At 36.2% G+C, this 72,089-nt stretch overlaps 3 protein-coding genes and 1 pseudogene across 4 annotated transcripts; 2 read left to right on the top strand and 2 right to left on the bottom strand.

Moving 5' to 3' along the window:
- Positions 1-2,228: 2,228 nt before the first annotated feature.
- Positions 2,229-3,055, bottom strand: LOC146885403 (uncharacterized). The gene is made up of 2 exons (XM_085674910.1): positions 2,718-3,055; positions 2,229-2,424 (listed from the first exon to the last, which is right to left on the bottom strand). The coding sequence occupies exons 1-2, from the start codon at positions 3,053-3,055 to the stop codon at positions 2,229-2,231; spliced, it is 534 nt and encodes a 177-aa protein (XP_085531036.1).
- A 4,513-nt stretch (positions 3,056-7,568) lies between these two features.
- LOC146885402 (uncharacterized) lies at positions 7,569-8,788 on the bottom strand. The gene is made up of 2 exons (XM_085674909.1): positions 8,585-8,788; positions 7,569-8,039 (listed from the first exon to the last, which is right to left on the bottom strand). Exons 1-2 carry the CDS (start codon positions 8,786-8,788, stop codon positions 7,569-7,571), a joined length of 675 nt encoding a protein of 224 aa, XP_085531035.1.
- Positions 8,789-18,421: 9,633 nt separating this feature from the next.
- On the top strand, positions 18,422-21,416 carry LOC146885401 (uncharacterized; annotated as a pseudogene).
- An 11,161-nt stretch (positions 21,417-32,577) lies between these two features.
- Positions 32,578-48,875, top strand: LOC114188204 (uncharacterized). 2 transcript variants are annotated; one of them, XM_028076764.2, is made up of 8 exons: positions 32,578-32,821; positions 33,149-33,600; positions 33,780-33,951; positions 35,430-35,733; positions 36,451-36,523; positions 47,976-48,066; positions 48,172-48,251; positions 48,407-48,875. In XM_028076764.2, exons 2-8 carry the CDS (start codon positions 33,310-33,312, stop codon positions 48,617-48,619), a joined length of 1,224 nt encoding a protein of 407 aa, XP_027932565.1. In that variant the 5' UTR covers positions 32,578-32,821; positions 33,149-33,309; the 3' UTR covers positions 48,620-48,875. The 2 variants fall into 2 exon arrangements, with proteins under 2 accessions (XP_027932565.1, XP_027932564.1); XM_028076763.2 differs by having other exon boundaries at positions 33,103-33,600.
- The last annotated feature ends 23,214 nt before the right edge of the window (positions 48,876-72,089 follow it).

Here is a 72,089-nt window from a genome sequence, read left to right as displayed (position 1 = left end):
TCAAATCCAATCTCCACCGTTCAAAGTGAAGAACCACATGTTATGGACCACCTGTCAAAATTTCACCTAAATCGGACGGTTAACGAACTGGGAAATGCAGTTTTATGATAACTGCACGAACCAGAAAAAAGGTGGCGCCTAGCACCCAAAATCAAGAAGGTGGCGCCTGGCGGGACTATACTACCGCCGGGCGGTTCCTGTTTCGCGAAAAATACGATAAACAACATTTTTCGTGAATCAGAGCACCACACATCACTAGTATGGCGCCTGGCGGCCAACTGGGTGCCGCCAAGCGGTTCCTGCAGTTTTAGGAATCCAACAGCTCTTCCATTGTGCTTGCGAACCTCAATTTTTTTCCCAGTTTCCCATTTGAGCTAATACTTTTCCACATCATAAACCTTAACATTAAATACCATAAAGGCTTCCACTAACCGCATTTATTAATTATTTATTTATTTACTTAATTAAATTTCACGGGTCATACAGGAGTTCCCTCACTCAAGCTACAGACTCTTGCTTAGGCGAGATCGTGACAAAGGCTCTGGGAGATTTTTGCACGCTCGCTTAGGCGAGCCCTCCCTCGCCTGAGCGAGACCACCCCTTGACCAAAGGTACGGTTCCTCGCCTAGACTAAGAGTGCAGCGACATGCAATGCTCCCACACGTTCTCGCTTAGGCGAGCCCCTCTCGCTTGAGCGAGATGTCACCTCGCTCAAACGAGAGCTCTCCGCTTGAGCGAGAGCTCGAGTGTGAACCTAGCCTACTTCTGCAAGTCTCACCTAGGCGAGATAGGCTCGCTTTGGTGGGAGTGTCAAACCTCGCCACTATTTCTCCCTGCAACAACTATATTTTCATACCCAAACAATAATACCAACCATCCCATGCATCCACAGTAGCATACAAGCTCAAGAATCATGAAACAAAGGCAAAGCAAACAACAAAAGCGTTAAATGAAAAGGTTCTAGCTTCCCTTACTTGGAATGAGCTAGCAAACTGCTACGACACCTAAGCCCACCACCACAGCAGCTCCAAGAGCAAATTGAAGAGTTGGAGATAGTGGCACAGAAGGAAGATTGGGTTTACTATAGTGAGCCCCAACATAAAACACAAAAACAACTTATAAAGGGTTTATGGTTAGAGAACTAACTTACATGTAGGAAAAACGAAGTTGAACTGACTTGAACGACATAGAGGAGCAAACCCTAGCGGAGCACAGTTTTGGAATAGAAGAGCAAAGTGGCTGTTTTTCTGAAAATGAAAAGAGTGAAAGTGTTTTAGCTGGTTTAGGGGCTTTGGTTCCTTATGGGCCAACCCTAGGCCCAACTCGTTTGGGGCAGCCTTTTAAAATAAGGGCATAAATGCTAAGTGGGCCTTACATTCTCCCCAACAAGAAAATTTTCGACCTCGAAAATGAAAACTTACTAGATAAACAGATGCGGATGAGACTTCCTCATATCCTCCTCCAACTCCCAAGTAGAGTCACCTGTCCTTCGATCTCAGATGACCTTGACTAGACTAACAGATTTTCCTCGGCGTTCCTCAACTTTGCTATCCTCTAAAGCAACTAGTGGTACCTCCATGGTGAGGTCTTCTCTGATCTGCACATCCTCTGCTTCTAACACATGAAATGGGTCAAAGACATACTTCCTCAACTGTGATACATGAAATATCGGATGGAGATTTGCCAACTGAAGAGGGAAAGCTATCTTATAAGCCACGGGCCCAATCCTCCTCGAGATCTGATAAGGGCCAAGGAACTTATGAGAAAGCTTCCTTGAGCGGAGAGCCCTTCCCACTCCAGTGGTTCGGGTCACCCTCAAGAATATGTGATCTCCAACCGCGAATTCCAAAGGGCTCTTGCTACGGTCAGCGTAAGCCTTCTGTCTACTCTAAGACGCCTACATTCTGTCTCTCACCATTCTCACTTTCTCAGTGGTCTGTTCTAGCAACTCTGGTCCAACAAGCAGTGCTTCCCCATCCTAATACCAATAGAGAGGGGCTCCTACACTTCCTGCCACATAGAGCCTCATATGGTGCCATGCCAATGCTCGCATGAAATTTATTGTTGTAGGGGAACTCTATCAAAGGTAGGACTTCATCCTAAGCAACCAAATGATCCAGTACACATGTCCTCAACAAATCCTCTAGTGACTGAATCATCCTCTCTGACTGACCATCGGTTTGGGGATGGTATGCTAAACTCATGGTCAATTTACTACCCAAAGCACTCTATAGCATCTGCCAAAACCGGGAGGTGGATCGTGGATCCCTGTCTGATACAATACTCGAAGGCACTCCGTGCAACCTCACAATCTCCTTAATGTACAGTTGAGCCAACTTGTCCATAGACATCCTCAGGTTCATCGCCAAGAAGTGAGCACTCTTAGTTAATTGATCCACTATACCCCAGATGGTGTCGTGCCCTCTAAAAGTTCATGGCAAATGGGTCACAAAGTCCATCGAAATGCTATCCCATTTCCACACTGATATCTCCAAGGGCTGTAGGATCCCACCGGGTCTCTAATGCTCCACCTTTGCCTTCTGACAGGTCAGACAGGCTGATACAAACTGAGCTACATATTTTTTCATACCCTGCCACTAGAAGTTCTCCTTGAGATCTTGGTACATCTTAGTCATGCCAGGATGCAAACTAAGACGACTCTTGTGTCCTTCCTCAAGGATTAACTTCTTCGCCTCCATATCGTCAGGTACACACACCTTGCCTGGAACCTTAGTATACCATCACTACCCAAGGCAAAATCCTTTGCCTCATCTGACCCGAGCTGTTCTCTGACTCTGTTCAAACTGGTGTCCAACAGCTGCCTTTCTTTGATTGAGTCCAAGAAGTCACTAGATATAGTTAGAGTACTACACCTAATGAACTCGGATCTCAGCTCCACCTGTAGCTTCATATCTCTGAATTGTTCTAGCAGTTCCACCTCTTTAATCATGAGGTGTGCAATATGTACCGTCTTCCTGCTTAAGGCATCAACCACCATATTTGCCTTCCCCGGATGATATAAGAGTTCAAATTCATAGTCCTTCAGGAATTCCATCCACCTCCTCTGCCTCATGTTCAGCTCCTTCTAATCAAATAGGTACTTAAGGCTTTTGTGGTTGCTGAACACGCGAAATTGGGCACCATAGAGATAGTGCCTCCAAATCTTCAAGGCAAACACAATAATTGCAAACTCTAAGTCATGAATGGGGTAGTTTCTCTCATGCACCTTGAGTTGCCTTGAAGCATAGGCCACCGCTTTCTTTTCTTGCATCAAAACACAGTTGAGTCCAAGGTGAGAGGCATCACAATAAACCTCAAAGGGATTTCCAACATCAGGAATCACCAGGATTGGAGCACTCGTCAACCTCCGCTTAAGCTCTTCAAAACTCTCCTCACACTTGTCTGTCCAAGTGAAAGGTTGTTCCTTCCGGGTAAGCTGTGTCAAAGGTGCCACTATGTTAGAGAATCCTTTTATGAATTTCCTATAATAGCCAGCTAGCCCTACAAAGCTCCTGATCTCGGTTACCGACTTGGGACTTTCCCACTTAACCACTACATCTACCTTTGCTGGATCCACCGCTATTGTAAGACCCACAGATTACGAGGAGAATTGGACCTGCAACATACGAGATGGCTTTGCCCCCACACTTGGCAAACCTACATAATGTCTTCCATGTATCGCAACTGAGGAAGTACATAGCAGATCCCACACATGTACTGGAGGAGGATGATGTCCAGGTGCGCAAGGACCTGACGATTGGAGTTGGACTAGTGAGAATTCTGGATTCTCAAGTCAAGCAACTCAGAGGGAAGGAGATCCGAACAGTGAAAGTTCTATGGGATGAAACAACCCAGGAGATGACGTGGGAGATGGAGGATCTTATGAGGAAATCTTATCCTCACTTGTTCACTTGTAAGTTCTCTTTTTCGAGGACGAAAAATTTTAAAGGTGGGGGAAATGTAAGACCCGCAAAATTTAATTAATTAAATAATTAATTAATTAATAAATGTGGGTGGGACGATCGTTTATAACATTCATTTTTTATTAGTATGACGTTGAATAGTACTAGCTCAAGTGGTTGAGAGTACTAAGTTGTGTGAGAGGACTTGGGTCTGAGTCCTATGTATGCCTATTTTGTGTTATTATTTGTTATTGTTTTAAATATATGTTAATCATGTTGTGGAATAATACGATATTTGAATTATATTAGTTAGCATGAAATATGATGTGATTGAATGGTTTGGCATTGAGTTGGCATTGCATGGTGATGGGTTCAAACCTTGGAGAACTCAAATTAAACTTTATTTTTTCTAAATCTTAGTTTGGGCTGAATGTGAAGAGTTGATGAAAAACCTAGATGAATGGGCAGCTAGGAAGCCTGGAAGGGGCTGAAAAATAGACCATAAAAGAACATTGAATGGCTGGACAGTGGGAGAGCTTGAGGAATTGTTGGAACTCAAGGAAAGAACTCAAGCATTTCATTTTAACTGAAGGAATTCTAGGTTAGGGGAGTTTTACACGTTAAAATTGGTATGCTTGTATTTGAATTGCATGAATTATGTTGGAGTGTTGATTTTTGTTCGTTTCTGGCTAATTTTCGTGTTTCTGGAAATTTTCCAGAAACCGCCTGGCGGGCTGTTCATAGCCGCCAGGCGGCACATGCATTTGTACATGTTCTAGGTTCCTGAAAGAGGAACTGCTTGGCGGCACACTCCCGGCCTCCAAGCGCATGGCATCTTATTCCAATTCTGTGTCTGTTGGATGAAGCGCTTGGTGGTACGTGTTGAACTGCCAGGTGACGCGGGGCAAATTGACTGATTTTTGGTATTTATGTAATTTGGGTTACTTCTGATCGGAGGGAAGGGTAACTGGAGTTATTCAAGGATAGTATTGATGTTAAATTGTTGGTATAACCTCGTAATCAATGTCGAAATCAAATGGAGCAGTGATAAAGTGTTTTAGGGTTGAACAATTGGGGTTTGATGTCGCGAGTATTGATAGCAAATGAAATGCTTTGTAATATTATTAATTGATGCGTATGTAGACTGAGGAGCATTATGATTATAAGTGAGTTTACGCGAGAGGTAAGGGAGATTAATCTGGAATGAAAAACTGGAAAAGGGTGGAGTTTGCAGGTGCGGACATTCTGGAAAATTACCAGAAATATACGTATCGCTTGGCAGCATGGGGCTTGCCGCCACGCGCCAGCGCAGTGGCAGTGCTGCTGCGTGGTTGTGATGACGCTGGGTTGGGTCTTGTTAGAATTTTAGTTGGGATTAGTTTATTAGATTCTGTGATATCTGGGGAAATTTGATGAGGGAGTTCTTGGGCACAAATTAAAGGGGTTGGGATTACCTTAGGGTATAACGATATTAGCTATTATAGGTTTTGCTTATATCAGTTATGGCATAGTAGGAATTCTGGATTTGGATAAGTTAGGTGCAAGGGGTTTAGAGAATTGACCTACTGTTGTGATTCAGAGTTAACTCAAAGTTAACACTAGAAAAGGGAATGAGTTGAGAATGATTATAATGACTAGAATTAAGTTAAGGAAGAAGCACTGAGAGTGCATTGTGGTGTGGTAGTGTTGAATAAGGTTGAATTTGAGAAAACCAAGTTGTACCCTTATGTGGTTTAATATAAATGAAGTAGGGAATTGGATAGTAAGTTAGCCACTGGAAAGGCAATACCATAAACTGGAGAAAATAGCATAAGCTGTGATGCTTAGGTGAGTAGTTTAATCTGTGCAGATTTGCAAAGAAACCAGTATAGCGTCAGTACTGATATGGCGCCTGGCGGTGGCTGCTAGACTGCTAGGCGAGAGCCGCAGCGTTAGTGATGTCTGGTGCGAGTCCGCCTGGCGGTGAATGAAGTTACGCCAGACGGTTGCGGTAGATTCAGTGAGTTTTGAGCGTGGATGTGCCTGGTGGTGTGAACTGTCCCACCAAGCGGTGTCTTCAATTATTGATGGTTTTGAGGCGCTTGGCGCCTGGCGGTACGTGTCCCCCGCCAGGCAGTCTGGAAGCTGGTAGCGCCTAGCGGTACGTGTCTCCCGCTAGGCGATTTGGCTATTGTAAGTCCTAGTTGTTGGACTTTTTAGGCGTGATCTACAACGCTTTTGGTGATGCTTCAAAGGTAAGATTGCTGGGTTCCTTGAGTTGAGCTCGGAACGTATCCCTTGAGTTGAGCTCGGGATAGGGGTTAAGCACGTAGCATTCATCGAGTTGAGCTCGGAATGACATCCCTCGAGTTGAGCTCGGGTTAGCGAGTGTTGTCGGTGTGAGTGTGCTGGTTGTGGCCAGTACGGATGGGTCCAGATAGATTGCCCTCCTCAATAAATTGCTAACGAGTTTGGTAGTCTTGGGACAATACGACTTATGTTCGTATTTGGGAACTCCACCTGGCGCTACGGTGTATGATATGTAGCAATGGTTTCTCGCACGTGCTCTGTCAGTTGTGGCCGATAGGTTTGGCAGCAAATTACCTTGGGGTAGTTACTAAAAGAGGTAGAACATAAATGATCTGGTTGTAGCCAGGTGATATGGAATAGAGTGAGAGATTTGCTTTGGATGTTTGCATAAAATTTATAAGTGACTACATATATGTATATCAATATGTTTGTATGTTGATTTTATTAAGCTCACCCTATCTGCTTGTGTTTGGCGATGATCGTGTGCGCGGTACACGTAAGCAGAGGATGTTGATGCAAGTGGTGCCGGTGATGCTTAGACACGGAGCGAGGGATAGCATGGGAGTCTTTATGTTATTTATATTTTGGAAATAAAGTGTCAACTGTTATGAGATAGTTTTGGATTATTCAACTTTTGTAATCATGGATTTTGGTTTTATCTCTTGAATTTATAAAAGTTTAGAATTCCCGCGCTTTTGGGAAATGAGGTTTATTCATAAATGTGACGTCTTTATGACTTTATTTTTTTATTTATTTTAAATCCGTAATATCCTGACAGAATGTTACAACTATCCCCTGAGCGGATATCACATGCCCAAAAAGTTGTACTTCATCCATCCATAATTCACACTTGGACAACTTGGCATATAGTTGCTTCTCCCTCAGGACACCAAGTACCAACCTTAAGTGTTCTGCATGTTCCTCTTGAGTCCTGGAATAGATGAGTATGTCGTCTATGATGACTACGATAAATTTATCTAAGAAGGGTCTCTAAATCTTGTTCATGTAATCCATGAACACAGTCGGAGCATTGGTCACACCGAAAGGCATAACCACGTACTCGTAGTGGTCGTATCGGGACCTGAAGGCAGTCTTATGCACATCATCAGCCTTCACCAAAATCTGATGGTATCCCAACCGCAAATCTATCTTCGAGAATACTGATGACCCATGCAGCTGATCCATCAAGTCATCAATTCTCAGAATAGGGTACTTATTCTTGATCGTCGTCTTGTTTAGTTGTTTGTTGTCCACACATAGGCGTGAGCTCCCATCCTTTTTCTTTACCAACAATACTGGTGCTTCCCATGGTGAAGTGTTGGGTCGTATGAACTGCTTTCCCAACAACTCCTCTATTTGCTTCTTGAGCTCCACCAACTATGCTGGAGCAATACGGTTTGGAGCCATCGACATTAGACCGGATCCTGGCACCAGGTCAATTGAGAACTCCACCTTTCTACTGGGAGGCAGCCTTGATACTTCATTTGGGAACACGTCTTCAAACTCGTGCACAACTGATATAACTGACGTCCTATCCTCCTTCTCCACCTCGAGATACGTGAAGATTATGTAGCACTGTGCACCCTTTATTAACTCCTTCATAATCCCTTGAGGGGATACCAACTCAGGTTCCTCATAGTCAGAAAATAACAACCTTTTCTCTCGGCAATCTATAAGAATGCAATTGGCAGAGAGCCAATCCATCCCCAAGATCACCTCCAACTCTTGTAGAGGTAGGCATATAAGGTTCACCTTATACCTGTGTCCCTCTACCTCCACCGGACACCTATCACACAAGGACGTCGTCCTGACCAAACCCGATGCCGGAGTAGACACCACAAGCTCGCACTGCAGCTCACCGGCAGATCCAGACGTTTCACACAAGCATCTGACACAAAGGAGTGTGTCTCTCCAAAATCATACAACACACAACATTTTTCACTAACTATCACACAACAACCAATAACCAAGTTACTTGAGCCTACCGCTTTCGTCCCTGACATAGCATAAACCCTGCCTGTCGCCTGAAGCCTGTTGCCCCTATTCCTCTACTGGTTTTGTGCAGGAGTCTAAACTAGAGGGCGTGTCACTATCCTAGTAAGAGTAGGGCAGTCTTTCCCAAAGTGGCCTTCCTTGCCACAGTTGTTGCATCTACGATAGACTTCCATGCTTGGACAAACGTTCCTCGGGTGGGGGCCTCCACATATGAAGCATTGCACTTGGCTCTACTAGGGAGGAAAACTCATAGACCCTTGGGACTGATGGTGGGGTTTGTCATATGGTTTCCTCCGCTCCTCATGTCTCGGTTTGGACCCAGATGGTCCACCAACCCTCTGATGCTGCGGTAGGCGTTGAGTCTCCACCTCATTTTTCATCTTTTCCATCACTCATGCCTTCTCCACCAGGGCGGCGAAGTCCTTGATGGATAATGGGGCTACCATCAAGCGAATATCACCACGGAGACTATTCTCAAACTTGCGGCATCTCCACTCTTCGTCGAGTGGCAATGTGTAAAAGCAACTGAGGTGCTTGAACTTCTCAGCATATTCGGTTCCCGTCTTCCCTCCATGAGAAACTTCCCTCGGAAAGCCTCCCATGTGACTGGTTCTCCCCTCTCCTCCATGATGGATTTCATGCTTATCCACTAAGGCTCAACTTCTCCGGTGAGCATGTATACAGTGAAGGCCAACCTGTTCTTCACGGGGTACATCTTTGCATAAAAAATCCTCTCCATGTCCTTTAGCCATTGGTCTGCGGCATCAGGACTCGTCTTACCTCCAAACTTCGGTGGGTGGTGCTTCAAGAAGTTCTCTAGACTCCACTCCCTGACCGTAGGTCGTGGCTCGGGACTAAAGGTAGGAGCAGTCGCCCTGTTCTCCTCCAGCTGGCGGAGGGCCTTCATATGCTGTCTGTGGACATCCTCAATAGCTACCCTAGCAGCCTCCATCTGCTGCATCACCAACTGTTGTTGCTCGAGCGATGCTACCTATCGCTACATAGATGCTTCGTGTTGCTGCATCATTCTCGTGCTCTGTTGTGTCATAGCAGCTACCATCGCTTCTATAGCTCTGGCGGTATCTATTACATCGCCCTGAGAGGATTGCGGGGTCCTACGAAGAGGTGCCATAGTTCACTGACACATAGGAAAACCATTAGTCAGATGGATAAGGCATGAATTTAACTCAAGGACACTCAGAATGACACAAAGAAAGCTAAGTGGACATCCAAGTCCACAGACCTAGGCAATGACCGCTCTGATACCATAAATGTAACACCCCATTTAAATAATAACTTTAATTTAAATGAAATGCCACACAGATAGAAATTTAGAGACAAGTCCTGGAGTATAAATGCTACTCCTTACAATATCCAGAAATGCTAGGAGAAACCAAGGCACACCACGATGCCAGATACAAACGAAATCCAAGGACCTAACAGTAGTTAATAGAGTACTAAAGAGCAAAGTAGTACATGGGCCACAACCCTAAGGGAAAGCCCAAATAAACATGAAGTTCAGCCCAGGTAGACTATGTAGCGGAATTATCCCTTTCCTGTTGACCTCGAGTACCTCTCGCATATGCTCACATCAATAAATTGATGATCATCGCAAAAGTAGAAGAATCACACACAAAGCAATCAAACAAGCAAAAGGGTAAGCTAGAGCCGAAAAATAGTGTTATCATGCAATCATATACTCTTTCACAATCAATTATACATACATCACCCTAGCATGTTATGACCTTAAAATCAATACACTAAGACTCGACACGACCCATCCGGATACGTATAATTTAGTCAGATTCAACGAATGCTTACACTTGTGGTGGATTTTCTTGCTCACCCTCAAGCTGCTCACCCTTGAGCTAAGTGTTACAATGTCTCAATCCCCTTCACACAAGGTTAGCCCTTAATAAGTTTCAGGCCTCCTGCTACTCTCACCACAAGAGTTAGTCTGCTCTATGTGAGACTAACTAACACCTTAGAGCGTCAGGATGCAACCTTACCTTGAATCCTTACTAAATTATATAGATGAGGCACCACCATCCACTAACAGAGGTCATGGAATTACGTCCCGACCAACTGAGGCACACCCATAAAGTCTCACCTAGAGACCTAGGGAATTAAGTCCTCAACACATACCAAACATTTTCCAGCAACGAATTAACACTTATCATGCATATAAATCTCATGCCAACCCTTTATAACCAACCTCTTTCATGTTCCAGGTTAATTCATACCAACCTATCATTCTCAAACCATGAATATAGGATTGTGTCTCATACCAATACCATGTCACTTTAGTTACCAACCATCTCATTCATTTTACATACCATGATCACATCAACACTTAAATCCAATTCATAACTACAGATATTCCATGCCTTTCACAACTTCATGCTTTAAATAGATAAATCAATCAATCAAACAATCCATAACAACCAAATAAAGAAAATAGCGAGGCCTACAGCGGATCTCGCTCAAGTCAGAAGTCCTCGCTCAGGCGAGAGGAGTCCCCTCGCTCAAGCTAGAGACTCTCGTTTAGGTGAGATCGCGACAGAGGCTCTAGGAGGCTTCACACGCTTGCTTAGGCAAGCCCTCCCTCACCTGAACGAGACCACCCCTCGCCCAAAGGTGAGGTTCCTCACTTGGACTAAGAGTGCAACGACATGCAAGGCTCCCACGCGTTCTCGCTTAGGCGAGCGCCTCTCGCTTGAGCAAGATGTCACCTCGCTCAAATGAGAGCTCTCCGCCTGAGCGAGAACTCGAGTGCGAACCTAGCCTGCTTTTGCAAGTCTCGCTTGGGCGGGAGTGTCAAACCTCGCCACTATTTCTCCCTGCAACAACTATATTTTCATACCCAAACAATAAATTCAACCATCTCATGCTTCCATAGTAGCATACAAGCTCAGGAATCATGAAACAAAGGCAAAGCAAACAACAATCGCATTAAATAAAAAGGTTCTAGCTTCCCTTACCTAGAATGAGCTAGCAAACTACTACGACACCTAAACCCACCACCACAGCAACTCCAAGAGCATATTGAAGAGCTGGAGATAGTAGCACAGAAGGAAGATTGGATTTACTATAGTGAGCACCAACATAAAACACGAAAACAACTTAGAAAGGGTTTATGGTTATAGAACTAACTTACGTGTAGGAAAAACGGAGTTGAACTGACTTGAACGAGACGGAGGAGCAAACCCTAGCAGAGCACATTTTTGGAATAGAAGAGCAAAGCGGCTGTTTTTCTGAAAATGAAAGGAGTGAAAGTGTTTCAACTGGTTTAGGGGCTTTGGTCCCTTATAGGCCAACCTTAGGCCCAACTCGTTTGGGGCAGCCTTTTAAAATAAGGGCATAAATAGTAAGTGGGCCTTACAATTACTAGTTATTATTATTATTATTATTATTATTATTATTATTATTATTATTACTATTATTATTATTAATGTTTTATTTACTATTATTATTCACATTTTATTATTATTTTATTATTATTATTATTATTTATATTATTATTATTATTAGTTATTATTATTATTATTATTATTATTATTACTGTTACTATTATTATTACTATTATTTCAAGAACTCAAAAACTCCCTTTTCATATTCTTCACTAAGGCGACGTGCATTCATCCAACTTCGATCCATACTACGTTGATAACAAACTCCATCATTCTCAAATTTTTAATTCTCAAAAGGTGGGACCCTACCCGTTCGGAAAAAAATATTTTCATAAAACATATAATATAAACCAAAAATAAAATTTAATCAAAAATCTAATAAATACAAAAGTAAAAAACATTTTATAGAAAACATAGTATTCAAACAAAGTCTCTCAACATTACAAAAATAATGAGAGATGGCAAAATTAATACAATGGACTAACATGCAGTACCCTTTTCTTAAAATTAAGAATACTAATGCAATCAAAACTAATTTATATATGTAAAAAATGAATAGAAAAGACCTTAGCTTGATAAAAAAAATGTAAAAATGAGTGTTTTGGGAGATCACTCTCGTTGCACACCACACCCCACAGATGATGGTTGAAACAAACATTGGTTGTAAGAATTCTCGTCGCTACTGTCGCCGCTGCACAGTCCTCTGCCGCTATTGCCGTCGCTGTAGAGTCCTCCGCCGTTGCACTTCAATCACAATCCTTTGCCACTGCACTTCAACAAAACGACCATCACTGCACATCGGCCGCTGCCGCTACAGTTCTATCGTCGTTGTAGTTCCGTTGTCGCTGCCTCTACCAACAATTACGAAAAATTAGGGGTTTCAAGGTAAATAGAGGTGCACCAAAATGGAATCAAAAGAGAAACTAACCTTTCAACAATTAATCACTTAATTCTCCACTGGTGCAGTCACGACGCTTTGTGGAAGAAGGTTAGGGATTTAAGTTTCAACATTTACGTCTGACGCACTGTAGTCAGATGTAAATTTACGTCTAAATGGCACTAATTAGACGTAAATTTATGTTTGACGGGTGCTAGTCAGACGTAAAAAACCAGATTTACGTCTGATCCTAAGGCACCAGACATAAGCAATTGATAATTTAATTACAAGTTTGCCACCGGTCATTTTTTATGTCTGATTCTGATTGGTCAGACGTAAAATCGTAGACATAATATGTCTTTTTGTGTTAGTGGTACTAAACTATCCTAAAAGATTGAAAAATAACTATCCTAAATGATTTCTAATGACAAAAATGTAACTAAAAGAGAACTCAAATTACCAAAACCAGCCACAACTCAGAATATAGTTTCCTAGAACCTAATATTAATACTAGAAAAGGCTAAAAATTATAAAATCTACAACTAGTTAAAACTACTCAATAAAAATGTTACATAACTACCGAGAACTTCTAACTAGCAAAAGAAAGATAGAAAACAAGTTAAAAATAAAAAAAACAAACATAAACGAAAAATTGCCTAGTGAAAACCAAAAGAAAATGAACTAGAATGGTCAAAACTGAACTAAGACTATCAAAGAAGTAAAATAAATTTTAAGCAATGATGCATACACAATCTAATTAGTGTCTAAAAAAATAAAAGCTAAACTAAAAGTCATAAATGACATGTAGAATAGAAACTAACTGTAAAATCGATAATTAAAATGAACTAAACTTCGGCTAAACTACCATAATAAATTAAAGCAAAAATGAAACTAACTACCTATTGCTAGAGTTATGACAGAAAACAAAAATGGTGAATGAAAAAATATAGCTAGGGAGGCAAGGTAAGTACTTTTCAATGGAGGGATCCTTTCCTGCAATACACTGCTTGACATTTATCACTCTCACAATTGTATTAAACTTCCCCATTAATAAAAGCTTTAATAGAAGCATATCTAATTGTTCATCCTTTGCGAAAAACATGTAAAGTGTTAAATTAGAACTTCACATCCAGAGGATTTATTGTAACAAAATGAAAGAATGTGGAACTATGGTATGAACAATGACATGAATTTTCTTCTTCTCCTTAAGCTTCTTCATTTTCCCCTACCTTTGGATTCATCGCTGGTTGTGCAGGAAGAGTGCCAGAACATTGTTGGATCAACTCATTGATAGTAGAGGCAAGTTGCCCAATTTTAGTTTTCAGATCTTGAATGGTTGCTTCAAGTGCTCTGCTACTATTGTACAGTAAATCCCTGAGGTCTGTAAATTGTTGTTGTTTAGGAGGACCCTGGATTGCCCTCAACAGTTGAGTGTTAGGTATGAGCTTAGGAATAGTAAGAATATTCTAAAAATATTGTGTATGTGCTGTGAGGGATCAACTGGAATGTAGTTTGGGTTAGGGATCCATTTCAGATTGCCTTACTTATTTCCCTACTGATTTTGGAAATTCCAGCCACTAGTTGTGCATCCAAATTGGCTACATCTTGAATTTATGGACATTGATTATGTAATGATCACTTGCAGCACATAATCCACAATGCTTGATTATCCCATCAACCTCCTGACTTAGGGCAGTCAGCCTTATCATTGTAATTAAATCCAAGATTTTGTTACCTATTTTCAAATTATTATCTGTAAAAACATTTTGCCCCTAAACAACATTTACAACAACCTCAAGGACTCCTTTGCTAGCATTACCCCTTATGTTAAATATCTTGTTATTTTAAGCAATGTTTGAGATCAAATATCATGTTGCAATTGGTGATTTATCCATGAATACCCTCCACTAGGGGTGAATTGGCTGTTTAAAACTTTTTTGAAAGCTTAAAAACCCCTTTTGATTGAATCAAATAGACTATAAAATTCGAATGAAAAAGCTGCAAAACAATACACTTTCAATCAATCAAAAAATAAAACAGCGGACTGATTTGTTATTGAGCCTATGAAATAGTTGATTAAAATTTCCAATTAATCGGCTAAAATCCTGCGAATTTATACAGAATGCAAAGTTCGCAGATTTAACTCAAACAACAAACCTTTACACAGAAGACTTGTTCCAATTAATATTCCTTACAAGTATGCAACATCAGATTACACAAAAACGCATTAAAGAACAAGAATGAATTACTTGGTTTTCTTGAGTTTTTAAAGTGATTTAAAGTGCGTGAGATGAAGAGAAGAGAATGGCACATTTGTTTTTATACTGTTTCATTCAATCACAGAGTTACATCCTGTTTGCCAAAACAACCTGAGCCTGGTTTCCTCTATATTCAAAATTTTTACAAATCATACACCAAGATTACACTTTTGAACAAAGAAACTCACAAGATTTTTGACTCACAAAAATCTAGCCTAACACCCTGCAAGAATCACCCTCACAAACCTCAAATCACATCAGGCAAACAACCATAGGCACAAGAACTACAAAACCTGATGGTGGCTCTCCCTAGCCTACTATACACGAGTTCTTCAAGCTAGTCCCAAGCCAAAAGGCCTCCAACATCAACCAAGATCTTCAATCAATTCGTTGTAGGTGTGTAATGCAGAGAGAGAGAGAGAGAGAGTTTTCCAGTGATGAATGATAAGTTTTCGCATTCAAAAAGTCAGAATTGTACCTCTGCTCTCGAAAAAACAACTTATATAGTTTGGTTTAAGTGAAAACAGTCGGTTGAATTTTTCGTACAATCTGTTGATTTCACTTGACTTAAGTGAAACCAGTCAATTGAAAAAAAAATTAACTGATTGAATACATTCATACCAGAAACTATATCCAACAAGCCTTTTAACCTATTAAAACTCATTTTAACATATTAAAAAGGACACACTAAGACTAATAAGACATCTAACCTATGTCATATAACCTACCCACATGATATAACATGTAATATTTACATCTAACGCATCAATTACATATTTAATATAATTGAAACATGATCTTCAAGCGAATCTTCAATAATCTCCATCAATCACATGAGATCTTCATGCACTTGGCTTTATCAAATCTTTGCTTCAAGCTTGATTGTTCAAAAAATTATGTGGATCTTCTCCTATTATTCCATGAAACTTGGGTAGTGCTTGAATCAGTCCATATTTTAGCTCAAAGTTTGCTCCCACATCTCAGGGAATCTGGATTCACAAGTGCTGCTAGCTAATATCTTAACCAACTGACTCCTTCAAGGTCCCCTCTTGATGTTCAACCATTTCCTCATGGTTATCGATCCTTGTTTCTTTAGCAACCAGATTGTTCTCTAATTGTCTTGGATTCAACCTATTTTTCTTCTTCAACCTCAAGGTTTTCTCAAGCTCTACATCAAAATTGGTTACTGGACCTGAAGCTGACCTTATCATGCAATTTTTTTCTCAAAAAATAAATGTTAGCTTACATGAATCACCTACTCACATTATGAAACAATTTCCCTCTCTAAATGTTATTTAAGCCATGTCAACTCATAATTAAATATAAACGCATAAACAACATCTCGAAAATCACTAGAATAATGATAAAGACAGTAAATAAACTGAACTAATTCTTAGAAAAATATAAAACATTTACTAACTATCTACAATGTATAGACTACTAAAATGAATTTACCTAAACTAACTAACACAAATCCAACTCAAGAATCCTTCAATTTTTTCCTTTCCCCAACAACGACGCCATTTGATAAACCTTTTGTCGTTAAAAGTTTAGTCAAATTCGATTACCTAATGTAGTATAGTAGGTAACCAAAGATCAATCCATGGAAAGACAAAGTGAGTTTTGAGTTATTTTCCAGTGTGTTTTGTGTAATTAGAGGAAATTTGTTTTAAATTAATACAAAAATTAACTAACGATGGAAATGTGTATGCAAACTGTTTGATGAAAACCTAAGAGAATTAGAATGCATGCATGGTGTTTGTGAAAATGTCAAGGTGAATTATGTATATCACGCTACAAAATTTTTGGCTTTAGGCAACACTAAATTTTTCCACGACTATAAAAGTGTTACTTAATCATAGTATAGGTAACAATTTTACACGCATGGCTCAAAGCATTCCAATGGCAACGCTTTACAAAATGTTGATATTTTATGCCACATTTATTTCCATGTTGGCTTTAAAATATGTGAGCTAAACCATAAAATTGTTGTCTATAACAAATTTTAAAAAAATAAATTTAATAATTTGGGAAATATAATTTTTAGCGATCAAGTATCAGTGTCTTAGTGAAATCAATGTCTTAGGGAAATTAGAGGTTGTGGTTGGATAGTTTATCTTAAAAACCTTGGATAATGTTCATACTCTGTTTTTTGGATAAAAAAATATCAAAACAAATATATTCTGGGTAATTTAACATAGTTTGTACATCAAGTATATAATGGAAGTTTCGTTGGCCTTCAAGGTAAATATACCAGGGCTAAGAAGCCCTTTGTCACCATGTATATGGATTGAGAATCTGATACAATGAACTACCTATTCAGTAGAAAAAAAAAGTATGAGCTCTAACTTATCATAACATGCAACTATTTACAACACACATCAGATAGATGGATAATAAGTAGATTTGGTCATTGAATTACTCCATTCTAAACCTTAAGATAATGTTCTAGTGCTTTTCACTTTAAAGTTTGAAAACATAAATCAGTCCATTCTAATTTAGAACCAAAACTAGTTTTACCGAAGCACAACTGAAATAGAATATGATCCAAAGGTTAAAATATTTAAACATATAAGATGTGGTTGATTATATTACTCTCGTAGGGTGTTAAAGGTAAGTGATATGAGTAACTACAATCTTCAACTCACTTGAACATCACAATGCCATTTTGGGTGTTTGCATAATTATTTATCAAGGAAAAGAAAATCAGCATGTTGGTTAACCATTTATCACATAGAAATATGCATGTTAGTGTATTTATAGGCAAAGAAAATCCTAGCTAGCACATAAGCATGCATGATAGATGTAATCTTTTTTTACCAACACATAAGCATGCATGATAGGTGAAATCATTTTTATTCTAACGAATCTTACGAATTCATGAACACATTTGTAACACCCTTTATTTTTGAATCCTTTTCTTCTATGTTTTTTTTTCTTCTTTTTTCAGACAATGGAAGTTGGAGATAAGTTCAAAATGACTGTTCGAAATTTGGAGGTGCCGAAAAAGAAATCAAGCAAAGAGTTGTGAAAGAAAGTAAAGATAAAGCGTGAAAGGATAATAAGCATTGGTGGGGTCACTACTGGACCTAAGATTGCACCAAAAGGATAATTTAATTTGACTAATTTTGAAGTATGTAGCCAACCCAATTTGAATTCCCAAGAGTTTGAATTAAGAAATAAGGACAAACTTACTACAACGACGGTTAATCCTAAGCTTCCTACCAAAAAGAACTTGACATTGGAAACATCCATGACTAAAGAAAAAGAGCATATACAAATGCAAGATTCAAATAAGTGGTTAATGAAGGGAGTAGCAGGTGTAAATGAAAATTCTTGCACCAATCAACAACTACAGCCAATAGGAAGAACACAATCTCAAAATTACAAAGCAAAGATTTTGGCAATTGCAAACACAAGACTAGAGTTAGCAAGTCAAGTTCCAAAGAACAACCAAGACTAAAGGAAACCGAGGGAAATTTTAGAGCAACGTTGGTGCCAATGAAAAATGTTAGAGCTCAAATTAATAAGTCAAATGAAGAACTACAACCTTAAAAAATGATGACATTGGAAGATGAAAACTCTAAGGCAAAGAAGAAATCTAACAAAAGGGTAACGATGGAAGATGATGAACCAATGATGGAAGAACAAGGTAATAACGAAAATAAGACACAAAGGACCTCATTATGTTGGTCAATGTTGATTGATGAATTTCTCATAGAAATTAGACAAGGTGGTGAAGGAATAGAGTTAGAAAGTGAAAGTGAAAGTGTCGGAGAAGAAGAAGATATTGAAGAAGAGCATGAAAACCAAGATGAAGCAAGTGTTGATTTAAATTCCCTACATAATGGTAAATATTTCAATTTCATTAAACCATAAAATGAGTACTTGTCAATTTCTTTATGTGATATTTGTTAAGTTATCTTATACAATTTTAACTTGGAAATAATTATGTCTAAAGAAAATAAGAGGACCAACTCAGTACTTACAAATACATGCAAGAGGCATTGAAGACCGTCAAGAGATTATATTGGATGATGATGGAGAACCTATTGGTTCAACTAACATAATTATGTCAAACTTGAGTTATTTTCTTGACACAATAGCAAGAAATTGTAACTTTTGCCCTTTGATTTATACAAGCTTCAAGGCGGTGCTCAAAGATAAGAAGGATCACATATGAAAATATGTTTTGGTATGGCTGGTACAATTTTTACTTTCTCTAAATTAAATATGTTTTGGTATGGAAATAATTCATTAAATACATGTAATGCGATCATTTTTTTAGGAGAAATTCATCATCTCCCCTAAAGGAGAAAAGGCAATATTTTCTCGCATAAATGATGCTTGGAGGCGTTACAAGTGCTCTATCAAAAGAAATCATTTTCTAAAGTAGTCTTCCTGGAAGGAGCAACTAAAACATCATCCATCTGATATTTCTGAAGATCATTTAAAGTAGTTGTTGACATATTGGAAAAATTCCAGTATTCAAGTAAGTTATTGCAACTATTACTATTATAAATTCAAACTTTCTATCTAACTTAATATTATTCTCTCTAATATATAATGTAGAGCATTAGTGAAAAGAATGTTACTAATATAGCTAAGCAAAAGTATATACATCGAATGGGACCAATAAACTTTGCTAGAATTTGTGTTCAATTGGTATTACTATTTCAATGCTTTACTATTTCTTGCTTTTCCATATCTAATGTGCAAATGTATTTTAATCATATTTCTTAATGCAACTTACAAATAAGAAGGAAGGGGAGAAGTGACTCGTGTTGAAATGTTCATCAAAACTTGTCAAGATCTTAAAGAAAAAGTAGTGGATGAAGAAACACAAAAATGTTATTGTAAGTATTTTACTTAATTAAATATTAAATATGTCTAAAATTTAAAATTGATTAGTCTTCATTGTGTTTTCCTATTAGGCTTCATTTAAAACTTCCATTAAAAATTTAAATGAGTCATTGGAAGAAAAATTTGAATCATTGCTTAAAAAGAAAAGCATGGTCGAGTGTGTTGCTATAGAAGGACTATGACACCTACTATGTTCAAGAGAAATGAAAACATTGCTTCTATAAAAAAAGAATGTGAAGTTAAAATGAGTAGCATGCAAGAAGAAATGAATGGTATGAAGGCAATGAAGAAATCCATGGTCAAGCAAAAAAATCCATAATTAGATGATGATGATATAAATGAATTGATGATATGTATTTTGGGCAAAGAGAGCAGTGCAACAGGACCTCATTCATTTGCATCAACATACAATCCTAATTCAAATTATTATCAAGTACATGTATAGTTAAACATAAATTCAATATTTATACTCTTATGGACAAAACTATTGTTGAAGCCTAATCAGTAATATCTATTATAGGTACTGGATTTATGCTATTGTTGTTGAATTCTGCCATTGATTGGTGTAACATCCCGATCGGATATTACTAATTTAAATAATTAAAAAAAAGGATTTAAGTATAAAATCGCATTTGTGATAATTCCTTTTCCGAAAACGTGGGAAAATTTAAAACTTTTATTTCAATGCGCCAAACTAAAATAAACTCACAACGTTCAAGTATTACAACTATAAAATGTTTATAAAACTAATACAAATAATTCATAATCTGCCCATAGAAAACCAGTGAAAATCTCCAAGTGTTTCCCACTCCGTCTCTATGCATCCACCTGCTCACCTGCATCAATCCTTGCTCCCATGTAACAAGTTACATGATCATCGCCAAACACACACAAATAGGGTGAGCTCATATAAATAAACAAATAAAACATTACATTGAGTAAAGCATCTCAAAACTATAAAACGTGTTAACAAATTTCCCCTTTTCTCAGTTCCTCGGCTTTCAACTATTTCGTTAGACGTCTATTGATTATACACCCTTCGGTGAGTCCATTGATCGATCTTTGTTGCACGAGTGTCTACTCGCCCCTTTGACTACAAGCCACCACCCGATAGTCCACACGTGGGAATAAATTTGCCACGACCTCGCACCATGACACCAAGTAGAGTTCCCTAAAACGAACAGGAGTTTGTAGTTGTTCCCAGACTACTAAACTCAATTAGATACACTGAAGAGGGCAATCATCTAAAACCTCGTCGTACGAGCCACGATCTCGCACACTCCACTGGACTTCTTAACCCACTAGGCTACAACCTAGAGTGGCCACGTGTTACCCCAATACAAGATACACTCGTAACTGGGTCGCCAGCCAAAGCATCGCATCATGAACATCACCTAAAGTTGTGTAGAAATCCTCCTCGCGTACCAACTCTACACCAAAACCGCCTGGCGCGCCTCTCGCGTTGCTAGGCAAAACCTGGTTCCAGACCGCCTGGCGGGCATCTCACACCGCCAGGCGCAATGCGCCATACCAAAGCCTTGTCACACCGTCACCGCCTGATAGTCACCTCACGCTGCTAAGCATCATACGCTCTCTAGAGCCTCTACCAGATCTTTTCTACTTGGCGAGATCACATTTTCCACCATGTGCCATGCGTTCCAAGCTTCTCTGGTTTTCCCTTATCACTTGGCAGCACACCTCAAGCCGCCAGGCAACACACCTCAAGCTGCTAGCCGCCACACCAGTAGCGTCACTACTACTGGTTTGTGGCACTTTGAAGCAAGTTCCAAAGAACCCCGAGCACTATACATACAATCCATAACATGAGATATGCTTATCTAGTCATAATCACATGACTGGATCATAATCAAACACAATCCTAAACAACCAAATAATATACAAAAGTAGGAAGAATACATAATCATTACTCCAAAATATCACCCAGGCAATAAAACAATAATAATGATAGTAATAAAAAAAAACAACAACAATAACAATAATGATAATAATAATATTAATAATAAAACAAAATAATACAAATAAAAATAATAATAATAAAATAAAATGAAACAATAATAGTAAAACAATAATACTAATAAGATAAAAATAATAAGATAAAACAATAATAACAAAATAACAAAAATATAAATAAGGCAATAATAATAAATAATAATGATAATAAAATTATAAATAAAATAAAACATTGATAATAATAAAAATAATAATAAAATAATAGTAAATAAAATAAATAAAATAATAATAATAATAATAAAGATAAATATAATTATAAAATATATTAAAATGAAAATAATAATAAAAAAAACTAAAAATAATAGTAAAAATAATAACACAATAATAACAAAATAATAATAATAATAATATAAATAATAATAATAATAATTATTATTATAATACTAATAATAGTAATAAAACAAAATTTTAAAAATAAAAATAATAATAATGAAAATAATAATAAAATAAAATGAAACAATAATAATGATAATAAAATCATCAATAAAATAAAATAATGATAATAAAATCATTAATAAAATAAAATAATGATAATAATAATAATAATAAAATAATAGTAAAATAAAATAATTAAAAGAATAATAATGATAAAGATAATTATAAAATAAAATAAAATGAGAATAATAGTAATAATAATAATACTAAAATCATCAAATAAAACAATAATAATACTAAAATCATCAAATAATAGTAATAATAATAATACTAAAATAAAATAATAATACTAATATAAATAATAATAATTATAATAATAATAATAATAAAACGAAATTTTAAAATTAAAAATAATAATGAAAATGAAGATAATCATAAAATATAATGAAGCAATAATAATAAAACAATAATACTAATAAAATAAAATAATAATGATAAAATAAAGCAATGATAATAAAAAAAATGATAATATTAATAAAATCATCAATAAAACAAAACAATGATAATAAAAATAATATAGTAAAATAATAGTAAAATAAAATAAAATAATAATACTAATACTAATAAATATAATTATAAAATAAAATGAAATGAAATGAAATTAATAATAATAATAATCAAAATAATAATAATAATAATAATAATAAAAATAAGAAAAATAAAATTGATAGTAATTGTAACAATAATAGTAAAATAAAATAAAAATAATAATAATAAAAATAAAAATAAAAATAACAGTAATAATAATAATTATTATTATAATTATAATAAAATAATAATAATAATAATAATAAATAATAGTAAAAATAAAATAAAATTAATAATAAGAATAATATTAAGTGTGCTGTATTTAGAAGAAAAACTCTAAACATCTAGTCAAGCCAAAAAGAAGAATCATGGTAATCATAGCAATGATTGGGTCACAAAAGCCAAAAGAAGAATCAGATAATCATAGCAATGATTGAGTCACAAAGAGAACTCAATACAACGAAAATCACAAGCACACACATACTCTCTAAAATCACCTACTACAAACATCAAGAAATTAAACATACAAGAATTTGATTCAGGAGAAAGCTTTCATGCATTAATATATAACACAATGGCATATAATATCATTAAAACAAAAAATTGTAGCTCCCCTAACCTGGTTTCCTTAGCTTATTTTTGGACTTGTTGTGAGTTCCCTTTTGATCACCATTGATCTTCCTTTGACTCTATGTCAATGCAGCTCCTTTCTTCCCTCAATCCTCACCTTACACTCTCAAATTTCGTATACCTATGGCTATGCAACAATAATAGTCCCTAAACCACTCTTTCTTTCTCTTAATTGGTCACTAATTGTGGTCTTAATGAGAGGTAAATGGTATAAAACGAAAATACCATTAAACTTGAGTTTAATTGTCATTTGGCAATTCTATGATGGTTTTCCAGCCCCCTTAGCGGGCTAGGGTTTCCTTGCCCTTTCACCTTCATGCCAAAACTAAAATTGACAAAAAGAAAGCCTAATTTGGTTCAACCAAGGTTTGAACCCATAACCATGCCAATGTTCAATTCAATACACAACCATCTAACCAATTCATGTTTCATAATGACTAATATAATTCTATGATTATATTATCACTCAACATGATCAAGCATATTGTCAAAATAATAATAAATTAAATAACACACAAAATGGCATACTTAAGACTTGAACCCACATCTTCTCACACAATTAAATACTCTCAACCATTTAAACTGGTACTTTTCCACATCACATCAATCAATATTAAATGCCATAAAAGCTCCCACTGTCCGCATTTATTAATTAATTAATTATTTAATTAATTAAATTTCATGGATCTTACAATTGGTAGAGCCGTCAAAATGGGTTATAACCCACGAGCCAATCCGGCACATCACGGGTTTGGATCAGGTTGGGTTGAAAAAAATTACAAGTTTCAGTACGGGTTAAAAATGAACCCAACCCACTAAGAACCCGACTCATTCAGGTTGAACCCGTGATGAGCCGGTTTGGCTCACCAACCCGCCAACAAATTTTAAATATTAAATTAATATATATATATATATATATATATATAATATGTATATATATATATAATATACATATATACATATATATATATATATATATATATATTATATATATATATATATATAATATATAAATATATATAATATATATTATATATTATATATGTATATTATATATATTATATATATATATATATATATATATATTATATTATATAATATATATGTATATATTATATATTATATATATATGGTTTTGAATTAACAAGTAACAATGTAAAATTAATTTATTATTTAATACTTAATTTTTTAATATTATTAGTTAATATTATTTTTTCTTGTTTTATTGTAGATGGGGATAAAGAAGATGTTTCAAGAGATGAAAATGTTGTGGATTTATCCATTCAAGCTCTAATACTATAGTTTGATAAGAGATAAGAATGATTTGATGTTAGATAGTGTACTGTATCTAGCCGGAATCAACCAAGTAAAAGTGGTGTATATCGAGACCACCTAATATTCGGACATCACCAATATAGGCCACCTAGCCAAGTAGTCGGTCAAGGCCGACTACCCGAACACACCTGCTAACTTCTCCAAAAAGCTAAGGGGACCCCCGCATTCAATAAGCCTCTAGGGCCTGGGTTGGGGCCCAGGCCCACTCATGGCCCAAACTGGGGCCCAGGTCAAGACCCAGCCCATGTAATGGTCAAACGTCATTAATGTTCTATAAATACACGTGGACCCCATCATTTAAAGGTACGCATTCATTAATCATTGATTTGACTCTCTGAGAGCTTTGACTTACTTGAGCTTCGGAGATTCTTCTGCAGGTAACCCCTCCCGGGTCCAAGCTGACATGTATCGACCGGGAAGAGGCCAACTGAAGAGATAGCAGACTACATGGTAAGGTGACGCTTGTGCCTAACTTATCTTATTTGTCCTTCTGCAGGAACAGATAGTAATTTATATTTTTTTGATTTTGGTTTGTATTTGGAGTTTAACATAATTTGGGATTTTATTTGGATTGTATTGAAGTTTATTTAGATTTTAATCGGAATTATAATTTAGTTTTCTTGAGATTGAAGAAAAAAATAGTGTGTTTTTTTTAATTAAGTGAGCCAGTGAGCCGACCCGTTTAACCTATCAACCCGTGGTGGGTTGGGTCGAGTTCTAATTTTGTTGGCTCGCTAATAAGTGAGTCGGGTTGGGTTGACCCACTAAGTGGCCAACCCGTCGCGGGTCGAGTCGGGTTGGGTCGGGTGAACCGTTTTGATAGCTCTAACAATTGGTGTTTACGAATGTATATATTGATCAATAATTGTCCTGTTGTAGATATCCAAACCAAGAAATTGGTATATAATTGTAATTATTTAAGTTTTGCTATTTATATATGGTGAAACACTATTGAGGAGTTAAATTCCTCTACATTATATATTATTGTTTTATTAGTTAAGACTTGCATTATTTTTGTTTTATTAGTTGGGATTTGGATAAGGGATAAATTGAACTTTTTTTTGTTGCAGGATGTTGGTGAAGATCAAGAGGAGAATAATAAAAAATCCAAATGGTATAGGAAGATGAAGAGGAATGTAAGTGTAAGATAAATTGTACTTTTTCTTTTGTTATTTTGGAGAACATAATACTTTTTAATTAGTTGTAAATACTTTTACTTATGGAATTGTAGACAATATTACAATATAATTTTGCAATATATAAAAAATTTCAATTTCATATTATATGTAAGAAGTGTCTTATTTAATATATTTTATTTTATTTCTACTATTTTAGTAGAATAAATCTACTTTAATTTTTACTTTTCAAATAAAATTGTTAATATTTAATTTAAAATAGCATTGTCTAAATATATAAATAAAATTAAAATTATATTTTAAAATTATTTTACATCATTCCACTTTTATAAACCTTGTTTAAACAAATCTATTTTGTACCACACTTTCATAAATGTGGCCTATAGAAATAAGCAACATGAAAAAAAAATTGTTGCATTAGATTGGCACGAAAACAGTTGCCTATTGGAACATCTTAGACAACATTTTTTAATTGTTGCATAATAGACAAAAGTTTTCAAATTTCCTGGCCTAAACGAAAGAAAAAAATTGTTTCCTCTAGTATAGGTCAAGACCACCTATGCAACGACTGCAAATTCGTAGTCAATTCATTATCTAATCTTCAGGCCATGATTTTTTTACTTTAGGCCATGGTTTTTTGTGCATTGCTTAAAGTCATTTTTGCTATAGTGTCAATTAAGCACTACACTTAACCTACATGCAACCCAATCATGTGTAGTAATCCTAATGCATGACTCAAACTAAATGAAACTGAAATTAAAGAATCATATGTAGAAAATCAAAATTTGGATGAATGCTTTTGAGTGTGCATGTATGAAATGTGTAAGACAGCTTCACATATAACAATGGAATGGATGAAACCATGATGTGATGATGTAGTTGCACCCATGGGTTGGAACAAGTCAGATATGTTGTGTCTTGTGCTTCTTCAAGTTCTTAAATTTGTTACAAGGAGTACCACAAATATAGTTTTTCTTTTTTATTTTGTGATTTATTAAATGTATATATTAATCATTATTAATTTTAATTTACTTTCAAAGTTGAATTACAAAAAAACCAATCAATATTTATTTTATTTTCAATTATTTTTAATTTAATTCATTATTTTAAACTTAAATGCAGAACCATAATATAAATGTATTGTTAATGAATTGTGTTTTTTCTTAAAAAGTTTAAAACTACCATAATTTTCTGATGTCAATTGTGTTATTTGTAACCAAATTATGACGGTAAACCATAAATATTTATTTATGAAAATAAATAAAGTAGCACATGGTCCATTTAGATATTGTTTTTAGAAAAATATAATTTAGAAAACAAATTCAAAAATTAATATTAATAATATATTAGCCAATGGTAATAAAACACATTTTTTTTGTGTTTTATTACTATTGACTAATATATTATTAACCAAAAGTTATTAACCAAAATTTTTGTCCTTTCTCTTTTTAATTTAATTTAATTCAACTTAAGGCGACAAACTCTTACTTTTTTTTTCATATTGCTTTACTTTTTACTCCTCTAAACCAATTTATATTCCTAATTTCACCAAATCATTTTCTTTTAGGATTTTATATTACTTCACTTATAAAAGAAAAAAAAAACTAATGTTATTATGAGACTAGATAAACTTCTTTAAGATAGCTTTCAACTTTTCACGCATATTCCATACTATTTGTAACATCCCAATTTCACCAACTTAAAATTAATAAACTAGGATGTTTCATCATAATATTCAAAACATATATCCATTGTATAAAATATATTATTACAATCTTACAAAAGATAGGACCATAAAATATATCATTTATACAAACCAGCTAAAACCAATCAAGCTCTATACACACGTTAACCAATTACTAAAACTCCAAAAAACCTTCCACTAACCTAATAGATGGTTTCTCATTCTCCAAAGGTCTCTCTAAACCAGCAACCTCATCTGCTCTGACCGAATAGGTGATCATCGCAAAAGAAAGACAAACAACAAAAGACCCAGAGTTCAAGGGTAAGCTAGTTTATAAAAGAAACAATCATATAACAGATAAACTTGTTACATTATAAAATAGCATATTTCAAGCATTCATAAAAAGAAATACCAAACATATAATTGCATACTCTCTAGACTCAATTATCCGGATTTATGCATTGACTCAGACATAAAAGCTATGCACCTATCATAAAAGTGGATTGTGGTAAAGGCCCTGGCTCCACTTAGCCAAATGAAAAGTGGATTGCGGCAAAGGCCCTGGCTCCACTAGGTCTAATCAACATGAATCAATTTCTTCTGGACAGAGTAAATTACTTATGGCATCGCCAAATTAGTGATCTCACCCCTAATCCCGCCATAAGAACCTCCTTCAACTCTCACCACCTAGGCCACGATACTCTATATGAGTTTGTAAGCCTAATATAGTATAGGATAGCTTCTAACCAACACATATCCCTAGCCAATGCATAACAACCTACTAGTGAGGACTGCACTTTTTCCTTAGAAGCACAACCCTTATGCAACAAACAATTCAAATCAACTTTCTCATTCCATTCCATTAAGATCCATTTTCACTCTCTTACCATCATCACATTTCCTTAGAATCCAACACTTTAAAACAAAGATGCAATCCAACTTTAACCATCTCATTCCACTGATTCTCTTTCATACTTATAACCTCATCACTTCTCCATAAAACATACCCATCAATCATACACAACTCATTAATCATATTCATATATCATATTTCATAATTTCATGTCATAAGCACTATATAACATAAATGTTCAAGAACAACTAGTAAAACTTCATAAACACAAAGGAAAACATAAACGTCACACATGATAGAGGGGAGATGACAATTCATGTTAAAGGTGAAGAAACAAACAAAAGGTTCCACAAGTAACCTAGGGATTTTCCCACAACCCATGGATTTGGCTCCAGGATGCAGAATTCACACCAACGTATTCTACAGGTAACCAGTGGATATCTCCACAACCTGTGGATTCAACTATGAGAAGTATAATTCAAACAGTGAATTCCGCAGGTAACCAATGGATATTTCCATAACTTGTGGATTCAGCTACAAGAAGTATATATCAAACTATACAAGCAAAAAAACCATACTCATCACAGATTAAATTCATCAACATGCAATCATTAATTTATAAAAACACTACAAAGGAAAATAATACTAGCTTCCCTTACCTGACAAAGCGGCTAAATCAGCCCAAACAACTCAACACACTTAAGGAACACCAAAACACCTTTTGCTCCACAGGAAGCTCTATCTATACCTAGGAACAACACAAGAACGATCAGGACCTACTATTATGATCACTGACCAACAAAAACTCATATTGATGATTAAAACGTCACATGCAACAAAAGTAGGGTCACATGCAAGCCAGAATAGAGAAGACCCACAAGAAAACAAGCAGAAGTTCAACTTACACGTTTGAAGAAACTGATCGGATAGAAAGGAAGAGCTCGCCAAGAGGATCACCATAGCGGTCTTCAATCTTCAAACAGATGAACAAGAGGTGAGAACTTCTAGAGGGAACTCAGAGAACTCTAAAAAAGTGGTTTCTAGAGAGATGGTGTGTTTTTAAAATAATGAAATTCGTTTATAACAAAACTATTTATACTAAAACCTTTTAATATTAAAATAATCGAGTGTCACTATTTTTAAACACTATCAATTCTAAAATGCCAATTTCTAGGATTTTACATTCTCCTCAACAAGAAAAATTTTCGTCCACGAAAATTCGCTCATTGGGTAGAAGGAAAACTATGCTCTCCTCATTTTGTCTTACCACAACCACCTAGACTTGTCTGACTTATCAACCTCAACACATTAACTAACTAGAAACCTTGCCTCTATGCTATGTGGTATGGTGCTCAATAGTGTAGATTGGTCTATTCACTACTCTCAAAGAAACTTTTCAACTTCAAACCTAAAGCTTGAAGGATCCTTTACGTCCAACCAACCAATTTGTATCTGATATGCCGACTCACCTTCCATATGCTCTCCATTGCCTCTTGTAGGTTTTTACCAAAATCTGAAGATATCCTTAGTCTCAATCTAAAACATATTTGTTATCACCTCACACCATCTGATTCCCTCCTTTAAGGACCACTCAACTGGCTTGACCACACACGACTCCTGACATACCAACAAGAAGTTAGCACTCTTGGTCACCCTATCCACCATAATCCTCACGACATCATGCTTCTTTTACTGACTTTGACCAGTAAGTAACAGAGTCCATAACAATGTTATCCCACTTCCAGACTGGACCCTTCAACTATTGTAATGTCAACACCAAATTTTGGCATGCAATCAACACCTCTTAATATTCTAACTAGTAACATTCCTCCATCATACCCGTAGAATCACATCTTTTCTTGACTTGAAATTTCTAGTTTGATCAATACCTAGTAGCTTTGTGGTACATCTCAAACTAGGATTGTCTGATTTGCCTTTTTCCCAACCATTTTGAGAAACCCACTAGTTTTAGTCAAATGACTACACTAATGCAATCTCCACACAACTTCACTTCCCAGCTCAGACTCTCATACTTCTCCACCAATTCTTGCTCTTACCTCGTCAAACCAAGAACTTGAACCCTTTTTTTCATTTAAGCTTTCACTATCATATTCTTGCTTCTAGGTTGACACTCCAATTTGAAACCACAACCCAATTCATCTCCTTCTTCTCCTGTCCAACTTCTTCTATGCAACACCACACTTCTAGCTATTGATGATCACTAAACACTGTTAATCAATCCTCATAAGAAAGACATCTTTTGTTATTCTTGAGAACTTGTTGCTGCATCAACTACCAGGTCATTAGCAAGATAGCTCTTCTCTTGCAACTCCTACCATTGATATGAACAACTCACCACTATATTGCTGCACTACTCTGATCCATACATAAACCCACAGTAATGAGATTTGAAGACAACCAATTCACCTTTAAAGACATCCCATCTTTACATGTCTCATTATCAGCATCATCCTGCAATTCAGGATCAACTTCCTTATCACTTCCATCCCGTTGTTCATAGTCAACTACCTTATCACCTCTATCCTATAATTCAGGGCTGACGAACCACATCATCCCCAATACCCTAAAAAACCACCTTATTGTCACCTACACAAGCACTATCACAATCCCTCTGCCCTTGCACCTTAACATTTCCATTCTCAGGTTGTATATTGTCATCAGCTAAGGGGTAATATTCCAAGAAATTATTTACTGCTTCAGCTTCAAAAATTGTGTGTACTATAAACAAGTGCACATCCTCATTTCTTCTTGCTATATTTACCATGTGCAATGCTCCTTTATCATCACACAACAACTTCAACTTTTTGTCTAAGACTAACCCTTTCCTAACTTTGTACCATAATTCCTTTAAAAGATGATAACCTATCTTTTTAAGTTTCCCTGTAATCTCAAAATAACTCAACCAATATGGGTCACATATCCATGTAGTTGTTTCCACATAAGGATAAATCAAGCTACCATTGTCTATAAAGTGACCACCATGATGAAACACATCTTCAAAAGAATCATCAGACATGACAACCTATATAGTAAAACCACTTACCCTGTCAAATACAAATGCCCAAAAAAATGCCACAAATTACATCCCATACCCAAAATAAACAGTAAAAGGTCATCCCTGTTAAAGGGTACCACAACACATTGACCCACCGCATACACAACAGACAAATATACTTTATAGAACCCCAGAACATTTATCAAATAAATCATAACTTTGAAACACACAATGAAACCCCCACAACATTTATGTAATAGAATACAAACCCTAAAACGAAAGTACAACTTCGAAAAACAATAAAATCACCAGGCATTCATCAAATAAAATACACATGATTCATCTACAGGAAAGAAAACTCACCTTCCATGACTGCCAAAGCTTCTTCTTCCACTACAATGAACGGAAACCTCACATTTGCTTCTTCTTGAATCACAAATGTCCCAACTTCGTCCTCTCTAATGAACGGACGCAAATGTCCTTCCTTTTTCTTCGATCAACAAACACATCGTCTCCTTCTCCACCACGAACCCTAATTCCCAAATCCAGCTTCATATTTCATTCCCTTTGCTTCAATTTTTTTTTTCAAATTCTGTAATAACACGGTTTTTTTACTTCACAAATTCTTTTTACAATAAATCCACGTGCACAACCCACATTTCTGCCAAGTTTCTGATGCACAATGCTACCTTAACACTACACAAACAATGTTTACTGGGATTTAACGGCAGGTACTAAAGTGAACCCCTTTAAAAAATTCGAGTACCAAATTGAACATTCTAAAAATTCAGATTCCAAATTAAACAAACCCAAAAAATTAAGGTACCAAATCAATAATTATACCTTAAATCAATGTTAACTCCGATTCCCTTTAGCTGCGATGCAAATATGATCAAATAGAAAGAAATGTTAAATCAATAAAAACAAACACGGCTTTAATCTTAAAATAAATTCAGACTAAAATACTAGTTATTTATTTATTTTTTATTTTACATATGAACTTATTTTTATTAATGAATATTACATTAAATTATTATATTTTATTTAAATTTTTATATGTACTTTTAATATTAAGAATTTATAAATTTATGTTTTAGTATTAAAATAGTTTTATTAATACTTGAAATGATTATATTTGGAAGAAGTAGTTTAATCTGTTTAACAAGAGGTTGGAGTTTGAAAAAATTGAGAGTGATAATGGAGATAGCGGAAGTGGAAGTGTGATAAAAGTGACAAATGACAAGTTGGCGGGTGATAATAATGGCCGTGCCAATTCTAAAAAGCTAATTCTCAAAATATCATAATTTCAATTATTTTAATATTCTCAAACCTTTAGTTAGCACATTGTTCATGCTACCCATCATTCCTTTCTCTTTCCTCTTCTTTCACTGCTCACACCATTATTCTATTTTGTTGCATCTGAGGGGGGTGATGGTATCATTGTTGATGACTTCAGTTTTGCCCCTTCTTCTAAGAACTACAATTTTCCTTTTCTCAGAATCTGTCTTTGATGGACAAGGCAGCTGCTGAACTTCAACGTGAGGCAGCAGATCCTGCTATTCTTCTCCACCATCATCAGGTGATTTTGCCAAACCCCCCTTGTTGAAATCCTCAATGGTGAAAACTGAAACCCCTTTTTACTTGTGCCATGATTGCTCTTCACACTAAAAATGGGTTTCATTTGGTTTGAGCCATAAAGGGACCAAGATAGTGCAAAGTTCATTTTTTTACCATATGGATAAAGAAGAATTTTGCCTTTTCTTTTCCCCTTCTTCGGAAAAAGGAAAACTTTAACTTCATTATGTGTGTGTTTGTGTGTTAGTTTACAGTGAAATAGTTTTGATGCCCTATTTTTTTTAGTGTTGTGCTGGAAATGGGATAGGTGACAGTACCTCCTTGATTCCAGAGTCCAGAAGACCACACCTCTCCTCTCTGCAAATACCAGCAAGGTCAGTGGAAAATACATTATCCTCTTTCACAAAGACAGATGGTTCTACATTGATATCAAGTCCTGGTTCCAGTAGAGGACTTCCCCCAAGGCCAAATTCAGCCAGAGTCAAGTCCACTATGAAAAGTTTGCTCTCTGAGAGGAGCTTTAGGGCTAAGAATGGTTCACAAGATACTGAAAGGACGGTTCTTATTGTTCCTGATAACTTACCATCAGATTGTCCTCTGGCTAAGCCTTCAACATCTAAGCCTTCTACTTCTAAGCCTTCAACTTCAAGGTCCCTTTCTCTTAACAAGATTCTGTTCGCTTCATCATCCAAAGCCGCACATTCATTGCCAGTTACTCCAACTGCAAATTCAGGTGCAGAGATTGTACAAGGAAGACATCCAGGGTGTGATTCTGATTTAAGTGTATGATTCTTCTGTTCTCATTCTTGTTTCATGCCGTCAAAACAAATACTTTTATACCAATCTAAATAATGTGGGTGTTATTAATTCATAGGCAAAGCTTTTCTACATTTTTTTCCGTATAAATGGTATTTGATACTTCAGATATGCTGCATTCATGATGAATTTTTCATTCTGTACAGAAAAGGGAAGTAAATCAGCACATTACTCGATCGGTTTCCGTTCCTGTTAATATCAAAGCCGCTAATTTAAGACGTACAGATTCTAGAAGGTTGGTTCGTGTAATTTCGGCAAGATCACTTCTAACAACTGCTGAAGGCATCTCAACTCAGAATGCTTCGGGATCAGAGATTGGTAATCTTCATAGTATATGGATTGTATATTATATTTTTTCTAGGTATCTCAATTAGTTTTTTTTTTTTTTTTTTTCAAATATGAGACACTGAGCCATAAAAGATTAGCAATGTGATCCTTAGAGGAAGGAAAAGATAGGAGTAATAATTTAATTTTAGAGTCTTAGTAGAACATTGAGTGAGTACTCTCTGCTTTTGAAGTGAAAGTGAGGTAGATTCTCAAGAAAGTGTCTATGCTTACATTTATCAAGTGATCCAAGCAGCAGATAGTCGTTCCTTCAAGTTTTGTTTAATATATGATCTTGACGATGATAATGCTTCCCCCCCTTTCATAGAAAAGGAGCGTTAGAACTTGAGAAATAGCAGATTTGGATGGTATCTAGTTTAGGGTGGATGCATCTGAGTTGACTACTGAATAATGAATCTCAAATTGAAATATTGTTCTGGAATTTATTGTTGTAATTTCTGACCAATTTATTATCTAAAATCTAAATGATTGTTGTGGATGACTGTAATTGCCAGAAAAAAATCAAAGCAGAAACAGTTGTTTGAAATCATGACATTCCCTGCAGTAGTAACTTGCCACCATTTTCAGGCTTTGTATTGAATATCCCTTTTACATATCTTGAATTTATTTATTAGCTCTCCACTCTTTCTCGAAATTCATACCAGATATGGCTTTCTCTGTGAGTTAAGGTCTGCATCACCTAAGAAAAATGGAAGTATTTTATACATGTAACAGTCTTACAAATATGGTATTAGTGTTTTAAATCATAAATGTGCCGTGTCTTCTGTTTGCAAATAATCCACATTCATCTTATTCCATAATGAGAAATAGAATTTGCAAAGAATTTGTTGAAGGTTTTAATTTTGCTAAATGTAATGGTGGAAGAAAGATAACTAGTAAATAGTAGTTCTATTCACTATTTATAGTATAACCACATCATAATACAAATTACAAAAGTTTCTTTATTCTAGAATACTCTATAATAACAACAGCAACAAAACCTAATTTCAGAATTCTCCTTTTCTGAAGCAAAGGTGTTTTAATGGTTTGTTGTAAAGTTTATTCTGTTTTCACGATTAAACTTGTTGAATAATTTTTATATTCTTTTTCTAACTCTTGTTTGGGTGAAACTCGGCATTTTTTTGTAATGAAATAGTAACTTTGAATTTATTTTTTCAATTTCCCTATTTTTTTACCTTTGCCTTGTGTTCTCTGTTTCTGTGATCATGTGCCTCATTGTTCACATATTGCACACATGGATGTTGATTCATCTTGTCCGCATTATGTTCTAATATAAGATGGCATCAAACCATGCTATTTATATTTAGTTTTGATATCTTCAAAGATGCTGTATGAGCATTTCCTAGAGGTTTTATTTCTTTGCATTATTTGAACATTGCTTATGCATGAAAGGAGAATTGAAACTGTATACTATTTCCTAACCTAGTATTTTCTCACTGTTTCATTTCCAGTTGTTGAAGATACTTCTGAGGATATTCCAGAGGAAGATGCAGTTTGTAGGATTTGTTTGGTTGAGCTTGCAGAAGGAGGTAATACTCTTAGGATGGAGTGCAGTTGTAAAGGTGAGCTTGCACTTGCTCACCAAGACTGTGCAGTAAAGTGGTTTAGTATCAAAGGAAACAAAACCTGTGATGTCTGCAAGCAAGAAGTCCTTAACCTCCCCGTAACACTCTTGAAAATTTCTAATCCTCAAACTGTTGCTCCGCAGCCAATGAATGCAGCAGGACCACAGCAGAGAGAAGTGCCTTCTTATAGGTAAATTCAATTTCTTCAATGATACAGCAATTTTGTGTTCAATATCAAACCAACAAGTTAACATAGGAGAGACGTAAAATTATTGGACTCATTTTTTGGATCTTGTGATCTAGACTTAAAAATCATCTAGGACAATTAGTTCCAACAACAGTTTTCATTATTTTAATTTTTCTTTTGACACGAAGACCAGTTGTAGGGGGTTTTAGGTTTCATTAGCTGCAAGTTAATTACCTATTTAATGCTCAAAAAACTATTGTAGTTCATAATGAGAAACTGCTCCAAACTATGGTGAAATTCCAAGCTTCACCAAACGAGTTAGAAAGACTAATCCATATGTAATTGGCTTCTGGCCTGTGTTACAAACTCTTGAAGTTATGGGGAAAGCTGAATTGTATGTCTAAAGCAGGCCATAATATAAACTATTAAGCATAATTACAATAGTCATGATCTCCTAATAGGTTTCAATGGATGCACTAGTTATTTTTAAAGAAGGAAAATGCTCCAAACTATGGAGAAAGTCCCAAAACTCAACAACCAACCAAAAAGCTTACTTTGTATGTGGCTGCTGAGTTGTGTAATAAAATATGTGCAAGTTATGTCTGAATTTGAACAATGTCACACAGTTATCAGGAAACAATGCTTTGCCAGGTCTACAAAATTGTGATAATTCACTAGACAAGTTCCGACTTTCTATTCTAATCATAATGTACCATGCAGGATATGGCAGGATTTATCAGTACTTATCTTGGTCAGCATGCTTGCATACTTTTGTTTTCTTGAGGAACTACTGGTATGCTACTGATCTTGGTGACACTGGCAAAAATTGTTGGATGAGTTTTTGCTTGTATATTACAAATGAAGCTAACTGACGTAGCCATGTGTTGGCATTCTAATGTTATAAGATTTATTGGGAAAAAAATGGAAGTCTTTTATTGACTAGAGATAGTACTAGAAGACAATTTTTACTTTACAAGCCGATTTTGTAGGATTGTTTTAGGCCTAAATCACTTTGTAATTTGATAATAGAGTCTATTCTAGATTCACTAGAAAGGTCAGTCACCATGTTATACTCGTTCCGAAACAATAGTCCTGGACACATTGTTGGATCTATTTGGGAAAACCTAAGTCCCATAATGCTTAGAGGTTGTTAGATATTGTTTGATATTATTAAGATATTGTTAGATATTGATAACCACAATATCAAACAATATCTTCTATTTAATCTTTTTATTTTCAGTTACTCTTTTTACTTGTACCTCTCTCTATTATAAATAGATTACCCTATGTGTGGTTTATACACAAGGGAGATTAATCTCAATCCCTATTTTCTTTATTCTCAATAGAGGTAATACCAAAATATAGTATATAAATAGTCGTTATGCTCAATTCACAAGTTAGTTTTGTAAAGTTGAGTAGGTCTATACAATTTTGTAAGAAGCTTAAAATTGAATAATCGATCCAGAAAGGATGAAGGAGAAAGTTGCAAGCTATTTTAGGGTAAAACTTTATGGCTCTCTGGCCTTTTTTCATTAGTTATACAAAAATTAGATCCTTTACAAGCACAGGAAATTTGTCCTAAAGGGTAGTCTAAGTATCCTGGTAATTACTTGATAAAAATTACTCAGCTGGGCTAGATGGTCTGGTATAAGTCACCAACTTTTTGAAATACTGGCTTCACTATAAATTGTTTTCAAAATTAACATTTTTAGGAGTTTAAACTTTTTGAGAACACCAAACATGCAAATTACCCAAAGCTAGAAATTCTCAACATATCACTCATAATTTTAAGATATGTTTGACTATTTCATTATTAATTGGCCTGGAATTGGACCAATACATGTCAATCATTCTCCACGATCAATTTTTTCTGCTGTAGAGGCAAATTATTTTGCCTGTAACGGTTATAAAATGAATTAGGAAGTCAGCAGATTTATAGGTATAGCAGTGTGGCTACCGAGTTTTAATTGACACCCTACTACTGTAAAGACTGAAACAGGTCACCGTTGCCCTAATCTAACCCAACTAAGCATCAGGTAACTGTTTTCTACTCATGTTAATATTGTCAGAAACAAACAGAACCTGATTAACCCCAAACAGCACAGATATCTCTATAATTTCTCCGAGTGACCTTTGAGAGAACATTTTTGGCAAGAAGCTAAAAACAGGGAATCTCTAGATAGGACCTTAGCTGTGAACATTTTCAGTGATGACTGTGATGACCTATAATGAAAATAGAAACTGTGCAGAGAGAAATAGAAAGATTCAGATCGCTTTGAGTTGGATTGCACAAAAAGTTAGTAGGAGTAAATTTCATAGGTAAGGTCTCAACTGCTGTTTGGTACTGATGAGCATACACATAAAATTTTGGATGATACAAACAAATAGACACCACTTTTAAAAGGGAGAAAAAGGAAAACATAATACTTTTGGTAGTGAAATACGCTCTTCACATCAAGTTGAAAAACCTCCAATTGTATTGAGCAGTTGTAGCCAACATTACCCATATAGTATCAAGTCTTGCTACCTGAGCAAAGACCTCAATGTAATCAATTCCATGCCTTTGCCCATATCTTTTTGCCATGAGCCTTGCCTTGTATTTTTCTACCTGCCCATCTGCGTCCAGTTTAGTTAACACCCGTTTAACTCCTATTGGTTTGACTCCTTCCAGTAGCATAATGAGTTCCCAGATGTGATTTCTTTCAATTGCATCAATCTCTCGTCATTGCTTCTCTCCAGTGTTTACTCACCACAGTTTCTTAAAATGAGACTGGATCATGTTCGGTCATCATTAGCACTACATTCAAATTTTCTTCTTCAGACAAACTTTCTCCAACTTTCTCCAGTTTCATAATCTGCTATCCATCTTGGTGCTCTTCTTGTTCGTTCACCCTCCCTCGAGGTGAATCAGATGACCATGTTGTCCAGACTGACTGCATCACTATCACCAGCATCTTCTCCATAGTCATCAGCTCCTGGATTTTTCTCCTGCAGCTTCATCTTCAAAAATATCTCATTTTGCTGGTTTTTTATCCCAGTTTTACTCCAGTCCCAACATTCTTCTTCTTTAAACATCCCATCCTGTTGATGATGAGTGTTTTTGAAATAGGATCCGTTAAAAAGTGGACTTTATGTCTAACTCAATCTTACAAAACTTGCTTGTAAGGTGAGGTTTGCACCCACATATATACTATAAATTGGTCTTATCTCTAGTTGATGTGAAATTTTCAACATACTCCCTCACACCGAGGTATATACATCTCGTGCGTGGGATTAGACATTAATGAGTGATTCAATAACGGCTCAATAGCGGATGGAACATTAGACCCAATAGATTTCGCTAGATAGACTCTAACCCATTACTCTGATACCATGTTAAGAAGTGGACTTTAAGCCTAACTCAATCTCACAAAACTGGTTTGTAAGGTGAGGTTTGCATCCAAATATATACTCTTAATTAGTCTTATCTTTAGTCGATGTGAGACTTTCAACATTATCATATAATCTTCATGCCTTGGATTCATCACTGACTCTTAGGAAAACAAACTTTGACTTTTAGGAAAACAAACTTTTTGCTTTTATCATCTAGTTTAGTTCTCTTCTAGTACACATGTGCTAAGCATCTAAAAATTCTGAAATACTCCACGGTTGGTTTTGTACCACTCCATGCTTTTTCTGGAGTCCTGTTCTCTATTGCTGCTGTTGGAACATGTTGAACTTCTTCTCAACACATACTTTGAACTTCTTGAACATCGAAAGCATTTCTGATTTTTCATGTAAAAATATATCAAAGTTTTTTGAGTAAAATCATCAATAAAACAACTTAAGAAATATCTCACTGTTTGAAGCTGGTTGCATAGGACCAGCTATATCTGAATGTATCAGCTGAAGCAGTTGAGATGCTCTCCATGAACTTTTGCTTGGAAAGGGCCTTCTAGATTGCTTCCCAGTCAGGCATGGAATGCATTTTTTTGTGGATACTCCAACGCTGGTAAACCGAGTTACCATCTCCTTGCAAACTAGCATGTTTAGGGCCTTGGAGTTAAGATGTTCAAAGCGGCAGTGCCATATATAAGCTTCCCTTGTTGAGACAGTTTTTGTTTTAAAGCATTCAATCTGTTTTGGACTCACAGAGCCTGTCACACAGAACATTCTATTCCCACTCATCAGTTTTCATAATTAAACATTTATGGGGATGGAACACTTTGCAGCTGCCATCTGAAATCAGAATGGTTACTCTTGCAATTGTCTTATATAGAGCAAATTGTTCTTAAGTGCAGGAATATCGTAAACATCAGACAATACCAGAGTAACACCATTAATTTTCATCGTGACACTACCTTTAGCTACCTTCACTGTTTTGCAGTGTTCATCCTTTAGTCTCAAAAACCAATCTCCTCTTCATCTACTTCAGCATAGTTTGCTTTCTTTTCCCAGTCAGGGCATTCATACTGCAAATGCCCCAGTTTGTGACATCTGAAACACTCAATAGTGGCTTTATTTAAAAGCTGCCTCCCTCTCCCTCTGCCGCATCCCCTCTGAATGTGCCACGACGACCTCCGCTTGGTCGATCCCCTGGAGTGTTTTTTCTTATGTTGTCATCATGAGTGGCCTTCAACACATGCTCATCCTCTTGGAAACCTTGCATCTTTTGCTCGTGAACAACAAACTCCCATGCAGCTCATCAATGGTTAGAACATTGAGGTCATTGGACTACTCTACGGCACAAACTACATAATTGAATTTTTCTGTCAGTGATAGCAGTGTTTTGCTTACCACTCTTTCTCCATTGGATTTCATTTTGGTAACCATATCCATGTTCCGTCCCAAAAAGCTGTCAACTTTTTCTCCTTCCTTAATGGTCACTAACTCAAACTCTCTTTCGCAAGGCTTGAAGTTGTCCCCTTTGTACCCTTGTAGATCCTTGATATTTGTAGATCCTTGATATTTCTGTTTCATTGAATTCCAAATAGCTTTTGACGTCCCTTTGTCAAGAATTGTTTCCAGAATCTCCCTGCCTGAAATAAAATTTCTTGACCTGCTGATCCTTGAGCTTGGCCTCCTCCACAACTTTCTTATGAACTTCATTGCCTAGTCCCAATTCAATTACAAGTGTGGGAATGCCTTATTCCACCAGATACCATAACTCCTTGCTCCGAAGAAAGGTTTCCATGGTCATGGACCAAAAATCATAATGGCCATCAAATCTTGGAAGCGGGTCTGCCGCCTAAATCTCAGACTCTCGGGTTTCCTTCTTATTGTGTACGGAGTAAGAGTCTGCAAGCTATGTGGAACTCACTCACTCATTAGGTTATCGGGCCCCTTGCGGAGATCTGATACCACTTGTTAGATATTTTTTTGATGATTAGAAATATCTGCTGACAGAGGCATAGAGAGACAATTGAACATTCACGGTTCTATGATTCAATAATGGAAGCTGTTGAGAATAAAGAAGATAGGGATTGAGATTAATCTCCCTTGTGTATAAACCACACATAGGGTAATCTATTTATAATAGAGAGAGGTACAAGTAAAAAGAGTAACTGAAAATAAAAAGATTAAATAGAAGATATTGTTTGATATTGTGGTTATCAATATCTAACAATATCTTAATAATATCAAACTATATCTAACACTCCCCCTCAAGCTGGAGCATACAAATCGTATGTGCCAAGTTTGTTACAAATATAATCAATTCTAGGTCCCCGTAAAGACTTCGTAAAAATATCTGCTAACTGATCACTTGAGTTAACAAACTCAGTCTTGATGTCTCCAGACATAACCTTTTCCCGAACGAAATGACAATCAATCTCAATGTGTTTAGTCCTCTCATGAAAGACAGGATTAGAGCTAATATGAAGGGCAGCCTGATTGTCACATACAAGTGTCATTTGAGTAATATCTCCAAATTGTAACTCTTGAAGCAATTGCTTGAGCCAAACAAGTTCACAGGCAGCTGAGGCCATAGCTCTATATTCTGCTTCTGCACTAGATCTTGCTACAACACTCTGTTTCTTATTTTTCCACGAGATCAAGTTACCACCAATGGAGACACAATACCCAGATGTAGATCTTCTATCAGAAGGAGATCCTGCCCAATCAGCATCTGAATAGCAAACAACTCTTATATGGTTATTAGAACCATATAACAATCCTTTTCCAGGAGATTGTTTAATATACTTCAAGATGCGAATGACTGCATTCCAATGATCTTCACATGGAGAATTAAGAAATTGGCTTACCACACTGACTGCAAAGGAAATGTCAGGACGAGTAACGGTAAGATAATTCAATTTCCCAACCAATCGTCTATACTGCTCAGGATCAGATATAGGCTCCCCCTGATTTGGTAGAAGTTTAGTATTGGGATCCATGGGTGTATCAACAGACTTTGAACTCATCAATCCAGTTTCCTCCAGAATATCCATGGCATACTTTCTTTGAGATATAACAATACCATCATTGGACTGTGCCACCTCAATACCCAAGAAATATCTGAGTTTGCCAAGATCTTTGGTCTGAAAATGGTGACAGATATGTTGTTTCAACTGAGAGATGCCATGGTTGTTACTCCCTGTAAGAACGATGTCATCAACATATACTATCAAGTAAACACATCCAGCACTCGAGTGTTGATAAAAAACAGAATGATCTGTTTCACACCGAGTCATACCAAATTGTTGAACAACATTGCTAAACTTTCCAAACCAGGCCCTAGGAGATTGTTTTAGGCCATATAGTGATTTGCGAAGACGACATACCATCCCAGAAGACTCCCCCTGAGCAACAAACCCAGGAGGTTGCTCCATATAAATTTCCTCTTGCAAATCACCATTGAGGAAAGCATTCTTAACATCCAGTTGATAAAGAGGCCATTGTTTAAGAGCGGCCATGGCGATAAATAAACGAACAGAAGCCATCTTTGCCACGGGGGAAAAAGTATCTCCATAATCCAACCCAAAAATTTGAGTATAACCTTTGGCTACAAGACGAGCTTTGAGGCGATCAATAGTACCATCAGGTCCAACTTTGATAGCAAACACCCACCTGCAACCAACAACAGATTTCCCAGACGGCAACGGGACCAGTTCCCAAGTTCCACTATTATGAAGAGCACTTAATTCATCTGCCATGGCCTGATGCCAACCAGGATGGGCTAAAGCGTCACGGACAGTTTTTGGAATGGTCACAGAAGAAAGAGAGGAAAGACATGTATAAAAAGGTAATGACAAGCGATGATAACTCAAAGCAATATAATGGGGAGAGGGATTACGGGTAGAACGCATACCTTTTCGGAGGGCAATGGGAAGGTCAGACTCAGGTGTCAGAGCCGGAGGAGACAGAGTAGTTGGCACTGGAGTGGAGTCACATGGTGGTGGTTGTGATCGATTACGGCGACTATAAACCTGAAGAGGTGGTGGAGGAGCAGGTGACTGTGGAGCAGGAACCGAGGGTGAAGAAGACACAGTAAGAGGGTCACAAACAATAGGAACGTTAAAGGTATTAGAAGAGTTGTCAGGATTGGATGGAGTCAGAGGTGAAGATTGACTCTTAAAATAAAGGGAGAACTCATTAAAGGTGACATCTGCAGACACAAAATAACGGTTAAGAAAAGGAGAAAAACATTTGTATCCTCTTTGTGATCTTGTAAACCCTAAGAAAACACACTTATGTGATCTAGGAGAAAGCTTGTCAAGACCAGGACTAAAATTATGAACAAAACATGTAGACCCGAAAACTCTTAAAGGTAAGGGATGAAGAGGTTCATGAGGGAATAAAATGGAGTGAGGTATGTTATTCTTTAAAACCGAAGAAGGCATACGATTAATGAGATAACAGGCAGTAAGAATGGCATCACCCCAGAAATGTTCAGGAACCTCGCCATGAATTAAAAGAGTGCGAGTGGTTTCCATAAGATGTCTATTTTTACGTTCAGCTACACCATTTTGTTGAGGGGTATAAGCACAAGAAGTTTGATGCAGAATACCGTGAGAAGCCATAAATTGTTTGAAAGAATGAGAAAGATATTCACGGCCATTATCACTACGCAAAACTCTAATAGAAACACCAAACTGAGTTTTAATTTCATTAAAAAAAGATTGAAAGATATGAAATAATTCCGAACGATGTTTCATTAGAAATAACCAAGTGCATCTAGAGTAATCATCAATGAAAGTAACAAAGTATTGAAAACCCAAAGTAGACTTAACGCGGCTAGGACCCCAAATGTCAGAGTGAACCAAGGCAAAAGGGGACGAAGCATCACGTGTGACACTACGAGGAAAAGAAGTACGAGTATGCTTGCCTAATTGACACGACTCACAATCCAAACGAGACAACTTGGACAAGGCAGGGACAAGCTGTTGTAACTTGGCAAGGCTTGGATGACCAAACTGAGCATGAATAAGAGAGGGAGACTCCATAACTGCACCAATGTGTGTAGAGGGACGAAGATGATAAAGACCATGAGACTCATATCCTTTGCCAATCACCTGTTTCGAACTCCGATCCTGTAAACAGACAGAATTGTTGGTAAAAGAAACAACACAATCAAGAGAATGAGTTAGGCGACTGATGGACAACAGGTTAAAAGGAGACCTAGGGATATAAAGAACATTATCAATGGTTAAAGAAGGAAAAAGTTTAACAGTGCCAACACCATGAGATGAGACTCTAGAACCATCAACGAGTGTAACAGAAGGTAAAGGATTAGTAGAGGATAAAGAAGAGAACAAAGATTTGTTACCAGTAATATGATCAGTGGCTCCTGAATCAAAAAACCAAGGACCAGGAGAAGAAGATTGAGTCAGACCAACAAAAGATGTACCTGTGTGAGCAACAGATGCAGTGGAACTAGAAAACTGTTGATCCTTATACCATTTGAGAAATTTGTTGTACATAACAAGTATATCGGATGAAACAGAAGAGAGTTCAGAACAGAAAGAGGCAGCGGAAGACGCCATAGAGGAACTGGAAGACACGCGGCTTCGAATGCGGCTTCGAATGGCGCGTGAGGGATGATCAAAACTGTATGGTCGCCGGTCGGAACTAACACTCCGGCGACGACAACGGTGGTGGCGACTTCGGCGGCGGCTCCGGCGACTACTCCGGCGGCGGCGGCGGCAGTAGCGCCGGCGGCTCCGGTGGCAGCAGCGGCGGTGGCGGCAGAGGTGGAGGTAGCGATAGCGGAAAAAAAAAAACCTTAAGCTCTAGATACCATGTTGAGAATAAAGAAGATAGGGATTGAGATTAATCTCCCTTGTGTATAAACCACATATAGGGTAATCTATTTATAATAGAGAGAGGTACAAGTAAAAAGAGTAACTAAAAATAAAAAGATTAAATAGAAGATATTGTTTGATATTGTGGTTATCAATATCTAACAATATCTTAATAATATCAAACTATATCTAACAGAAGCCAATAGGCTATATAAAGCCGTTTTACACAAGCAAATTGCACCAGATCACATTTACGTGAGTAGAATGTGATCCCTAAAATCTAGGAACTAAGATTTATTCTTCCTATAAAATAGGAACACAATTGCAAAACAAAATAAAAGAAACAAAAGAGAAATTTAAATTGAAACACCTGACATTATATAGCCAATTACAAACCAAATATTAACAAACCAAACTAAATCTTAATCTAATCTAATCTTATCTAATATGCCATATTATCAAACTAAATCTTAGATACTCCAACTAACTAAAATAACAATTAACTTAACTCTAATTCACCAAATATAAAATTCCCTATCACTTCGCTAAATAAAAACAACTTCTTAATCTAAAATGTAATCTGAGTTTTGCATCATCATTAAAATCCCTATCTCCTCGTCATCTTCCTCTGTGAGAAGATTTTTGTCCTTTTTTTTCCGATTGACAATATTTTGCTATATGGCCGACCTTACCACAATTGTAGCAACTTGTCGATCTGCACTCTTTTGTGTAATGGCCGTACTTGCCACACTTGAAGCATTCCACTTATGACTTGGACCGATCTCCTTGGCCCCTTTCTTGATCACGACCATGTCAATTCTGTTGCCTGGTTTGATTTGTGCTCTCTTCAACATCATCTCTCTCACGTCCACCACGACCTTGTCCATCTCGACCTTGGTCACCTCGTCCTCTGCCACCTCGTCCTTTGCCTCCAAGACCTCGGCTTTGAGTATTCTGAGTTTCATTCAAATCAAGTTGCGCCTAGAGTGCTTGATCACGCGGTTTGTGCTTCTTCCCTCTCCTTTGTTCATGGGCCTCCAATGACCCTGCAAGTTCTTCCACTGAGAGAACTGACAGGTCCTTTCGACTCCTTGATGGCGCATATGATGCTCTCAAAATCATCTGTCAATGACCTCAAGATTTTCTCCACAACCCGACTTGCTGGCATTGACTCTCCATTCTTGCCAAGTTGGTTGGCCACCATCTCTACCCAAGTTATGTACTCGGTTGCCTGCTTTTGTCTTCCATCTTCAGTGCTTCAAACTCTCCTCTGGGAGCTTGAAGCCGGACTTATCTGACCCAGTCGTTCCCTCTGTATGCAACCTCTAGAATATCCTATGCTTCCTTTGAAGATGCAACGTTTGCAATCTTCTCGAAGCCTGACTCGTCCACAGCATTGTACAAAAAATACAAAGCTGACTTGTCTCTCACTCACATCTTCTTCAACACGGTAATTTGGGCCGCCATTTGATTTGCATCATCCGCTGGTTTTTGATACCTGGTCTCCACTATATCCCAAATATCTTGGGATCCCAGAAGGGTTTCATCTGCAAATACCAATTATCATAATTTGTTTTCTCGTCAATTGTGGCACTGTCACACCATTAACAACTTTAGCCATCTCCTTTTTTTTCTCCCAAAGCACTCAAGCACACACTTTTTTTTTTTCTCACACTGTTTCACTCTCCCTCCCATTTTTTTCTCATTCTCTCTGCTTTTTTTTTCACTCGGTACTTAGAGCATAAAGCTCTGATACCACTTTGTTGGAAAAAACTCACACACTAAAAGAAGCAGCAACGTAACTCACTATGGTATTTTTCATTGATGGAGAATGGGGCTATTATATAGCCAATTACAAACCAAACAAAATCTTAATCTAATCTAATCTTACCTAATATGGCATATTATCAAACTAAATCTTAGATACTCCAACTAACTAAAATAACAACTAACTTCAATTTAATTCACCAAATATAAAATTCCCTATCACTTTGCTAAATAAAAACAACTTCGTAATCTAAAACGTAATCTAAAGATTATCTAACAAAATTAAAGATTATCCAACATATTAGTCAAATCACTCATTAGTGAAATATGCCATGTCCCAGAAGCAGATTCTATTTCTTCGACACTTTAATACTTATGTTGGAATTATGGAATTTAGGAATGAGGAGAAAAAAAGAAGAAGAAACTTTCAATATTGTTATGTACTTTGATGCATTACATTAAGATGTCATGTGATAATAAAACCTAAAGCATTTACCCTATTTATACTAATAATCCTAACTAATTAAGTAGACAAGTCAAAAAGTAGATTGACTCTTATGATATAATTTGGGAAATATTGTCCATTTATGTAATCAGAGAAATTTTGCTCTCGTATTTTATTATAGGTAGATTGATTGTAATCCCTGAATTTATAGGGTATAAAGATGGAGAGGAAACAAGTGTTATCGATTGAGTGAGACCTATACATTGATAGGGGAAGTAGTTCCTTGTTACTTAAGCCCCTGTATAAAGATCAGTGAATTACCATAGTGATGAGTGTGAACTAACTAAACCTTTCAGTTGCAACTGACTAAGAAAAGAGGACAGCAAGAGTACAACTAACAAAAGAAAATACGTCTAAGGGAACTCAAGCATAATAATGGTAGGACAGATCACAAAGGATGGTACTATTCAGATACCATGTTAGAAATATGGTATTTTTATTGGAGTTAGATATTTTTTGAATATTTACTTTTGTGCTGTTATGTACTACAATAAGATGTAATGTGATGATTAAACGGTTGACCTATGTTTGTACTAGCAATCCTAACCAATTAAGGAAACAAATCATAAAATATTAGAAAAAAATGGAAAAAACTAAGAAAATAAGGAAACTAAATGTAAAGCATTATTTATTTCAATACTCTAAAGTATAATGTTCTATAGTCTTGCCCCATCCCCTTTATTTTCTTGTTTTCTCCAAACGTGTTTTGTTGGATGGAAATATGTCTGACTCAATATTTTTTATTGTACCAGGTTTCAGATATGGGCACTCATGCTCTTGCTATTTCATTGCCTTTCTCCTGTGTTTTAGGACTCCTTTCATCTATGATTGCTTCAACCATGGGTAAACTTGCTTCCTTTTATTTTCCTTAGCATATCAAAGTTATTTTTGTTCTCTTCATGTCGTGCTTTAACCATGGGTAAACACTCTTGAATGTTTCGGTTGCAGTGAACGGTAGTTACATGTGGGCCTATGCTTGCTTCCAGTTTGCAATTGTCATCCTGTTTGCTCATGTGTTTTATACCATAGTAAGAGTATTTGGTTTCTGACCTGTCTTAATCTTGCAGTACTCGTAATGTTTCTGCACCTTATTGAAATGTTTGTCCAAGTAGGACTTGTGTCATTTTGGTGCAGGTAAACAAAATTTAAAATATGTAACACACCCTTCTTTTTACTTTTGTAGCTTAATGTTAATGCCATTCTCTCAGTTCTTCTCTCCTCATTCACTGGATTTGGGATTTCAATCAGCTTGAATACTCTGGTAACGGAATATGTTAGATGGAGAATGAGAAGACTGATTCAATCTTCTACCACACAGCAACTGCGTCGTGATCATGCACACCACCACCAAGAACATCAAAGACTGCAAAGGCCACAGCATGAGCAGCACCAATGACGGTCCTTTGCAAATATGGAGAATTGTTTGCTTATAGCCTAGAAGCTACCAAGGTTTCGCTTTTCCACTTTGGTAATGAATGAATCTATCATGAGCAGTGTTTTGTAAACTTCGAATACATATGAAGATATGACTATTTCTTGAACAGGACATTTTTTCTCGTCCCAAATGAAAGTGTAAATTAAAGTGTTTCTTGTATTGTTAATGCTGAGACTTGCTAGACACTGAAAAATTAAATGCATTTTTTTTATCTCCATGCTTCATGGAATATAGTTTTTTTTTTTTTTTAATCTTTTTCTACCAGCAGCATTTTATGATATTATAATTATATAATTATATAATTATAATTTTATAAAATTATAGAATTACAATATTATATAAATATAAAATTATATTTATAAAATTATGAAGTTAAAAAATTTCAAAACCATAGAATCATAAAATAATAAAATTATAAAACTATAAAATTATAGAAATATAGAATTATATAATTATATAATTACACAATTATAAAATTAAAACAATTATAAACTATAATATTATAAAAAAAATTTATAGAATTACCAAATTATAAAATTATAAAATTATAAATTATAATATTATAAAGTTATTATTATAAAATTATAGAATTATAAAGTAATACAACTAATTATACATATGACGAGAATTATGATTCAATAGATTATATAATTGTAATAAGATCTCCATTTAAAGTTTGCAAACTTAAGATAGATTTAAAACTTAATTTAAGTCTAAAAATAAATTCAAAATGACGATTCAATTGAAGGCCCAATTTTTCCACTGCTCTCCGCCACACTTCAAGGCTTTAGATATTTTGTAACAATATTATTAGAAATCAAGGATTTCCAGAAATTACAGTTAGCTAACTTGGTTAACATTTGTTTCTTTCTTTTTTTATTATTATATAGGCTTTATTTTAGTTGGTTTTCGATTTATTTTTGTACTATATAGTATTAAATGCTTTTAGATCATGCAAATTTCAACTTTTTTTTTTAAATTGAAAACTAATTTTATTTAATATGATTGTTCAAATTTCTACATCAAATTTGTATTTTGGTTACAAAATCTTCAACCACTTCACAGTTATTTCACACAATACCAGAAAACTTGCGTGATCTAAAAGACATAAGAGTCAGCCAACAAAAAAGAGAACAAAAAGGGAAATGTAAGAGCTTTAGAGAGAAAAGAATACAGAATTAAAAGGTCTAAATTAAACTACAAAACTGATACAAGTACAAGGGTACATATATAACAAGAAAAGAGAGAAACAGAAAAGGGGCGTTGGGCGTAGAAGCGGAGAAAGTTATCAACCCCTTAAGCTGGGGATAGATATTCTTCATTCCTAGCTTGAAGAGATGGACGTTAATAAGGTTGGTGGTAAGGGCTTAGTAAATAAGTCAGCAAGTTGTAGAGATGAAGTGATTGGAAGGATCTTGATAAATCCGATAGTGACTTCTTCACGAACAATATGAATGTCAATATGTGTTTGGTGCGATCATGGAAGACCTAATAGGAAGCAATTTGTATGGCATATTGACTGTCGCAGTATAATAGAGCTGGTTGGTTGAAGGAACCATGGAGATCTTGAAAAAGTTATGTTAACCATTGGACTTCATATGTGGTAGATGCAAGAGCATGATATTTTGCTTCAGATGAACTTCGGATATAGTTTGTTGTTTCTTTTAGTTCCAAGAGATCAGAGAGTTGACAAAGTAGATAGAAAAACCTGTGATAGACTTTCGTGTAGTAGGACATGAGGCTTGATCAGAATTGACATAAGCCTTTAGTTGATGAATGTTGGAATTGGAGAAGAAAACGTCATTGCCTAGAGAACCTTTTAAGTAACGAAGAATACGAGTAGTAGCTTGTTGGTGAACATCACTCGGTGCAGATACAAACTAATTGAGATGATTTACAACAAAAGAGATATCGGGACGAATGTTGGTAAGGTATATTAGGCGGCTAATGAGTGTACGTTAAGATGAGGAATCATCATCATTGAGAGGGGTGGAGGGTGATGTAGATGACCAAGAGGAGTGAACCATGGGGGTGATAGCAGGGGAACAATCAAACATTCCTATCTCTAGGATAAGATCGAGGGTATATTTTTGTTGACAAAGATGGATAGTAGTGTTTGTTGCGTGCCACTTCATTGCCTGGAAGTATGTGAGTCTCCAAGTTTTTTTTTTTTTATGCGGAATTTGTTGTCAAGAATATTGGTTATATGATGGATCTCATCGTCATTGTTACCATTGGCGGCCAGCCTACTTCAAACCATAGAGTGAGTGTTGTAGTTTGCAAACCTTTGTTTTATCTTTTACTGCAAGACCAGGGGGAATCTTCATGAAGATATCTGTAAGGAAATCATTATTCACGTCAATTTGTTTTGGACTCCAATTGTTTAATACGACATAGGCTAGGAGAAGACGAATATTGGAAAGCTTGTTTAATACTGGAACAAAAATGTCTAGATAGTCTAAACATTCAAGTTGATTGTAGCCTTTAGCTACTAAGCGTGCCATGCGTCATTCAATGGAACCATCACATCGGCGTTTGATTTTGAAAACCCAACGACAACCAATGAGGGTTTTGTTAGGAGGTAAATCAGTAAGGATCCATGTTTTGTTAGCTTCAAGGGCCATAAGCTCGTCATCCATAGCTTGAAACCATTGGGTGGATCTTGATGCCTCAGTGTAATTGTGAGGATATGAAGGAATAGAAAGAATAGTGTGTTTAAAAGATTTGGATAATAGGGATTATGACAAATAATTATAAATGGGATATTTATCAAAAACATTAGAGGAAGAAGATGTGTGAAAATCCTACAGGTATGTAAGAGGCTTCCAATGCCTTGTTGAGCGATGTGGTTGAATCTCGGAGTGAGACAATTGTATCATTATCTTCCAAGGACTTCCAAGGACTTTTAGGGATGTTGACTCTATCTTTGTGGTAGGGGACTGTTTTTCTAAAACTTTCTTTTTCTACTTCTTGTCACCCACAGACGGATGGGCAAACAGAGGTAGTTAATATATCCCTTTCCACATTGCTTAGGGTTTTGCTTAAGGGGAACCATAAGTCTTGGGATGGGTATCTTCCCCACATTGAATTTGCTTATAATAGAGTGGTCCATAGCACCACCAAACTCTCACCCTTTGAGGTAGTTTATGGTTTTAACCCTCTCATACCATTGTTGTGGTACTTGTTTCAAACCATATAAAGCCTTTTTCAATTTGAAAACATGATTAGGTTACAAGAATTCTTCCTTTGTTATTGTTTCCATAGGTTACAAATCCTTCTTCCTTCAATTCCAACTTTGCAAATTTGGTCTTATCTCCTGTCATATGCCTTGAGCAGCCACTATCTAGGTACAATAGATCCTTCTTTTCATATTTTATGACCTGCAAAAGAACATAGTATTACCTAGTACCCTTTGATAGTTTGGGTCCAACATGATTATGCCTTTTTTGATCCTTTTGGGATCCATTTCATAAATCCCTTAGGTACATCATACTTTCTAACACAACAATTCTTAAGAACATGACCTTTATTCATATAGTAGTTGTAATAGTTGCAAGAAATGAAGGGCATAACATTTGGCTCACTCTTGGAAAAGAAACTAGAGAACTTCTTGGCTTTCTTTTCATGGATAGGTTTATAATCAAGTCCAGCCTTCTCAAAAACACAATTTTAAGAGTCAAGAACGGCTTCCAGGTTTGCTTTTCCTCTTGTGAACTTTGCACATGTTTTCAAAAGATATTTCACTTGATTTTTCAAAGTAATGCAGTTTTCACAAGGTTTTGTAGCCAGCTATTTTTTAGAACAATCGATTAAATTACTATAAATCATTTCCAAATGTTCGAAATCAGTTTTTAAGTTGATTGTTTCTGATTCTAGTTGGCTAACTCTGTTTTCTAGCCAACTATTTAATTCTTTTAGCCGATTGTTCATGACAGCAATTTTGTTTGCCTCACTATGCAACTCTTCAAAGTCATGCAATAATTGATAATAGTCATTCTTATCTTTGGATGACAAGGAACTTACTCGGCTTGATGAGGATGATTCATATCCGACCATGAGGCATAGGTTTGCTTCCTCACTTCCTTATTGAGATGAAGTGGTTGTTGAATCATCATTGTCCTCCCAAGCTATGTAGGCACGTCTTTCCTTGCCCTTTTTCTCATATTTCCTATCATCAACCTTTTCCTTCTCTTTGTTAAAATTAGGACATTAAATCTTGATATGTCCTTGCTTTCCACAATTATAACATGAGAATTTAGAAGAATTACTTGAATCATTTTGTTTAGAATTGTACCTCCTTTGATTACCTTTGGTGCCTTTCCTCTTGACATACTTTCCAAACCTCTTGACTAGTAGATTCAAGTTCTCATTATCACTTGATTCAGCAACCTCTTCCTCGGTTTCATCACTCTTCTTAGAGCTAGCCTTCAAGGCTATGGATCTTACCTTTTTTCTCACTTGTTTCAAGCTCACTTAGCCTTTGCATTTCAATCTCATGCTCTCTAAGCTTGCCAAACAGTGCAACTGTTGTGATGATGGATAAATCCTTAGATTCAGATATGGCAGTCACCTTTGGTTGCCAATTTCTATCAAGACACTTAAGCACTTTGATGTTTAGCTCCTCTTTGTCAAATTCTTTGCCCAGACCCATGAGATGATTGACTATGTGAGTGAACCTCTTTTGCACTTTAGCTATGGACTCTCCTTTTTGCATCTTGAAAAGCTCATACTCTTGAATCAAGGCATGCTTCCTTGCTCTCTTCACTTCACTTGTTCCTTCATGTGTAACCTCTAGGACATCCCACATTTCCTTTGCATTCTTACATTTGGAGACCCTAAAAAATTCATCCATACTCAAAGATGAAGTGATGATGTTCTTGGCATTGCAATCATATTGAGCTCTTTTCCTTTCTTCATCAGTCCATTCACTCCAAGGCTTGTCCACCTGCTTATTTTCAACAACACATTTAGGAATATATGGTCCATTAACTATTGCATCCCAAATTCCTTTGTCTATATATTCAATGAAAATTTGCATCCTTATTTTCCAAAACTAATAGTTTAGGCCACAAAGCATAGGTGGTCTATCAATAGAGGCACCTTCAGCAAAAGGGAGTTTACTTTCAGCTATTTCAAAAGACTTTTTATCAACTTGAATACCTTTCAAGAACCTTGCCCTAGATACCAATTGTTAGTTTTGAAATGGTGAGTTTAGCCAAGAAGGGGGGGTTGAATTGGCTTTACAAAACTTTTTCGAAAGCTTAAACTTCTTTTCAATTGAATCTAATGGACTGTAAAGTTTGGATGTAAATGCAACAGACCAGTACACTTTCAGTCGATTAAAATATAAAACAACACACTAAATTGTTCTTGATGCTATGAAACAGTCGATTAAAAAGACAAATCAGTCGGCTAAAATACTGGAGAATTATGCAGAATGCAGAATTCGCGAATTCAACTCAAATAACAATCTTTTACATACAAGACTTGTTCCCAACAGTATTTATAACAAGTATAAAGCCTTAGATTACACAAAAATGCATTAAATCACACCAAAGATCAAATTGCTTGGTTTTCTTGAGTTTTTAAAGTTTCAAAGAGAGTGAGGTGAGGGAAAGAAGAATGCACAACTGTTTTTATACTGGTTCACTCAATCATAGAGCTACATCTAGTTTACTAGGACAACCTGAGCTTGGTTTCCACTATATTCAAAAGTTTTACAAATCACACACCAAGATTAAACTTTTGAACAATAAAACTCATAAGATTTTTGACTCACATCCTACAAGAATCACACTTGCAGACCTGAAATCACATCAGGCAAACCAACCAGAGGCACAAGAACATCCAAACCTGATGGTGGCTATCCCTAGCCAACTATACATGTGTTCTTCAAGCTACTCACATCACAACTTATATAGTCTGATTTAAGTGAAAACAGTCGATTAAATTTTCCGTATAGTCCGCTGATTTCACCTGACTTAAGTGAAATCAGTCAATTGAAAAATAATTCAACTGACTGAATTCATTCATACCAGAAACTATATACAATAAGCCTTTTAACCTGTTAAAACTCGTTTTAATAGATTAAAAGAGACACATTAAGGCACACAAGACATCTAACCTATGTCATATAGCCTACCAACAAGATATAACACTAACACATTATATTTAACATGTTATATAAAAATTTAACACACTTAAACTTAATCTTCAAGAGGATCTTCATCAATCTTCATCAAACACTTAAGATCTCCATCCATATGGCTTTATCAATTCTTTGCTTCAAGCTTGCTTATGCCAACACTCTACTACCAAAAGAGGAAGTGACATCAAGTGTTTCAAGTATTTGGGTAGAGGTCATGTGACTGTCCAATGTCCTAACAAACACACCATTGTGCTTAAGGGCAAAGACCTCTACACTAGCCAAGAGGAGTCATCTTCTTCTACTGACTCTAACAGTTCCCATTCTAGTGATTCTAAGGAACATTCATATCTAAAATAAGGGAATCTTTTGATGATTAGGAGGCTTCTCAATAACCAACCTAGCCTTCCTCTCAATGACCAAAGAGAAAATATTTTCCACACAAGATGTGAAGTTTTAAACAACACTTGCTCTTTGATCATTGATAGTGGGTCTTTTTGCAATTGTTGTAGCACAAGATTGGTTGAGAAGTTGAACTTAACTTTGTTGCCCCATCCAAAACCTTATAAACTTCATTGGCTTAATGAAGATGAGGATCTCAAAGTCGAGCATCAAGTGAAAGTCAAGTTCTCCATTGGGAAATTCAAAGATAAATTTTTATGTGATGTGATTCCCATGGAAGCTTGCCATATTCTCTTGGGAAGGCCTTGGCAATTTGACCGTAAAACCTTGCACCATGGTCATACCAATGAGATCATCCTCCAACATCATTCAAAAATTTTTGTGTTGCATCCCCTCACTCAAATGCGAGCTAGGAGGGAGGAAGAGAGTTTTAAGAACTCTAAAGTTTCTAAGTTATCCAAGGACAAGACTAAGGTAGAGGAAGTTTCTTCTTCTAAGGATGTTGCTCATGAAGTTCTTTTAACTCATAAAACTCTTTTGCACACTCTTCATGACGAGCAACCTTCCTTCCTCTTACTTTGTCAAGCAATCCTCACTTTTCTTGAACATCATTCTCTTAAGGATCTACCTCCTTCAATACGTGCTCTCCTTCATGAATTTGAAGATATTTTTCCAAAGGATGACCCCCATGGTCTTCCACCTTTTAAAGGGATTAAGCACTAAATTGATTTTGTCCTAGGGGCAAGTCTTCCCAATAGACCAGCCTATAGGACAAACCCAATTGAGACTAAGGAGATAGAATCTCAATTGAATTAGTTATTAGACAAGGAATGGGTTCAAAAGAGTCTAAGTCCTTGTGTTGTGCCTATGTTGTTGGTGCCCAAGAAAGATGGAAAATGGTGCATGTGCTATGATTGTAGGGCCATCAACAACATCATCATAAAATATAGGCATCCAATCCCAAGACTTGATGATATGTTGGATGAATTACATAGAGCTCAAATATTTTCAAAAATAGACCTCAAAAGTGGTTATCACCAAATTTGTATTCAAAAAGGTGATGAGTGGAAAACCGCTTTCAAAACAAAATTTGGTCTATATGAATGGTTGGTCATGCCTTTTGGCCTAACCAATGCTCCTAGTACATTTATGCGCCTAATGAATCATGTCTTGCGTGATTGTATAGGGAAGTTTGTGGTTGTTTATTTTGATGACATTTGGTGTATAGTGGTAATTCTAGTCTTCATGTGGGTCATCTTAGAGTAGTGTTGTCTCTTTTGCGAGACCATCAACTCTATGTCAACATTGACAAGTGCACTTTCTGTGTAGAGAGTGTAAGACCCACTAAATTTAAATAATTAAATAAATAATTATTTAATAAATGCGGGTAGTGGAATCCTTTACGGCAATTAATGCTAACTTCCATGACGTGGAAAAGTACTAGCTTAAGTGATTGAGAGTACTTTTATTGTGTGAGAGGACTTGGGTTCAAGTCCTTTGTATGCCAATTGTGTGTATTGAATTCATTATTATTTTTGTGATACGCTTGAGCATGTTGAGAGATATAATTTTCTAGAATTGTAGAAAATATCAAGAAACATGTGATAGCTTGATGGTTATGTGCATTGCTTGTAATTATGTGGTTGTGTATTCGAACCTTGGGTGAAGTAAAATAACTCTCTTTTTGCTACCATAAAATTTTGGCATGGATGGGAAATGGTAGGAACCCTAGCCGTCTGAAGGAGCAGATGGAGAGACTAGAGAAACCCTTAGTAATGGAAATTGAAGTGCCATGAATACACTTTTAATTAGAATCTCGTTTTTTTATTAAAAGAGATTAAATTGGGTTAGTTTAAGTAGGGAAAAGAGTAATTAAAGGAGGAAAACACTTCTGAATTTCGTGTGTACTAGGGGAAGAGTCTGACAAGTAGCCTTAGCGAGAAAGAGAGAGAGAGAATAGAGCAGAATTTTGGGTGATCAAGAGGAGACCTTGTGGATCGCAAAGATAGTCAAAGTTTTTGGCAATTGGAGTTCGAAGACCAGGTTAGGGGAGTTATCCTAATTGTTGTGTGCAAATTATGTGCTTTTTGGTTGAATAAACATGATAATGATCTATGCTCTGTGTGAAAAGCCAAAACTGTTCGCATTTTCTGGATTTTTTCAGAAACCGCCTGGCGGCACATGAACTGCCGCCAGGCAGCACATGAACTGCCGCCAGGCAGCACATGTGGTTGCACTCAGTTTGCTAGGATTTCAGATGAACCGCCTGGCAGTTGAAGGTGACCCGCCAGGCGACGTAATCGCTGCTTGCAAATTTTTGTTTCTGTTGTCTGGTTGATCAGTGGAGTGATTGTATTGAATTGGATTTTTAGTGTATTTATTCGATTGACATGACAAGTTTTACTTAATTATTAATTTTGGAAAAATTGCTTGAATTCTTGTATGAACGTGGGATTAGGGTGCATGATTGGGGGTTGGAAATAATTAAGCATGAATTATGGATGATTTGTACACTATTTTATGGAGTTGATGCTATTCTAGAATAAAATATGAACTCAGAAATATGCATGCGTGGGAAATTATGATAGTGTGAGAATGGGTATTGTGCTGCATTGAAATAATTCTTGGTAGAACCCAATTGGTCAAGCACCGTCTGGTGGCGTGTGGACTGCCGCCAGGCGACAACCCAGTTTGTTGTTCATTTCGAGTTAGGTGTGACTGCGTGTGTTGGGGGTTATGCTGGATGAATTGGTATGTGTGAGAGGGATTAGAGGGGGTGGTGAGGTAAGGGAAACCCATGCATTGAGTATCAAATGATTTATGTAGTGGTATGGGATAAGTGGAATATGTGGTTTAAAATAAATAACGTGCTATGTTGAACTTAATAGAGGTTGTAATTATAGGAAAGTGGTAATGTGGACACCATGCATTGTTGATTAGATGGTATAGGTTGGTTAATTGGTTTTGAGATGAATGTAAAGTAGAAGGTATCACGACTATTTTAGGGAACAATGTGCTATTAAATAAGAAATATGCTAAGTGGAATATATGAGAAAGTGTAATTATGTGATGTGAATATGCCTGAATGAATGAGAGGTATGTCCCTGAAGCGGTCTAGATTGTATGCTTCCTTAATTGTGTGGTTTCAAAAGTGTATGTGTAATATTGATTCATTGACATGATTAAGTGTGAACATAGTGATCTAGCTATAGAACTGTGACTGGAATAATATCTTGGTGTTATAATCTATGTATGGATTGATTGGGGTCCAATAGGACCCGTTTGATATGCCAAAAACTAGTAGCATTGCACTACTGGTATGGTGCCTAGCGGCACGGGGCAAGCCGCCAGGCGATATACACCCAACAGAGTGGCAATGGCTACTGGACGCGAATGGCGCTTGGCGGCAGGAGTACTGTATGGCACTTGGCGCTTGGCGGTGTGAGATGCCCGTTAGGCGGTCTGGAACCAAGTTCCGCCTGGTGACGCGAGAGGCGCGCCGGGAGGTTTTGGTGCAGTGTTGGTGCGTGAGGAGGATTTCTACACAGCTTTAGGTGGTTTCCATGATTGCGATGCTTTGGCTGGGGGCCCAATTACGAGTGCATCTTGTATTGGGGTAACACGTGACCACTCTAGGTTGTAGCTTGGTGGTTTAGGAAGTCGAGTGGAGTGTGCGAGTTATGGCTCGTACGACAAGGTTTCAGATGATTGCCCTCTTCAGTGCATCTGATAGAGTTTTTGGTAGTCTGGGAACAACTACGAACTTAGGTTCGTTTTGGGGGACTCCACTTGGTGTCACGGTGAGATGTCGTTGCAAAGTTATTCCCACATGTGGACTATCAAGTGGTGGCCTGTAGTCGGAGGGGCGAGTAGACACTCGTGCAGCAAAGATTGATCATTGATCTCACTAAAGGGTATAGAAATATTAGACGTCTAATGCAAGTATTGAAAGTTGAGGATCTATGAAAAAGGGGAATGCTAACACATGTTATAATTCTGAAATGTTATATCTATTGTCATATTTTTGGTTGGTTTATTTAGATGAGCTCACGCTATCTGTGTGGTTTTGGCGATGACAATGTAACTTGTTACATGGGAGCAGAGGTTGATGCAAGTGAGCGTGAGGATGCATAGAGACGGAGTGGGGATCAGTCATAGGGCTTTTTACTAGCTTTATTTTGAACTATTTTGTAATGGTTTTAGAGAACTTGATTATGTTTGTAATTATTGAATGTCGCGTTTTTAATTATATTTGGCGCGTTGACTTTGGTTTTTAAATTTTCTCGCGTTTTGAAAAAAGAAGTTATTAATAAATGAGGTTTTACATATATTATTTGTTTTTCTTTTTTTTCTATAAGTAATTTTCGGCTAGGACGTTATAGAGAGTGTCATCTTCTTAGGGTTTGTGATCAATTAAAGTGGGGTTCATGTTGACCCTACAAAAATCAAGGCCATCCAAGAGTGGCATGTGCCAAATAATGTTGGGGACATTCAAAGCTTTCATGGGTTAGCTAATATTTATAGAAGATTTGTTTCCAACTTCTCCACCATTGCTTGACCCTTCAATGAACTTGTCAAGAAAGACACATCTTTTGAATGGGTAAAAAGCAACAAAAGGCCTTTGATGATATCAAGACTAAGCTCACCCAAGCTCCTATTCTTGCTCTTCCAAACTTTGAGAAAACTTTTGATCTAGAATGTAATGTTTATGGGTTTGGAATAGTTGTGGTTTTGTTGCAAAAAGGCCATCCCATTGCTTATTTTAGTGAAAAACTAAATGACCCTTCTCGTAACTATCCCACCTATGACAAAGAGTTATGTGCCCTTATGCGAGCTCTTCATACTTGGGATCATTATCTTGTGCCCAAAGAGTTTATTATCCACAATGATCATAAAACTCTCAAGTATTTGAAGAGCCAACACAAACTCAATAAAATTCATGCAAAGTGGGTTGAGTACTTGGAACAATTTCCTTATGCTATCAAGTACAAGAAAGGGAAAGCTAATGTGGTGGTTGATGCACTATCAAGCAGATACACTTTCTTAGCCAAGCTTGAATCCCAAATTCTTATATTTGACAACATATGTGAATTGTATATTCATGATCCCTTTTTTGCCAACATATATGATTCTTGTCTCAATAAGTCCCAAGGTGGCTTTTACCTATCCAATGGGTATATTTTCAAAGAAGGTCGACTATGTATCCCTCCAGGTTCTCATAAAAAACTTTTGATCAAAGAAATGGATGAGGGAGGACTTATGGGTCACTTTGGGGTCGCCAAAACTTTGGCCATCCTTAAAGAGAAATTCTTTTGGCGCCATATGAAATGGGAAATACAAAAACATTGCACTAGTTGTTTGACTTGTTTGCATGCTAAGTCTAGCGTGCCTGCAGGAATGTATACTTCTTTGCTTGTTGCTTCCACCCCTTGGGAGGACATAAGCATGGACTTTGTCCTAGGGCTTCCAAGGACTTCAAAGGGTGTTGACTCTATCTTTGTGGTAGTGGACCGTTTTTCTAAAATGGCACATTTTATACCATGCCACAAAGTAGATGATGCTAGCAACATAGCAAAGTTGTTCTTTAAAGAGGGGGTTCGCTTCCATGGCTTACGCAAATCAATTGTGTCTAATAGAGATACTAAATTCCTAAGCCATTTTTGGAGGACCTTGTGGTCTCGACTAGGAACAAAACTTTCTTTCTCTACTTCTTGTCGCCCATAGATTGATAGGCAAATAATGGTAGTTAATAGATCCATTTCCACATTGCTTAGGGTTTTGCTTAAGGGGAACCATAAATCTTGGGATGAGTATCTTCCCCACATTAAATTTGCTTATAATACAGTGGTCCATAGCACCACCAAACTCTCACCCTTTGAGGTAGTTTATGGATTTAACCCTCTCACACCATTGGACTTCTTACCTCTTCCAACTTCTTTTGTTTTTATTCATAAAGAAGAGGTTTCTAAGTCCAATTTCATAAAAGATTTTCATGAGAAGGTTAAAAACCAAATTCAAGCCCAAGTTGAAAAGATTGCTTATTTTAAAAACAAGGACAAGAGAGTTTGGTCTTTTAATGAAGGAGACCTAGTTTGGTTGCACTTAAGGAAGGAAAGATTTCCTAACCTAAGAAAATCCAAACTTAGTCCCCGAGGTGATGGTCCATTCCAAATCATCAATTGGATCTTTCTGCGGAATATGGTGTGCATCCTACTTTCAATATTACTAATTTGGTTCCTTTTGTAGGTACTTTTAATGATGAGGATGATCACCAAGATTTGAGGGCAAATCCTCTTCAAGGGGGAGAGGATGATGTAACTCCAAAAAGCCTATGCCCAAATGCATCAACAAGCCAAGCCTATCTAGAGGCCCAATCACTATAAGCATGATGAAGAAGATTCACATGGGCCTCTCACAAGATGATTAAGTCAGTCATGGGCTTTTCACCTTATTCACATGGACCAAAGAAATCTCTAAAATATGATGCATGGAGGAAGTAGTCTAGATTTAAATAGGGCCATTTTTTAGGCTTCGCTTTCAATAAATAAACTAGAACATTTGTGATTGCATGGTGTATCAATTAGGCCGAGCCCAATTTCTCTCTTTTGGCCGAGAATTCCTTGAGATGTGCTACACATGGAGATAAGCAAGCTATACATGACCAAGACAAGGAGAGTGTGAAGGTGGCAAGGAGTGTGTTGTTAGCACAAGCAAGCTTGAAGCAAAGAATTGATAAAGCCATGTGCATGAAGATCTTAAGTGTTTGATGAAGATTGATGAAGATCCTCTTGAAGATTAAGTTTTAGTGTGTTAAATCTGTAAATAACATATTAAATGTAATGTGTTAGTGTTATACATTGTTGATAGGTTGTATGACATAGATTAGATGTGTTGTGCGCCTTAGTGTCTCTCTTTTAGTCCGTTAAAAAGGGTTTTAACAAGTCAAAAGGCTTGTTGTATATAGTTTCTGGTATGAATGTATTCAGTTAGTTGAATTATTTTTCAATCAACTGATTTCACTTAAGTCAGGTGAAATCAGCTGTCTGTACAGAAAATTCAATCGACTATTTTCACTTAAACCAGACTATATAAGCTATATTTTCACTTATGTCATTCATCTCTGGAAAGTGTTTTCTCTCTGCAATACACAGCTGGAACTCGTGTTTTGAAGATCTTGCTTGATCTTGGAGGCATTTGTGCTTGTGAGTAGCTTGAAGAACACATGTACGATTGGCTAGGGACAACCACCATCAGGTTTGGGTGTTCTTGTTCCTCTAGTTGGTTTGCCTGATGTGATTTCAGGTATGCAAGTATGATTCTTGTAAGCTGTGTCTAGATTTTTATGTGAGTTAAAAATCTCATGAGTTTTGTTGTTCAAAAGTGTAATCTTGGTGTTTGATTTGTAAAACTTTTGAATATAGTGGAAACCAGGCTAAGGTTGTCCTGGTAAACTGGATGTAGCTTTGTGATTGGGTGAACCAATATAAAAACAGTTGCGCATTTCTCTTTCCCTCATCTCACTCTCTTTAAAACTCTTTAAAAACTCAAGAAAACCAAGCAATTTGATCTTTGGTGTGATTTAATGTGCTCCCGTGTAATCTTAGGCTTTATACTTGTTATAAATACTGAATGGAACATGTATTGTATGTAAAAGATTGTTGTTTCAGTTGAACTCGCGAATTTTGCATTCTGCATAACTTTCAAGTATTTTAGCCGACTGATTTGTCTTTTTAATCGACTGTTTCATAGCATCAAGAATAATTTAGTCTGCTGTTTTATATTTTTAATCAACTTAAAGTGTACTAGTCTACTGCATTTACATCCAAACTTTCCAGTCCACTAAATTCAATTGAAAAGTTTTATAAAGCCAATTCAACCCCCCTCCCCCTTCTTGGCTAAACTCACCATTTCAAAACTAACAATTGGTATCTAGAGCAAGGTTCTTGAAAGGTATTTAAGTTTGATCAAAAATCTTTTGAAATGGCTGAAAGTAAACTCCTTTTTGTTGAAGGTGTTTATATTCATTGACCACCTACGTTTTGTGGCCTAAAGTATCAATTTTGGAAAATAAGGATGCAAATTTTCATTGAACCTATAGACAAGGGCATTTGGGATGCAATAGTTAATGGACCATATACTCCTAAATGTGTTGTTGAAAATATGCAGGTGGACAAGCCTTGGAGTGAATGGACTGATGAAGAAAGGAGAAGAGCTCAATATGATTACAATGTCAAGAACATCATCACTTCATCTGTGAGTATGGATGAATTTTTTAGGGTCTCCCAATGTAAGAATGCAAAGGAAATGTGGGATGTCCTAGAAGTTTGGGACAATGAGAACATGAATCTACTAGTCAAGAAGTTTGGAAAGTATCTCACGAGGAAAGGCAACAAAGGTAATCAAAGGAGGTACAGTTCTAAACAAAATGATTCAAGTAATTATTCTAAATTCTCATATTATAATTGTGGAAAGCAAGGACATATCAAGATTGAATGTCCCAAGGAGAAGGTTGATGATAAGAAAAAGGAGAAAAAGAGCAAGGAAAGACGTTCCTACATAACTTGGGAGGACAATGATGATTCAACAAGCACTTCATCTCAAGAAGGAAGTGAGGAAGCAAACCTATGTCTTATGGCCAGATATGAATCATCCTCATCAAGCCAAGTAAGTTCCTTGTCAACCAAAGATAAGAATGACTACTACCAATTGTTGCATGACTTTGAAGAGGATCACAGTAAGCGAAACAAAATTGTTGTCATGAACAATCGACTAAAAGGATTAAATAGCTGGCTAGAAAACAAAGTTAGCCAACTAGAATCAGAAATAGTCGACTTAAAAAGTGATTTCGAACATTTGGAAATGATTTACAGTAATTCGGTCAATTGTTCTGAAAAATAGTTGACTATAAAACCTTGTGAAAACTGCACTACTTTGAAAAATCAAGTGAAATATCTTTTGAAAACATGTGCAAAGTTCACAAGAGGAAAATCCAACCTGGAAGCTATTCTTGGCTCTCAAAATTGTGTTTTTGGGAAGGCTGGACTTGGTTATACACCTATCCATGAAAAGAAAGCCAAGAAGTTCTCTAATTTCTTTTCCAAGAGTGAGCCAAATGCTATGCCCTTCATTTTCTACAACTATTGTATGAAGAAAGGTCATGTTCTTAAGACTTGCTATGCTAGAACGTATGATGTACCTAAGGGATTTATGAAATGGATCCCAAAAGGATCTAGAAAGGCATTACCATGTTGAACCCAACCTATCAAAGAGTACCATGCAATATTAATTTGTTTTGCATGTCATAAAACATGAAAAGAAAGGCCTATGGTACCTAGATAGTGGCTACTGGAGGAATATGACAAATGACAGGTTCAAGATTGCAAAATTGGAGGTAAAGGATGAAGGATTTGTGATATAGAGTCTATAATAAGAGATTGATGACTGTTGAAGATTCTGTGCATGTTGTATTTGATGAAACTAACCCAAAATTGTAAGATCACGTGCCTAAGATTGCAGAGGAAGAAGAAACAACAAAAGAAAAGCAAACTACTATAGAACTCGAATCTGTTGTAGGAAATCAGTCAGCTGGAAAAGAAATTCAGTCGACTGAAAAAGCTGTAGACAGCAACTTACCCAAGGAGTGGATTGAACCCAAGGGACTATCAAAGGACAACATAATTGGTGACATAGAATAGGGAGTATCCACTAGACGCAAGCTTGCATTCTTTCAACATGTTGCATTTGTTTCTCAAATTGAACCTAAGAATGTGAATGATGCATTTTGTGATAGTAATTGGGTTGTTGCTATGCAAGATGAACTTAATCAATTCACTGGGAATGATGTGTGGTCTCTTGTTCCTAAAACTGATGCAATGAATGTGATTGGTACAAAATGGGTGTTTAGGAATAAAATGGATGAAAATGGTAACATTGTTAGGAATAAGGCTAGGCTAGTTGCTAAAGGTTATAATCAAAAGGAAAACATTTATTTTGATGAAACATATGCACCTGTGACTAAGCTAGAAGTTGTGAGGTTATTGTTAGCATATGCATGCATGTGTAATTTCAAACTTTGTCAAATGGATGCGAAAAGTGCATTCTTGAATGGTTTCTTGAATGAAGAAGTGTATGTATCACAACCTCCTGGCTTTGAAGATCATCTCTATCCTAATCATGTTTTCAAATTGAAAAATGCTTTATATAGTTTGAAACAAGCACCACGACACTGGTATGAGAGGTTAAACAACTTTCTTTTATCTAAAGGATATGCTAGAGGTGATGTTGATAAAACACTTTTCATTAGAAAGCATGCAAGTGATGTAATACTTGTTCAAGTGTATGTAGATTATATAATCTTTGGATCAAATAATAACTCCATGTGTGAAGAGTTTGTTGCAGCTATGCAGGGAAAATTTGAGATGTCTATGATGGGTGAGCTAACCTACTTGCTAAGGCTGCAAGTGCAACAACTCAAGCATGGTACATTTTTAAGCCTATCAAAATACTGTTTTGATCTACTGAAAAAGTTTAAAATGGAGGTTTGCAAAGAGGTTGCCACTCCAATTGCTACAAACTGCCTTATAGATGCAGATGAAGCTGGAAACCAAGTTGATTCAACCAAATATAGAGGATTAATTGGTTCCTTGCTACATCTAACTGTTAGTAGACTGGATATACAATTTGGTGTTTGCTTGTGTGCAAGGTTTTAATCCAATCCAAAGGACTCGCACTTCAAAGCTGCAAAACGAATTCTCAAGTATCTGAAAGGGACAACTAATGTTGGATTATGGTATCCTAATGAATCTAACATTGTTCTTAGTGGTTTTTCAGATTCTGACTATGTAGGGTGCAAATTGGATAGGAAAAGCACAAGTGGTACATGCCATCTACTTGGATCAAGCCTAATCTCATGGAATAGCAGGAAGCACGCATGTGTAGCACTCTCTACAGCTGAGGTTCAGTACATAGCAGTTAGACATGCATGTGCTCAAAGCATATGGTTGAAGCATCAACTTATGGATTATGGTGTAAAGCTAGAGAAGGTACCTTTTTATTGTGATAATACAAGTGCAATAAATCTAACCAAGAATCCAATCCAGCATTCTAAAACTAAACACATTGAAATTAGGCATCATTTCATAAGATATCATATTCAAAAAGGTGATATTGAAATCATGTTTGTGAAAACTGAAAATCAATTGGCGGATTTATTCACTAAACCACTTGCACGTGATAGATTTAATAAGCTTAGAACTAAATTAGGTACTCTTGACATGAAGAATATATGTTAATATCTGTTTGGCTTGTTAATCTTATTAGATCATGTGTGTGCTGCATTTAAAATGACAAAAATCTGCATAATTTGAAAACTGCCAAAATTTTAGTCAACTAAATTTGAAATTTCAACACTTAGATTTCATTTAAAATGTCAAAATCTGCATAATTTGTGTTCTGGAACTGTTTCAATCTGTTAAATCTCACAAAACAGCACATATATTTGATTCAAATTGGTCTGGTGTGAATTTCGTGAAATCTGAAATTTTTAGTCAACTAAAACTGCATATTTAACACAGATTTCACTTAAAACTGCCACTGCACCAAAAATCAGTTTTCTGATACAGTTTTAGTCGACTAACTCTGTATTTTATGTGTTAAAATAACTTATGTTGATGTGGAATAGCTTGAATTGATTTTAATTGATTAACCCAGTCAAAGTATGCATCACATGACTGTTTTTGGACTATAGCAGCAGTTGTAACAGCTATTACATCAGCTAAAATCAACTTTTCATATTGCATTGACCATAAAGTTCTTTAATTACAATGATTTCCAATAAACATGCATTAGATGTGAATTGTTTGTGAGTGGATTGTTCATAAAACGCATGGGAAACACATCATTGCATCTCTGATATAGATTCCCTCACATTTAATTGTTGTGATTTCCTGTATTGCATTGAAACCAGAAAATTTGCACATTTTAATTGACTAATTTTAAAAATCAACATGTTGATTCTATAAATACTTGCATAAGCATCATGCATTGGCATTCCCATTTGCTAGTAAGAGCCAAACCTACATTTCACCATGCCTAGAAGATTACAAACTGCCCTCTCAGATGATGAAAGCTCCACCCCACCTACTTCATCCTCTCCAAATACCATGAATCAAGGAAGGCTTGAGGTATGGTTTGAAGGCTATGAGGACAAAATTTAAACATTTTTGATTGAGATCAATAGGAAGCAAATCATTCTTCCTAAGGTGATTCATATGTCATGGCTAAGGGCAGAAAACTTTGGCAACCTTGAACAACATCTTAAAGCTAAAAAATTGAAGACTTTCCTTGAGCTTTTGGGTAAGGTGTAATACTTCAACCAATGTGTGCAAAATCAAGTGAGCAAGCTAGAAATTTCCATGTGGGAAGGCTTCGTGTGGAGGAAAGGTTGCCATGCCTAGGGGGAGTAATCATGCTACCTTGAATGAAGGTGATCTTGTCGTAATGTATTGTATCGAAAATGGTGTGATGGTGGACTGGACATACACAATCTGTGACCATATGATAAAGGCAAAGAGGCTCACAGATTTCAAGCTTCCATATGTGGTGCTCATCTCCAAGTTCATTAAGCATTTTGGTGTGGATGTGGAAAGAGAGCTTGAGGAGTCAACTGGACTTCTAAATCATGTTTCTACATTGAATATGCACAAGATGGGATTCACCAAGATAGGAAACACTTGGCTGGTTGAAGGAGATCAAGGTGTTAACAATGAAGTTGGAGCAAATGATCATGAAGCGGGAACAAGTGGAGAAAACCAAGAGGAAGATGAACCTCAGCCAATGGCAATTGAGTTGTACAACCCTCCTGGGAATACTGGACCTGCATACTCCCAATTTGAGAGAATGGTTCTCAATCAACTTCAAGACCTCAACATGGAACAAAATGCACATCATGCATACTGCACAACTAGGTTCCAAGACTTGGATGACCAACTCTATAATGTTCATGACCTCCTCTCCAATGTCTACAATTGAGACAACCCTAGGAATGAGAGAAGGGGATGGCTCATAGGTCATGCATTACATTTTCATGCTACATTTTATGTGTTTGATGTCTGTTCTAGTATTTTAATTGGCTATTTTTTCATTTTAGTCGACTGATTATATCAGTTTTTAGTTTCATGATGTATCTGTCATTTCTGTTTCTTCTTTGATGTGTTTGTATTTGTATCAGCTATCCTGATACATCCCTATGTTAATGTCTTAATGAAAATTATCATCTTTCCAAAATGATCTATGCATATACTTTCATTTGATGAATCCAAAGGGGGAGAAAAATGAGTTAAAATGAGTAAAAGTGTGTTAGCTTTGGAAAATCTGAAATAAATCTGCTGGAATCATACTGCAAACTTAATCTAAAATCTGAAGTTAATTCATGTTATTAATGATAGGGGGAGCATATGCATATGTGATATGTATGTATGCTTTTGTGCTTTTGCTTGGTTGTGTATTTGGAATATTGGTATCTTGTATGCAAAAACTTTTTCAGGTTTCTCTATGGATCTTAGCTCATCAATTCAACACGAGGGTGTTGGCTTCATCAATTCAGGGGGAGATTGTTGGCACAAGCAAGCTTCAAGAAAAGAATTGATAAAGCGATGTGCATGAAGATCTTAAGTGTTTGATGAAGATTGATGAAGATCCTCTTGAAGATTAAGTTTTAGTGTGTTAAATCTGTAAATGACATGTTAAATGTAATGTGTTAGTGTTATACATTGTTAATAGGCTGTATGACATAGGTTAGATATCTTGTGTGCCTTAGTGTGTCTCTTTTTGTCTGTTAAAAAGGCTTGTTGTATATAGTTTATGGTATGAATGTATTCAGTCAGTTGAATTATTTTTCAATCGACTGATTTCACTTAAGTAAGGTGAAATCAACTGACTGTACGAAAAATTCAATCGAATGTTTTCACTTAAACCTGACTATATAAGTTGTGTTTTCGCGAGCAGAGGTGCAAATCTGAGTTTTTGAGCACGAAATTTTTTCATTCATCTCTGGGAAGCATCTCTCTCTGCAATACACAGCTGGAACTTGTGTTTTGAAGATCTTGGTTGATCTTGGAGGCATTTTGGCTTATGAGTAACTTGAATAAAACATTTATGGTTGGCTAGGGACAGCCACCATCAGGTTTGGATGTTCTTGTGCCTCTAGTTGGTTTGCCTGATGTGATTTCAGGTCTGCAAGTGTGAATCTTGGAGGGTGTGTGTCTAGATTTTGTGTGAGTCAAAAATCTTGTGAGTTTTGTTGTTCAAAAATGTAATCTTGGTGTTTGATTTGTAAAACTTTTGAATATAGTGGAAACCAGGCTTAGGTTGTCCTGGTAAACTGGATGTAGCTCTGTGATTGAGTGAACCAGTATAAAAACAGTTGTGCATTTCTCTTTTCCTCATCTTACTCACTTTGAAACTCTTTAAAAACTCAAGAAAACCAAGCAATTTGATCTTTGGTGTGATTTAATGTGTTCTTGTGTAATTTGAGGCTTTATACTTGTTATAAATATTGATTGGAACATGTCTTGTATCTAAAAGATTGTTGTTTCAATTGAACTCGCGAATTTTGCATTCTGCATAATTTTCAAGTATTTTAGCCGACTGATTTGTCTTTTTAATCGACTGTTTCATAGCATCAAGAACAATTTAGTCTGCTGTTTTATATTTTTAATCGACTGAAAGTGTATTGATATACTGCATTTACATCCAAACTTTACAGTCCATTAGATTCAATTGAAAAGAGGTTTAAGCTTTCGAAAAAGTTTTATAAAGCCAATTCAACCCCCATTCTTGGCTAAACTCACCATTTCAAAACTAACATGTGTGACAAGGACACTTGGTGTCATCTTGCATCACTTCCTACATCACATGGTCGAGAATCAAGCTTGTTCTTCAAGCTACATCTATGTTTCATTTGTGCTTAATTTGAATTGCATTAAGGAAGCTAATCTACTATAAATGATAATTTCCTATGCACATGTAAGGGTTAGTCTTTAATTGCAAATTAGAAGCATAGTTGTTGAGAGCACTCCACTTCTTTTACTCTTATTTGAGAGCACACTTTGCTATCATTCTCCTCCATCTCTTGTAGCCACCTTCCATACCATAGCACCAATTCTACTCTTCATCTTCACAAATCCTCCATTTCCGAGAGCAAGCTTCAACTCCTTTCCGCTGCATCTCCACTCATTCTAAGCATTCTCCATAAATCTCCTTTCAATTCTCCACCAAGGACATCCATCATTTCATTCCAAACAACTTGTAACTTGGTGAAAAATTCAGTGACAATGAGATCACCTTGATGCAAAGTAGTAGCTTCCATTTGTAAGTCTGATATACGTGCACAATCACCCTGTGCAAAATGATTCTTCAAATTTGTCTAAATATCAGAAGACTTATCCATCAAAACTACGCTTTGGCGGACTGATGGAGAGACAAAATACACCAACCATGATACAACCATATTGTTGCATCAAGGCCAAAGAAACCAAGGAAGCAACGACATGATTCTCATTAGGATGAAGATAAGAAAGCTTTGTGAAACGTTTTCATCATCCATGGTGCAAGAAAAGGGAAAAAGACAAAAAAAGAATGGAAAAAGAAGACAAGAAATAAGAAGATACAAACTCATATCAGAGTGGCGGAGAATACTTCTTCTTATACCATTCTAGAAAACTTGTGTGATGTAACACTTCTAAATTGGACCATTTTTTTCGGCACCTCAAACTGTGAAAAGACAGTTGTGTTGGGCAAACAACTTATCTCTTTCAGATAGATAATTTTTAAACACGAACTCAACCTTTTATGGAGAGATCATTCTGAAAAAAAAAAAAGATTTAATACTTTTATGAAAAGGTATCCTAAAACACTAATGAAATTTATTATTACATAAGTTTTCTGAATCAATATAGAATTCATTTTGAAATACACTTCTCGAAATGAGATATGTCAATTACGCTTTCCGAAATGACAAATTTCAATGTTATTAACAAGTGAGTGTAGCTAATTGTCAATCAATTCTTACGTAGTGAGTAGGGATGGGAACAAGTTAGGTCGAGCACAGATAGTGCCTACTGAAAACAAAAATATCCATTTGTTACCTTCTCATATACTTGTCGGGTACCCGCTTAAAAATATTCACTGCTATTTTAAAACAAACAAGTACCCGTGAATATCAACGAATATTTAAAAAAATAATATTTTATAAATTTTTAAAATAAAATTACAAAATAAAAACAAAAATTAATTAAATTTAAATTTAATTTAATTTAATCTAATAAAATATTATTTTAATTTAATTTTAATTAAATTTAACTTAATAAAACATGAATTAGATTTTAATTTTAATTTTTTGCTGATAACATGTATCGACGAGTATAGATAATATGATACTCGTATCCAACCTATTTATGAACAGGTATTAAAATATTTACTACCCATTATTTACAGGTAATAAATACACTCGATACCAACTATCAATTGTTGATTTTATCCGCAAATACCTACGAACACAAATATTTTTACCATCCCTACTTCTGAAATCTTAAATAAGACCCATTAGTTGCTATTCTCAATGATTATTGTAGAGGAGGATCCCTGACTCTATGACTCTATGTTAGAAAAAAAATCCCACACATGAAAGCCCATCAATTTGATCAATATAGGTGGGTATCTACCCGTATCCACAAACACCACTTTTAAAATGCATCAAAGTAATTAATTAATCAACACAAGTAGTGAAATACGTAACACTTTATGCAAAACACTTGAATATGATCTAATAAGCACTAACGAAGACAAAACTGACTGATAAGTTGTACAAAATGAAAACACCAATAT

This window comes from Vigna unguiculata, chromosome 6 (genome assembly GCF_037176805.1).
Source record: "Vigna unguiculata cultivar grain cowpea cultivar isolate G323 ecotype 2 chromosome 6, ASM3717680v1, whole genome shotgun sequence".
NCBI classification, from domain to species: Eukaryota; Viridiplantae; Streptophyta; class Magnoliopsida; order Fabales; family Fabaceae; genus Vigna; species Vigna unguiculata.
Note: the sequence above shows the minus strand (reverse complement) of the source record. Positions and strands in the feature narration are given on the sequence as shown.

Excerpts from the sequence above, each read along its gene's own strand:
- LOC146885403 (XM_085674910.1), bottom strand. The coding sequence starts at position 3,055 with ATGGAATTCCTGAAGGACTATGAATTTGAACTCTTATATCATCCGGGG. Across the intron at positions 2,425-2,717 it reads ATACTAAGGTTCCAGGCAAG|AGGGCACGACACCATCTGGG; the intron begins GTGTGTGTACCT and ends ATGAACTTTTAG.
- LOC146885402 (XM_085674909.1), bottom strand. The coding sequence starts at position 8,788 with ATGGGAGGCTTTCCGAGGGAAGTTTCTCATGGAGGGAAGACGGGAACC. Across the intron at positions 8,040-8,584 it reads TCGCCGCCCTGGTGGAGAAG|TGCGAGCTTGTGGTGTCTAC; the intron begins GCATGAGTGATG and ends GGTGAGCTGCAG.
- LOC114188204 (XM_028076763.2), top strand. The coding sequence starts at position 32,753 with ATGGACAAGGCAGCTGCTGAACTTCAACGTGAGGCAGCAGATCCTGCT. Across the intron at positions 33,601-33,779 it reads GGTGTGATTCTGATTTAAGT|AAAAGGGAAGTAAATCAGCA; the intron begins GTATGATTCTTC and ends CATTCTGTACAG. Across the intron at positions 35,734-36,450 it reads AGAGAAGTGCCTTCTTATAG|GATATGGCAGGATTTATCAG; the intron begins GTAAATTCAATT and ends TGTACCATGCAG.